General features: G+C 46.1%; 3 protein-coding genes across 6 annotated transcripts; 2 read left to right on the forward strand and 1 right to left on the reverse strand.

Moving 5' to 3' along the window:
* The first annotated feature begins 392 nt into the window (after positions 1–392).
* On the forward strand, positions 393–27,630 carry SOAT1 (sterol O-acyltransferase 1). Its single transcript, XM_063406578.1, has 16 exons — positions 393–512; positions 2,968–3,101; positions 10,426–10,484; positions 14,247–14,395; positions 14,490–14,549; positions 14,853–14,960; positions 16,651–16,933; positions 18,015–18,093; positions 18,736–18,817; positions 19,473–19,518; positions 20,599–20,728; positions 21,141–21,238; positions 21,708–21,806; positions 22,303–22,438; positions 23,205–23,350; positions 24,136–27,630. Exons 2-16 carry the CDS (start codon positions 2,978–2,980, stop codon positions 24,190–24,192), a joined length of 1,656 nt encoding a protein of 551 aa, XP_063262648.1. The 5' UTR covers positions 393–512; positions 2,968–2,977; the 3' UTR covers positions 24,193–27,630.
* A 14,292-nt stretch (positions 27,631–41,922) lies between these two features.
* NPHS2 (NPHS2 stomatin family member, podocin) lies at positions 41,923–47,585 on the reverse strand. The gene is made up of 8 exons (XM_063406583.1): positions 47,309–47,585; positions 45,623–45,726; positions 44,699–44,771; positions 44,315–44,397; positions 43,843–44,046; positions 43,449–43,504; positions 42,589–42,667; positions 41,923–42,201 (listed from the first exon to the last, which is right to left on the reverse strand). Exons 1-8 carry the CDS (start codon positions 47,583–47,585, stop codon positions 41,923–41,925), a joined length of 1,155 nt encoding a protein of 384 aa, XP_063262653.1.
* A 2,584-nt stretch (positions 47,586–50,169) lies between these two features.
* Positions 50,170–64,589, forward strand: TDRD5 (tudor domain containing 5). Of its 4 annotated transcripts, XM_063406582.1 has the most exons (10): positions 50,170–50,203; positions 50,574–50,809; positions 51,752–52,339; positions 53,129–53,259; positions 56,440–56,645; positions 57,331–57,537; positions 58,562–58,628; positions 59,596–59,796; positions 60,637–60,796; positions 63,846–64,589. In XM_063406582.1, exons 1-9 carry the CDS (start codon positions 50,196–50,198, stop codon positions 60,790–60,792), a joined length of 1,800 nt encoding a protein of 599 aa, XP_063262652.1. In that variant the 5' UTR covers positions 50,170–50,195; the 3' UTR covers positions 60,793–60,796; positions 63,846–64,589. The 4 variants fall into 4 exon arrangements, with proteins under 4 accessions (XP_063262652.1, XP_063262651.1, XP_063262650.1 ...); XM_063406581.1 differs by lacking the exon at positions 50,170–50,203 and having other exon boundaries at positions 50,234–50,809; positions 53,132–53,259; XM_063406579.1 differs by lacking the exon at positions 50,170–50,203 and having other exon boundaries at positions 50,236–50,809.
* The last annotated feature ends 4,243 nt before the right edge of the window (positions 64,590–68,832 follow it).

A 68,832-nucleotide genomic window follows, 5' to 3' on the forward strand; every position in this document is an offset into this window, starting at 1 on the left:
AGTGCCTACTACTTTATCCAGAACTCACTGTTCTCACAGTAGGTCAGGGACCAGCATACCAATTTCTCTGTTAAGTGTGCAGCTTACTGATGACACTTTCATTGCTCACGGCCCCTCTGACTTCCGAGCATTTACCAATCTTGCGTGTTTCCTCACCCTTAAAGGAGGGTCACCACATTTTTGGGACCTCTCTTCCCTCACTTGACTTCCCGCCTCAGGAGAGAGAAGGCGGCGATACCTGAGGGGGTGCGGAGGGGGGGACGAAACTGAGGGGAAGCGGGGGGGGGGGCGGGGGGCACGTGAGGCGCACGTGGGGTGCGCCCCACCGCGGCGCGCGCCTCCCGCCCCCGCGGAGCCGCCTCCTCGGCCAATGGGCGGTGCCGCCGCTGGCCCCGCCCCCTGCGCCGTGACGCGAGCGAGCCCCGGGCAGAGGCCGCGGCGGGAGGAGCGGGCGGGAGCCGGGCAGAGCGGAGCGCGGCGGAGGCAGCGGCTGCGGCTCGGCCGCCCCTCAGGTGACGCTCCGCGGGCTGCCGGCCGCCCCGACCGCGGCGCCGGCCACGGGAACGTGTCCGCTCCGGCCCGGCCCGCCGCCGGGGGAAGCGGCTTCCGCAGCAGCTCGGGGCTGGGGCTCGGCGGGGTGTGCGGGGAGGTAGCGGGGTAGGGCTGGCTCGGAGCCTCGGCAGCGCTTTGGGCAGCTCCCAGCGATATCCTCAGGCTTCGGATAAAAAAGCTTTTCCTGCCGAGTGTTGTGCGCCTTGCGGATGAGCTGTGGGATGACCTTAACTTTGGTTTGTGGGGTGACCTTAACTTTGTTTTGGTCCCTGTCTGGTTCGCTCCGCAGGTACCGAGCTCTGCGAGTTGGTGCTGTGCCGGAGGGCCAAGAGTCGAAGGAAAACTTTAGAGAGCTGAAAGTCTTTGGGATAAGGTTGTTGTCTAGTGCAATTAGTATTGGAGGCAGGGGGTTGGAATTAGGTGATCTTTAAGGTCTCTTCCAGCCTAAACCATTCCTTGATTCTTAGCTGCTCCTCAGCGAGCCTTCTGAAATGCAGAGATGAACTTCCTGTAAAATGCTGCTTTTCTCCCAAGGCGTCTGCTAATTAATTACAATTTGTCGAAAGGGAACATGAAGAAGCTCAAAGTCTCTGAGCCCTTAACGAGTACCGTAAATCAGGCACCAATGAAATCAGGGAGTTTCTGCTAGGAAATCTGTTCATGGGTTTGTAGCTCTACAAACTTCATCCGCAGTTGTGGATGTCCTCAGAGAGGGGTGAAAGGAGCGCTGTTTACTAATTGTGAGGAGCGATTTCCTCTTGTGAGGTGGACGGTGAACATCTTGGAGTTATCCTGGCATCGTGTCATGAATGTTTCGGTTCTAGCAGAGATGGGAGGGAAGGGCATCGTGATGCCCTCTTTAGGCTCTGATGTGCTGATAATTGCTTAGGTACTGTAATGCAACGCCTCTGTTCATATGGGAACTAGACTAGGAAAATGTTTGTTTTCACAGATTTCCCCTAGCAGACTTCGTGTTTCGGTGTGGAAAAGGCTGTGCTGGGATAACTTACCTTATCTGAATTATTAACTCTTTAAGTTATTTATTTTAATTTTTGTTTCATGCCACACATGAAGTCACAAAAGTGACTTTTCCTCCCCCCGCCCCAAGGCCTGTTATTTTAACTCCTGTTAACCTTTCAGTAGGATGCTGTAACCACTGTGCACCGGTGAGGAAGAAGTGCCTTCCTGACCTCTCGAAGGAGGTGAAAAGTGTCCTGAGACAAGAACTAAACTTTGGTCCTCTGTTTGAGCTGGAAAACTCACAGTTATTGATTTGTTGTTTGGTGGTGGCTGGTGTTTCTCCCCTGTATGCTGTGCAGCCTGAAAGGGGAATAGGCGACTCTCTGACTAAAGGGACAAGCACAGGAAGCTGAGTTCTGGAAACCTCTGGCCATAGTTTTGTTTCCCTTTTGCAGATGCGCCAGCCTCCTTATTCTGAGGAAATCCATCCTTAATTAGTTTTTTCACCAGTTCCTGAGTTTTCCTGGCCTGTCTGTAACAGCTCATCTGTGCTGGTGCACGTATGCTGTTCACTAGCAGCTAAACACATCTGCTGCAGAGTTCGTGCCAAGATGAAAAAATATATTAAGCTTGAAAATGTGGTTATATACATGCCTGTGAGGTTTTCTGGAAAAAATCTGAAAACTGTTCCTGCTTGTACTTACATCTCCAAGAGATTCTTGAGTTGAGTTTTGTGGAAAGTGCTCTGGGATAGCACTTTGTGATCAATTAGAGTCTCCTTGTCCACTTCTCCTTAGCTGAGAATTTTGTTTTCATCCTGCATGTGGTGCTCCAGGTGCTCCCTGCTGGCAGCTCTGTCCCCAGCAGTGACCTTTGTCATTTGTCAGTTCAAACCTGATTCTCTTCCTGTTTTTCCTTGGTTTGCAACGCAACCATTGTCTGGCCCAGCAGAACACAAGGATCCATTGAGGAAGCTGCTCCTGCAGCAACAGCTGAAAACTTGACAAGGAAGGGGCTTGGCTCAGGTCAAATATTGCTGCTGATTCCACAAAGTAAACCTGCTACATCTCCCGGAAGACAAGTCTTGATGTCCACCTGGCTGTCAGAAAGAATTGCAAGGGCTTTTTGTAACTTTAAAGATTTTGCAAAAGCCTAAGTTAATTTATGTAGTTATAAAGTCTGCAGGGAAAAGAGGGTGTTGTGGGGAGATGTTTTGGTTGCGGTAGGGGAACTTACGTGGTTACCTTGTTCCTGTACTGCTTGTAGTAAGGGAAAGGAAGTGTGATTAACAGTAAATGACTGATTCAAGTGTGTGCTGAATTTCCTCTATCCTTGCTCTGAATTCATAATGAAGGGAAGAAAGACTAACTTCAATATAAAAAGGCTATGTAAATGTGTTATTGAGTAGTAAATGAGATTTTTGTCATTAACTCTTTCTGTCCTTTTCTGATCTAGCTAGGTAACCATGGCAGGTGATGACTGTGTAAGGAAACGCCAGTCTGGCTCCACTGCAGCCTGCAAGACCCCTGAGAATGAAGAAACAGAGAGGAGACCTGAGAGCGAGAGGTCCTTTCAAAACTCAAGCAATGGTGAGACTCAGTGGCTCAGCACTGGTTGCGTCTCTGGCATGTGATCTCCTTTAAGGTGCCCTTTCTACTCGTGGCTCTGCCTCTTTGCTCCTTCATTTCTGTTTGTCCCTGGGAGGGCTGAAGGTGGAGCTCCCTGTGTCCCAGCTGCACCCCTTCAGCAGGTATGGGTTGTTTGGGGTGCTGTTCTGCAGAGCTTTCTCTCAGGAGCTGTGCACTGCAGGGATCTAAAACTGTGATTAATTGTCATGGGAGGAAGAGATTCATTCATGCTGTAAACGGTGCAAATGCCTCCTGGCAACACTTTTGAGTAATCCTGGTAAATGCTTTTTCTGGGCTTTCATCTCGCTTCCTTTACAACCTTAAGTATGTGACTTCTCAAGATGGAAGGAAATGGTCTTAAACACACCAAGCTAAGGTGCTGTGTCCACCTGACAGACAGGTGGAGGTAGGATGCCACAGAGAATGATTCTCTGCTGCTCTGGGTTTCTGTCCACATGCTCCCTTTTATTCAGACTCAATCTTGGCTACCAGAAAACTGAACAATAAACAGCTGTGTCTGTGTTCATTGGTTTTGTGGTCACTTTAAAAGCTAAGAGGCTTCAGGTTGGCTTTGTGGAAGGATCACTGCTGCCATGCCCTGTCCCTTGGGTTGCAGGGGCGGTGGTGTGGCACTCTTAAGTGGTTTTGCCTGTGGACTCCTTGACTCTCTGCAGCTCCTGGTTTATGCTGTACCACACTCCAGCCCTGTGATAAGGCGGTTAGAGATGAAACTGCAGCTTGTTTCCTTTCTCTTTGTGAGACAGATTAAGCAAAAAGCTGAAGTAGTTTATCATAATCTGAGTACAAGATCCAAAACCCTAGTGCCAGTGACTCAAGGAGATAATTCTCACTGATATGCTTCTGGATATCATCACTATTTCAGTGGTACTTCTTCCAACTGAAATGGAAGTTGGAGCAAGTTTAAGTTTAGGACAAGTCAGATTTCTTATCAAAAACAAAATGCAGTGGAGAGAAAGCCATCCCACAAACTGCTTGGAGAACTGAGATTTTAACATGTTGGTGGCACAGTAATTTTAACTGGATCAAATGGGACTGTAGAAAATTGCAGGGAGTTGGTGTCTACTGGAATCCAGTGATGCTGTGCTTGGGAGTAGAGTTCTACCACTTTAACCTTTTCGTGTGTGGAAACTCTTTAACTGTAATTAATGAAGGGTAAGTAATAAATAGAGCAGTGATAATTGGGACTTGATGGGTGGGTGTGTCTGTCTTTACAGGCCGCTCATTTTAACACCTCTGAGATGTGGCAAAACCTCACTGCAGGTGAGATACTGTGAGTGTGCAGCAAACAGCTCGGGGTAGATCTCTTGGAAGTGTCCATGTGCCTGGTGGGTTGGCTTGGAACAGTGTGGTGTGGTTTTAATCCCATACAATCTGCAGTGAAGGACAGCAGGGAGGAACCCTGGTCAGTCAAGACTGGAGTGCATCTTACCTGCCAAGGCTGCTGCCAGCTGAGGAGAGGTGTCACAAAGTGTTGCTTTGCTCAGCTCCGTGTTGGTGACAACAGGAATAACACAGGGAGGTAGGAGGCGTGAATCTAATGCCTTGAGGCATGGGAGAAAGATGCATCCCTCTGGTCAGGAATTGCTCTGTCCAGGGGAGTTACACCAGCAGCTCTGTGACCCAAAGGTTGAAGATTTATGAAGTGTTCATGAGTTGCAGACAGTGGTCTCTGCATGTGGTCCAGGGTGCCTGTGTAACTAGGTAGGACTTTCATGGCTGAGGTGGGAGAGTTTCTCAGATGAAGCAGGCATAGATGGTTTTTCTCTTTCTTTTGTCCTGGCCATTCTCTCCTGAATAGCTGTTTCTAAGGCATTAGTGCTGATGTGCACAAAGGCAGTGTGAGGCTAATGATCTGCTGTCTGGCAACAGCTTTCTTTGTATTGTAACGACTTAATGCTGGGTGTTGCAAAGAATTTTAGACAAAATGCATCTTTGTTGCAGTTGAGGGATTCTAGCCAGGCTAAGATTGTAGGGAAGTAAATATTGTAGCACGTTTGTGGCAGTTATTGCCATAGAAAAACGAAACCATTAAGGTGATTACCCACCCTTGATCCTATCGGATTATAGCAAACACAATCTGCTTTCTACGGTAAGAGTTGAGGGGTTGAGGGCCAACTGACTTGTCTCCAGAAGTGTGTGAACTTTCTACAGAAACTTTTGGGCCCTCAATCCTTTCTTCATTAAAACTCTAATCCATTGGCTGATCTGAAATTGCTCAAAGGAATAATTTTAATACATGTATTGGCTTTAGAGCTACAGTAGGTCTCACTCTTCCATTTGTACAGTTGTGGTTATTTTTTTTCTTGACTCTTCAATGCTTCTGAAGACTGTCTCATGGTTTGTGTTCTAAGATCAAATAGTTTTTACTCAGGTATGCCCCATTTTATAGAAGTGTGGAAATACCCATAACTTGGAGATTGCCAGAAGATTTCTTCTGTGCCTTGATTTGTTTCTGTCTTGTAGTGATTCACCCTGCAATTTCACTTTGACAGAGTAGCTGAACTTCAGTCTTCTATATCATTTCTCTTCCTTGAATTAGCTCTGGTGGTGTAATTAAACAACTAATTTGGTCCTGGCTTAGAGTCAGCAGATGATCTAGGTGGCAATAATCCCCTGTCAAAAGCTAGGCTTCCTTAATAAGATTTGTTTTATATCTTTTCAGCAGGAGATACATAGAGAAATATAAAACTGTTCTGCCTAATGGGATATTGGTATCTGACTGTACCAGTCACCTGGAATGAGCATAACAGAAACTGCATGGACAGATTGCAGAAGGCTAGAGAGGACATGGATCATAAGTGTGCACATGAATGCCTCTAAAATGCTCAGATCATCTGTTCAGAGCAGTAAAATGGTGCGTTTGGAGTCTGTTCTTGTTTGCCCAGAAATCAGGGGAGGACTGGAAGTGTCTGGAGGCTGATCTGGAAACAAGCTGTGTGGTTATATCTGTGTGGTGTGAGTAAGCCTGGTTGTAATGCTGATCTCAGAAAGGGGCTGTTATCTTCCAGTGGAGAGGTTACTATCGATCATCCCTGGCGATGCACAAAAGTTCACGGTGATGCACAAATTGTGTGTGCCTACGGAGAGATGGAGGGGGAGAGAGCTCTCCAACAGGGAGCAATTTGGGAAGATTTAGCCTTTGCTGTATGACTCACAGCAGTGAGTGTTCAGTGCTTCAGCAGGCTTCTTGTGGATTAAGCTGCTTGAATTGAGTATCTGGGATGTGTTTCAGAGAGATCAGAAAGCTGTTTTGTCTAGGTGGATTCTGGTAATTCTAGGGGCTGCCATGTTTTGGAACCTGTGGGTTGGATGGAGGCTCAGCGGTGCCTTGTGAAGGGCCTGTGGACATGGTAGAATGATGTAGAGAATGCTGGTGTTCCTTCCTGCTAGTGAAGAGGCTCTTTGGGTTCCACGTCCCTGCAGAACTGACTTTTTAAGCTAAATACTTGCCCAGCTGCAGTGCAGTGACCTATGGCCTGTGAATTCTTTAAACAGATCAGCTGAGTCTAGTCATAACTCGGCTCTACTTGCTGAGTGGCCAAATAAATTACCATAAATAAGAATAAGGGCTCATTAACATCAAATTATTAATGTGTGTTGTATTGTAACAATGTGGAACTCCTCCCCTCTTTACAGCAGCCCCGTGCTAGATTGATTTTAATATTCCTTTACTTCTGATAATATCTTCAGTGTTTTTGGAGAGGGAGCCTTTAAATCCAGGTGACTGACAGTGATGAAGTCCTTCTGCCTGTGTTGCTTTAACCTCTTGAATGGGAAGTTGTCTTACCAAGAAATAACAAAGCTTGCTTTTTTTGGATCCCAAGCTGCAGCCCCAACATCATATGAGTGATTCTCTGCTCTACCCATTTCAAATGTCACTTATCTGTAACATGTGCAAGAGTGGGTTGAAAAAGGGACAACAAGATCCTTTGGAAGAGGTACGTTGTCAATCTTGTGAAATTTTAGTTGCTCAAGTTCTCAACCATTAAGAAGCTTTCTCAATCTTCAGGTGACTTTTTTTTATTGGCTTGGTTTTCAGAGGGAAACAAAGCTTACAATTAAATTGTTCATTAATTTTTTCTTCTGACTTTTGAACCTGCTTGGAATTCAGTCTGTACAGAGGAATCACATCCTAAAAGGATCAACCCCAAGACCAGTGATCCTCTAAAGATCTTGTTTATGTCCTTGCTGATGGGAAGGGAACCCAGTGCCATGAAATGGAAACTTCTCCCTGAGAAAAAAGCTCCTCCAAAGCAAGCCCTGCTTAAGCCTCCTCTGAAATTGGCCACTATTTCATACTAGTCTTCAAGACAACTTTTTCATGACTTTGAATATATTTTCTGTCTTCTTAAGGCATATCTCAACTTCTTTTAAATGCAAAGGTGTTCCTCCTTGTTTAGTGCAGCCTTGATTCCATTTTTCTATAATGCTGTTGCAATCCCAAAGTGATACAGAGGGGTCCAGGCTTCATTTGGAGGGTCAAAGGAAAGTGAAGATTTGGACTTCTCAGCAGTGCACATTTCCTTCTAGACTCAAAATCATGTGATGAATGTCTTCTCGAGTGACCTGACAGAACATAAGTGGTGTCTTGTGCAAGGGAAGATGAGTGATTAAAGATGATGTGCTTTTTCCTTGCTATCTGCCTTGTGACACAGCTGGGTTTATGAGGTGATGCAATACAGCAGAATGGGTTGGTTTGGGGTGAGTTTTCTTCTGCAGAAGATTTTGTGTTGAGAAAGACAAGCTCACAGGTGAGTTCACTTTGTCATATGAGTTGCTTAGACTGAAGCTATGGAGATCTCGATTTTAAAACCTATTAAAAGATGGTATGTTTCTAATCTTTTCTGTGCCTGCACACTAGTATGAGGGCAACTAAAATGACAGGAGGACACTTTAAATTCCAATTTAGCAATTACAGCATCAGCAGGTTGGAGACTGTTCTCATTTCTTGTACAGTTATTAAAGCTGGACATTTGGTGTACGTAAAGCTATACCCAGTTTTAAGGCCTTGTAGTCTAAAAGAGTGCTTTATTTCCAAAGTGAGCCATGCCTGGGTAGTTTTTAATGTGAGCTTTTAATGACTGAGGCTTCAAAGGCAAGATCTGACAAGAAATATATGGTCAAAGAACTGGTTATTTTATTTTAGCTTATCTTAAAAAGGAGATAATGCAGTTTCTTAATTCCCGTGTGTCCTGTCCTCTTTGGCTGTTGTTGAGTGGCTTCAAACAAACTTGATATCATCTTGAAGACTGGCAGCTGGGTAAGGGACACAAATTCTTAGTTTTAGAGGGAAGGTTAGTTGTTCTTTGGGCTCATCAGCTCTGTTCTGCTTTCTAGCAGGTCAGCACAGGGTGGTTCTTCCCATAGCAGTAATAGAAGGATGGGCCAGGAATGCAATTGTGGAGTGGCACAGTGAGGGAGTAGAGCCACTGAGAACATCTGAAGGGGATACAGTTCTGCTGCTTGTGGAACAACTTAATTTATTTTTTAATGTGTTAGGGGAGACTCTATTTGAGACCAGCAAAGTGCATGAGCTGAGTGGGCTTAGGGGTATCTTACATTCTTCTTAAATTGTTTTCCAAACTGCTGTTGTTCTGCAAATGTAACTACACAATGAGCCTAAATGCTGAGGTGTTTGGATTTTTTTGGGGTTTTTTTGTCTTGGAGGTGAGATGCTTAGCAACCAGGAGTTCTATTTTTGTAAAAATGGATCTTGGATGCAGCTAAAATCAATGGTGTTAAGCAATTTCCTTGCTTGTTGTTACATTAGAAGTCTGCTAAGTAATAGGAAGTTGTTGCTGGTCTGTCCTTAAGTCTATAGCTTGTGTAGAAGATAGAAAAAACCCCAAAATTCCTGCAGAGAGAGAAATCAAAATTCCTGCTTGATCGGTGGGAAGGGGAGTTAATGCTAACAACTGAGCATAGCTGCACTGAAGATAAAGTTTCTTGTGTTGTAATCTTTTCCAGTACTGGAATTGGAGTCACCTCTGAAGCAGGACTACCTAAAACACTTAAAACCAGTTGCTCAAACAGGTTGACTGAGACTCCTGAGCATCACAAAAGCACTTCCTGCTCTGAAAACAAACCTGTATCTTGTGCAGAGGCTGTGCTCATACGAGGAGGCCACGTTGTGCACTGTGATAGTGCTATCATTCTCTTTTCTGCTCACAGCAGCACAGCTTTGGCACCTCTACAGCAAATCTGTTAGCTCGTGCTTCCCTGGAATCTTATTAGGGAATCACTTCAGTACTTTCTTTTTCTAAAAGTGGTAATATTGTCTTAGAAGCCAAACATGCAAGTTGTAATGCTGGCTGTGTGTCAGGGTGTAAGGTGGTGCTGTAGCTACAAGTGCTAAAGGATATGAACAAGGCAAGCTTTGCTGCTGTCTTTTCACTCTGACTGGTGTTTTAGGGGGATGGATGCTGCTGCTTCAATCTTGATTTTCCTTCACGTCCAAGACTCTGTTTTAAGTAGCTTTATCTTCTGTGTTGTTGTTATTGGAGAAAGTGAAACACCAGCTGGTGCTGGTCATAAAACACAGCTAGTCTGAAATGTCTGACCTCTGGGTGTTTGTTCCTCTTGATGTCACAGAGATGACATCTCAAATGTGGTTTTTAATGCACATGAAAGGTGGCATTTGAGGCTTTACCTGTTGGCAATGGCAAAAGTCAAATTATATTGATGGCAAATTGGACCTGACTTGTGACCCATATTAAGGAATACAGTCATACTGATATCTAGCACTTCTCTTGGGGGATAAAAGGAATGGGAATAGCCAGGTTTGAATACAGGATAACTGTCCACCTTGCCATTCAGCCTGTCTTAGAGCTGATAATGGTATTTTACTAATAGCTGTCACTGACTGCCTTGTCTGTTGGCAATGTAGAGGCCTCCAGACAAACTAACTTTGTCTGGTTAAGATAAAACTCTGATAAAAAATCAGCACACTTGGAAATGACCTTCTAAGGGTCGTTCTGATTGCTGCTTCAAGGATGAATATGTTTAGGGACCTTGGAAAGATTTGCAGAGTTGCTGATGAAAAATAAAATCCAGCATGCTCTCAGCTGTTAACTGCCTTACAGTGCTGTGAACCTAAAATATGTGGTCATAGCTAATGAACTTCGTGCAGCTTGGATTTGAGTTTAGTGGGACTATTATAAACCAGAAATGCTATTGAAAAAAATAGCGTCTACTACTGTAGAATGTGCTTTTTGTGTTTTCAGACATGCAGCTAAAAATATTCAATATTTGCTTTCCTTTCCAGGCTGGGTTGATGTCGACCACGTGATAACAAGGAAAATGCAGCTCATAGCAGAAGCTGAGGTAAACACAATAAATGCTTGTGGTGGGGAGCAGCACAATTGACCCTGGAAGTGTTTTGGAGAGTCACTACCCCTGGAGCACAAATAGCCCTGTTCAGTCCTAGCTCGAGTGCAGTGACTCTTCCACAGCCCTCTTTCTCTCCCACTTTGCACAAGAGGAGCAGTGTTACCTAATGAGGTTCTGTCTTTCTTGACCCCAATAGGTTGAAGTCCAAAGATAAGAATGAACTTTAAAACCTGTAAATAAAACAGAAATGGCCTTACCACTAACTTTTGGCAGTGTGATGATTAGCCAGCCTGCTTGCATATTGAACTTTTAAAATGCTCTGTGTCCTGCTCTCCATTGAATAAAGGGCAGCGTGGAGCCTGCATCCCTCAGCTTCTGCTGCCCTGCCTGTAGAGATGACCTTCCTGAGCTTTGGACTCATTCTTTCTGTCAGTGAACAATATCCTCAAAGAAAACAGCACAGGGTGTTTCTGGCACCATCTGCATCTGTGTGGGCTGCCTTTGTCTTAGATTATATTAAGGTGATTTATGCCCAAATTAAATGAAATTGGCTAACGATGAACTGCACCCTCCTTGTTAACCATTGTTTTGTGGCACCTGAGTCCTTCAGGGCAAATTGCCCTGCACTCTTGCATAATTTTATAGCAGAAAATTCCGTAGTAAATTTGAAGTAATCTAATTGTGCCAGCTTGACCTGAATAGTTTGGAGTAGATACTTGGAAGACAGAGAAAAACACCTTACACCTTTGAGATATTTTTCTGTTTCACTATTTTTTTTCTTTTTCTCCCTACTTCTATAGGTGGTGTATAATTTATAATAGATGTAACAAAAGTGTATTTAAATAGTCTTCTGAAAAAGGGTGTGTTGCCTTTTTTTTTTTTTTCCGAAACTCATAAAATTCAGCCCTTTAGAGGGGTAGCCAGCTCAGAATTTTATTTTGGATGTTGTGTTATCCTGTTTGTCCTTGCTGAGAACAGGAGATCAAGCCTGGTAACTTCTCTGCAGACCAAACAGTTGTTAATCCCTGTGTTGGCAGTGGGTGTTAGCAGGAGAGGGCTTTCACTGGAAAGCACAAGTAGCTTTGGAAGGTCCAGAGAGCACAAGCTGGTTGCAAGGGGGCAACTTGACCCTGGATTTCTTTATTCAGGAGTGTCTCTTGTTCCTTATTTTTATTTCTGGTCACCAGCTTTGAGACAGAGTTTGTAGAAAAAGTGATTTCTTACCCACAAAGAGAATCCTAGAAAACCAGTGTTGTTTCAAATTGCTGAAGTTTCTCCTAAAACACAGGAGTTCAGATTCTAAGCCTTGAGTTATGCAGGTTGCAGATTTGTTTCAGGTGCCTCAAGGCTGAAGGGGAAAAAAACCCAACACCCTACTGCAAAATACCTGAGAATTCCTGGAGTTCTGGGCCTTTTTGTTGTGGGAACCACTGAACAGAGGCTTGGATTGCAGTTTACCTTTGCTGTGATAGATATCTAAATTCTAGGCAGATGCTTGATTGGTGAAAAGCTCGGTCAAGGTGTAAATGAGATTTGTAGGAGCTGGGTGTTACTCATGGGCAGGAGGTCTTCAAGCAGCTGCAGTCTAAAAGTCCAGCCCTTGATTTGTTCTAAACAGAGTTGAGAATGGTGTCACTAGATCAGGGCTGGGTGTTGTCACGTGTCAGTGACAAAAGTGACTAAATCTGGTAGGATGAGTAAAGTTCTGGGGAACTGTTGCAACTCTGTAAGTAAGGCTTACTTCCCTCCACTTTCTCTGATTTGTCATCAATTTTTTGTTATTGGTCAGCTTCTGCTTTTGATGGCATAGCCTTCTTTTAAGGGTTTTTGCTTTGTAATTACAACTAGTTACAATTACTGTAGGGTCTGTACTGTGGTTTGTGTTTTTTTTAATTTCTTAAGAACTCATGCCCTGCTCTCCCAATCCAAACATGTGCACGTGTTGGTATCAGCCCTGGAGGGCTGTGTTAGGAGGAGGCAATCTCAGCAGAGTGCCAGCCAAAGGGAAGAGGGACTTCAAGGAAATATCACCTGCTAAACCCTCACTTGAGGAGAAATTAGGCTAAAAAAGGAGAGACACTATTTAAAAAAAAAACCAAAAAACAAAGCATTTTGATGTGAATGAATAGTGCTTTGTTTAGCAAGGAAATTTGAGCACTCCAACAGAAGTAGGAACATCTATTTGACTTTTTCCTAGGGATATGTGCATGTATGCTGTAAAAATAGGCTGTACCAGAGAGCACCCGTGTCTTCTGTTACAGGTTATATTCACAAGTACGCAAAATTTATTGGGTTTTTTTTCTCATGTTTTTAAAGGAACAAGTTCATCTCTTACAGAGACAATCCCCTACCTCCCAGGAAAGCAATATCTAAAAGTAGCCAGATCCTAAGAAACTGGTGAAGCTTATTTAGTCTATTCTGGAAGCTGCCAAATAGGAGAAAAATGTTTTTTAAAGTCAAATATTAATCTGCTCCTTCTCCTACTGCAGCTTTTGTTTCAAGAGATCTCTCTGGATCTGACCACTATAAAATGGGAGGAATGTAGAGTTCTGATCCATTGTGACTTCAGGGTCTTCTGCTTGTTTGTTGTCTCACTTCAGATTGTCTTGTATTTTCTGCCAGAGAGTTAAAATGACTTGGCTGTTGTCACATTAAATAGGACCATTTTGTAAGAATACATCATCTGTTCATGTATTTTATAGGATCATGGAATAGTCTGGGTTGGAAAGGACCTTAAAGATCATCCAGTTTCACCCCTGATATGGGCAGGGACACCTTCCACTATCCCAGGGTGCTCCAAGCCCCATCCAGCCTGGCCTTGGGCACTTCCAGGGATGGGGCAGCCACAGCTTCTCTGGGCACCCTGTGCCAGAGTCTCACCACCCTCACAGGAAGAATTTTCTCCCAACATCTGATTTAAACCTGCCCATCTCCAGTCTGAAGCCACTGCCCCTTGTCCTGTCACTACAGTTCCTCATGGAGAGTCTCTCTGACTTCCCTGTAGGTCCCCTTCAGACCCTGGCAGTGCTGTGAGGTCTCCACACAACCCTCTCTTCTCCAAAGACCTCCTTGAAAACAGTTTTTTTTTTCCTTTTCAACCTTCAAGATGAGAAAGTAGATAGGAGTTGAGAATTCTGATCTGGAAACATATGTGTTTCTTGAGCAGCTGATCAGTAGGAAGAGCAGATGAAATGATGGTATGTAATTATCATGTAGGAAGATTCTCACCTTGAATCTGGAGGCAAGCTGGAAAAATTGCAGGCCAAGGATGGTCAGATAAACATGGCTAGTACACACTTGAATTAAGAAAACAAAACATAATGTGTAATTAGATTTTAAATAATTTCTTGAATCTTGCCTTTTGCATGTGCTGAAGGTGATGGCTGTCTGGCAGAGTGTTCAGGAGCTCAGGGTTTGGCTCTCAGCTGTGCTTCATCACTAGGCTCATCACATTTAGTGTTGGAGGACTAAATGTTAAGGAACTAAATTCTCATAACTCTGCTAAGTCTGCTAAAAGGCCAGGGCAAATCTGTGCTGAATCTGATGGAGAAGATAAATGTTATTCAAAGTTCTCTGGCCTCAGGTGTATGAACAGGCCAGGATAAGCCCTGGTCTTATCCAAGTAGGCACATGGTACAGAAATGTTTTCTTGATGGCTAGCTCTGTCCTGCTCCAGGATAAAAAAGGAATAGAAATATTTTATGATAATGTATCCAGCAAGTTAAACAGTTTACTGCTGTGGTTTTACTCTGTCAGCAACTGAAGCCAGCTTTCATGAAGGAGGTGGACAGTCACTTCACAGAGTTTGTGAACAGTTTGGTGGCAAAATCGGCACTCCTGGATTCCTCATCTCCAGCCTCCCTTTTCCCAGCTTCCTGTGCAGAGAAGGAACTGCACAAAGCCAAGTAAGTCCCTTTTAAGCTGTTGCTATAACAAGGTTATGTTTCCTGGAAGCTTTATTTCCTTTTCTGTCTCAAATGTTCTCTTCCTGGTTTGCAGGAATTCAAGGGCCCCTCCAGAACATGGGAAAATCTTTACTGCCAGGAGGTCCCTCTTGGAGTGAGTAACTTAACTTCATCAAATTCATTGAAAATACCCTTGATAGCAAACTAATGATCCTTTGCTTTGAGGTACTTTCCCTGCCACCTCCCACAGTCTTATGTTCAAATCCATGGGGATTAATCTGTTCAAGCTTCTCTCACTCTAGAATATCTGTACTACATCTTGCAAATACAAACCTTAATTACAGCCCTCTCAGTACCTCTGGGATCATGGCTAATTATCCTTTGTCTGAGGGTAAGCTGAGGAAGTGTCTGTGTCTGTGGCACCCCAGTTGTACCTTAACTCTGGTCTCTCCCTCAGTGAGCTGTTTGAAGTGAGTCACATCAGGACAATCTACCACATGTTCATCGCTCTTCTCATTGTCTTCATCCTCAGTACACTTCTAGTAGACTTCATTGATGAAGGAAGGTAAGAACGCCTTGGAAGGACAGGGATTAGTGCTGGGAATAGCTTTTCCAGAGTGCCAGATGCACATGAAGCTGCAGAATGGTGCAGAAAGAAGGGGGAATCCTTCTTGGGGTGTTGTTGGAAGTTGGGTTTCAACTTGGCATGCTTGGAATACATGGAATTCCTGTTGAGAGCGTATGACCATTTCAAATTGGAAAGCTGGACATTAGGAAAACACTGCTAACTGAAGTGTTCCCTGAGAATTGTGGCCATACAGATCAGCCTAATGTGCTTAGTTCATCACAAGGCTGGCAAAAGGGAATGTGGAATACTTCAGTGGAGTGTCTTTAATGAGACAGCAGTTTTGAGCTGCTTGTGTTGCTTGAAGAAGGACTCTGCTTAGAAAAACTTTAAATGTTTCAGCAGTCCTTCCTCTGTTTAAAAATGACAGTTCTGGAACACTGTACTTGTACTTAAATATAAATAGAACTTTGTTTTTCCTGGGGAAAAATCTCAAGGATGTTGGCAGAGCCTCTGCTAAGATAGTGCCTTGCAGGTAGCCAGTTGTGAACAAGATTGTGAAAGACTGCTTTCCTCACACTTACTTGTTGCTTAAATAGTATTTTGGCAAGCTGTATCTCATGTACACAAGTAGGATTACATGTTTATCTTGCTGATTATCTGTTCTTCAGTGTACAAAACCAGAGCTGTATCTTGATTATAATCGTTGTCCTACAGTATTCTGGGTGTAAGAACAGGCTCATGTGCTATTGAATGTTGATTAGCTGATCCTAACTTACTAGTGTATGAACATTGGGGGACAATGGGTATTTACTTTAAAATCAACTAGGGCTTGATACCCTGATTACTTTTAAAATAATATCTGTGGGTTTAGCTCAATCTGATAATTTGGATCCAGTTTGCAACTGAGTCTCCACCTGAGAAGGAATAACTTTTGCTGGTGTATTCTGTGCTGTCATCTTCTCTGGTCTTAGTTTAGAAGAGCAGCTTATTGTAGGAATAAGCTCTGGTGAGTGTGAGAGGCAGTAAAGTTGATCAGCTTTTTGTTTATGTCCTTATGTTTTAAGCTTGATTAATGGACTAAAGCACCTGGTGCACACCAGTTGGTCATATTTGGACTGACCTTCTAATGACCCTGAGCCTTTTGGGTAACATCTAAACTGAATTTATGTGGAATGGCCACAAAAAAGGATTAAGCTAGGTTCGAATGCTGGATGTTAAAATACCCTGTGCCTATAGAGGCAGAGAAAAAGCCTCTTTAGGCTTAAACCCCTGGGAAGAACGGAGTGTCAGTGCAGTGGTGATGATGTCCTGGGAGTGTTCCCCAAAAGCTCTCACAGACCCTGGTTCAGCAGTGGACTGTTCAGTCACGTGCTTCTTCTCAGGAGGGATGAGCTTGAGCCTACTCTTAAAGCACATGCTGATCCTGGAGATGTGCTTAAGCCCTGTGGGATTTGAAGATAAAGCTGTGCCTGACAGCACTGATGGCATCAGTCTTATTTTACTTGAGGATGGCCACTTGAAGCTGCCACAGACAACCCTGAGCTGAAACTGCCACGGTCACTTCTATTCAGACTGTCAAATAGTTATCATCTGGAAGCTTTGTGTTTTGTGGGCACTTGGTAGTGTAGAAGTATTTCTAATCAAAGAATGGACACTCAAAAATTGTCTCTTTCCTTGTGCCTTCTAGGCTGGTCCTTGGATTTGATCTCCTGGTCTTTGTTTTTGGAAAGTTCCCAGTTGTCTTCTGTACTTGGCTGTGCATGTTCAGTGCCACAGTAGTTGTTCCATACAACCTTTTTGTCTGGTGGGCCCAAGGCTATTCCAGTTCCTCCCATCGTGCAATCCACTCTTTCTTCTACGGGCTGCTGTTCACACTCTTCCAAATAGCTGGGCTGGGGTTTGGACCAACCTATGTTGCTGTAGCCTATGCCCTGCCTCCAGCTTCCCGCTTCATTGTAATACTGGAACAGGTAAGTCCCTACTCTGTATCCTCTCTATGCTAGGATACATTGAATTTTCTTTTCAAAGTGGAAAGGGTCCCTTTTCCTAAAGGAGTCGAATGTGGCTTAATTTAATGAATAAAAGCAAAGGCCGTGGATGCAGTATCTCTGAGACTTGAGGACAGTTACATGCAGCAAATCTAATAAGAGAGAGGGGAGAATAAACTTCATTTTGACTTGGAAACCACTTGTGGGTTTTTACCCAGTATTTAAGGTTTTACTGGGATTCCATTTATTTCTGGTTGTCTTGTGGATGCTAAGTGCTTAAAACCAATTTTAAGAACATGTTGTGCCATAGTGCACAAGGAAGCTGTAACGTTCCTCTTTAAAAAATAAAACCTAAAAAAAACAAGTACATGGTCAAGAAGTGGTTCCTGTTGGCATTTGCTGTTCTCAAGAAGAGTCTTGGCTCTGTAATCAGAACTTGTTTGGAAGTGGGATTTCTTTTGTGGCAGGGAGCAGGGGAAGAGTGCAAGAGTGGAGGTCTGATCAGACCAAGTGAAAATAAGGATGATCAGGGATGAGTTTTAAGAATTAACTTTGGACTGGCCCTACTTTTGGTTTTTCAGTATTAAAACAAAATTAAAAGAAAAACTTGCTCAACCACTGTAGACTATTTGTGTGGGGCACCACCTTATACCCAGGTAGTGATAATTTCTGTACAACACATGTAACTTCAAGGAGTCATGTAGACTTTGAAACATCTTGGCCTGCTGAAATCGAGAGGGGTTTCTCTTCAATTTTAATTCAATGTTGGCTGATTAGTGACTTGCTGGTGTTATTCAGAGTCCTTGTGTGTGTCTGGTCCTGCAAGTGTAGATGAGAGGTTTTGACTCATCTGAGCCATGGTTGCTGCATGTTTCCCCTTGCAGAGTTTGGAATTCATGTCAGTTAAACATTCTTGTGGGCAGAGGCAGCTCTTTCCTTGTAAAAAGGCTAAATGGGAAAGAAATCGAGGTGCTGAACGCGTTGCTGTAAAATGCTTGATCCAGTCTTCCCTGGAAAGCTGTGAAAATGAGAGCACTAAGCTGCTCTTCTCTTGGCCTTACAGGTTCGTCTCGTTATGAAGGCTCATTCCTTCATCCGGGAGAACGTCCCCAGAGTCCTGTCCTCGGTGAAGGACAAGTCTGGTGAGTGGCTTGCCCTGCTTTATTTTACACAGCCAGCTCTAGCCTTCCTTCCATTGCTTTGAGCTGCCCTCATGAAGGGGGAGAGGTGGGATTTGAATAGGTGACTTTGGATGGGCAGGTCGAAGGTTTTGCTTCATAATTTCAGCCTGAACCTTTTCATTTATATTCAGTTGTATTAGACAGCAAGCTAGAGTGTTGTTCAGGTCTAAGTCCTCTCTGGATATCAAGTCTTTGCTCTCCAGGACTCCCTATTTCTGCTTTTAGGAGTAAAAGGTGTCTAGATGTTGCCTGCAGATCTCCAGCTCAGTGCTCTAGTTGCAGTGACAGCAATGATAAAACAAAAGGTCTTGTAAGCAGGGCATGCTAAAGCTGACTGCACTGAACCCACGTGTTGATAGGCAAGGAAATGTGGTACCAAGGTGTTAGCAGATGCTTGGTTACCCTCACTTGTTAACTGTCCTTCATGCACACCATCTGAAAGGTCAAGTCTGTTCTATTCTCTGCAAATCCCATTCCTTTAGTTCCACGCTGAGTTTCTGGGGTGAGAAGGGTTCTGTTTGGTGAAAGGGTACTGGAGAAACTGAACTGTCAGTAAAAAGATTGCAGAGTGTTCTTTTGTTTTTTATTTCCCCCTCTTCCCAGGCACAGTACATATTCCCAGAATTTCTCAGTACCTGTACTTCCTCTTTGCTCCCACCCTCATCTACAGAGACAACTATCCCAGGTAATGTCAGCAACAACAGAACACTAAAGTAGTCTGAAAACTGAAGCCAACCCTAAGTACCCCAGGGTGTGATCAGTTTATGAGTTAGAGCTTTCAGAAAGATGTGGTTAAGCTGCCAAGGGCAGGACTTGCTCATGGAGTTCTGCTTTTATTTCTTTGGGAAACTCACTTGAAGTTGAACTAATTAAGAACTTGCTGCAGATTATGTAGTGATAGCCAGTTCCTGCAATAGTAACCTCTGTGTTTTATGTGGTGCTAATAAGCAGCCCTGTCTCTGAGTTTGAGGCTGAAGCCTTTAAGAGTGGGAACTCCCAAACTCTTCTGTAGATTGCTGGGTTGCGTTTGGGCAGTGTGAAGTCAGCAGTCCTTCACACAGCTGGGGGCAGATCCCCACCTCCTGTGGAGCTCTGCAGTGCTGCCCTCCAGATACCTTTCCATGTATGGAACTGATGGAGTTCTGCTGTAGCTGAAAGTGAGGAACCAGCAATTTGGGCAGACATCCCTTGGACGTCAGGAGATTAGGAACTCTGGAATTCAAATGCCTTTTTTCTCAGAGAATACGTCAGACAAATTTTACAATCCTTCAAGTAATTGAAGGGAGGGTTTTGCTGCTTTGAGGGCTTATTTAGCTATGGTATCTTGTTCTTTTTCCCAGGAATCCCACGATAAGATGGGGCTATGTAGCTACCAAATTTGCACAGGTGAGTGGTGCAGTTTCCTGCAGAATACACTCTTGGAGATCATCTAAGATGTGTTGCTCAACAGCTCTGTTTGGCATTAAGTCACTCTATTTGGTACGGGCCTACCATAAAAATACTTTTTAGTGACTAACAAATAAACTGTGAATTTGCTGCACTAATGGTTGTGCCTTAGAAAGAAAAAAATTAAAATCTTTGCTTAAACAAGCCTCCAGATTAAAAAAAACAACTGTGTGTGTGTAGAGCAACACCCATGCCCTCTTTCTTCACCCTGATTGTAGTGCAGTGGCACAGCTTCCTCTCTGCAGATATTCAGAGCAATTGTGAAATGACAAGACCTGGAGTCCAAATCCTCAGTGCTTATTTGAGTTCAAGGCTGACTGGTTCTTCACATTTGTGGCTGTGAACTTCAGTAGCTTCTTGTGGATGTGTTTCCAAGTAATGGATTTGTGTGACTGAAACCTTTGCTGTCACACAATGCATTTATGGTTTAAAGAGCAAAACAATAATAAAAAAGGCAGCATGAGCAGGCCTTTGGCTGCTTGCTGTTGGACAAAGAGGATGACAGAGCACACACCTGCCTTACATCAGAGTATTTCAACAGTGACTGGCATTTGACCTCAGCATCCACGACATCAGCTCATGAGCCAGAGAAAGCCTGAGGTGCTTTGGCCTGTAAAAGTCTCCTTTGGAATAAAATAAAAATAAGCTTTAATATTGGATTTAACTACAGTAAGTATTGTTCAGTATTTCTGCCCTTATCTTGGGTGTAGATCAAGGGTACTTTCCTTTGGCAGTGGCATGGATTTTCAGTGTCAAAATGTGTGAGTTGATAGGACTGGGAAAAACTGACAGCTGCTGTAGTAGAAAACAGAAGTTGATTTTGCTGCTGGCTGTCAGCATGCTCCAGGGATTGCTGTTCCTTTCTGCCTGGACCCTTGGGGAGGTTCATTGGCAGCAATGTAAAATAAATTATTTTGGCTTGTGCTGGCAGCTGCTGTTCTGTCCTAGAGCTGGCAGGTGGTGATGTGTCAATTGTGCATTCCTGTTACAAAGCCAGGTTTTGGGGTGTTTTTGTTCCAGGTGCTTGGTTCACTTTTCTATGCCTACTACATCTTTGTGAGGCTCTGCATTCCTCAGTTTCGCAACAGTAGCCAGGAAACCTTCAACCTTCGAGGGCTGGTCCTCTGCATCTTCAACTCCATCCTGCCAGGTAAGGCCCAGGCCCATGAGTGACTTTTATCTTTGTGGAAGAGGTGGAAGGGAGAAGTGCTTCATTTGAGATGCCTTCATGACAGGCAGAGATCAACAAAAGAGATCTCATGGGCAGAATGTGGCATTAGGGGATGAAACTTCAAAATCAGCAATATATAGAATAAAAGCTGGGTTTGAATTTGACAGCCTCCAAATCAAGCTGCAGGCTCTGGGGCAGCCTTGCTGTTGCCCTCTGGGGCAAGCAGGGCCTGGTGTGGTGAGAAACTGAAATACTGTTGTGCTACCAGTACAAAACAGTAGAGCTCATTTGTGTCAGTGCCTCTAAGAACAGGTTTTGACTGTGTTAGGTGCTCTTGCCTGTGGCTGAGAGAAAACCCTACAAAAGTGGTGTGGCTGTCCCTTGTTTCCAGGTGTCCTGATTCTCTTCCTGGTGTTCTTTGCCTTCCTTCACTGTTGGCTCAACGCCTTTGCCGAGATGCTGCGCTTTGCAGACAGGATGTTCTACAAGGTGAGAAGCAGGAGCTGTAGCTTACAAAGCTTCTGAAAGTCATTGTCATAATAAAAAAAAAATAAGAGGAATCTGAAGATTGTTTTACCAAACAAACTGGCCATGGGATTTTGCTTGGTTTATGCTGTTAAGGCTTAAGTTTGTTGCTGTGATTTGATTTCTGCTTGGCAGTCTGAGTTTTCTTTGAGGTGAAACATTCTGTGCACAAACAGAAACAGCCACCACACCATACCCAATATCTGTATTAGCCCTCTTTTTGTTCTTTTATCACGTCAGCCACTGCAGTTTGGGATAAAACCAGACCTTGGTACTCCAAGTAGATTGTTGAAACTGTGATGGGAAGCTTGGTCAAATTGTTATGTTAGCTTGGTATTATTTTGCTCAATATTTTCCAATTTGATATCCTAGAAAAGTCCTCTAGAACGTTCTATAGTTAATTAGATTTATAGTCTTTCAATTGTGCTTTCAGGACTGGTGGAATTCCACATCCTATGCAAACTACTACAGAACCTGGAACGTGGTAGTACATGACTGGCTCTACTACTATGCCTACAGGGACTTCCTTTGGGTGAGTAACAAGCAGATAGATTCTTTTGTTAACTAAACATTCGACTACTGGGCAGAACAGTACATTTGTCAAGATGCAGCATCCCTGTCTGTTTAGAAGCACAAAAACTCATGTGAGCTGTTGTGGGGAGCCACTGTGCTTTTAGAGAGAGCCAGTGCTTGTTTCCAAGTGCTCGTGTGTGCAAAACGTGGGGCTGAGATGCAGGAATGCAGGGACTGCCTCAGCAGTCAGAACTCATGTTGCACTGTTCCCATGAGCTGTGGTAGGTGTTTAATGAGTGGGCTTAGCACAAGTGCTAATGCAGGGAACCAGAAATACACCTGAAGAGAAACAACTAAACCCCAAGGTGCTCTGTAAGGCACTTGGCATTTCACATGTGCCTCTTGGCTGGAGGAGAACCTACTTAGCTCAGGGAAGAAAATCCAGTGTGTTGCAACAACCAAACAAAAACCACAGCAGAGTAGCTCCTAATACTTGGCATTCTTGTCTCTCCCAGTTTTTTGGTAAGAAGTTCAGAGCAGCAGCCATGCTGTCTGTGTTCACCGTGTCAGCTGCTGTGCACGAGTATGTCCTCAGCATCTGCTTTGGCTTCTTCTATCCAGTTCTCTTCTGCCTGTTTTCATGTTTTGGAGGTAAGTTCCAAGGCAGAGAGTGTGGGAGTGGCTGTGGGGTTTGTAGCTTTTTTTAGAGAAGCGTGCTTTGTGCTTTTGATAACGATGCCAGCTGTTCCTTCAGCACTAGCACACAGTATTGTTGCCCAAGGGTTGCAATTGTGAGTCCAAGCTTTGTGAATGTTTTTTTTTTCAGTAGATACACACCTATATACACACAGAGGATTTGGAGGCTTGGGGCTTAGATGATCAAGGTCTTGGTGGTGAAGAAGAGAGATCTACATGCTGTTTGTGTGACACTGCACAGAGTTTACCAGCACTGCTTCCTCTTTGCTGCGCTGTAGTTGAATTGCTGTGTGTCAGCAGCTTGTCACTCTGCCTCTATAAAGTCACAGTATAAGGCAACTATTACTTCACTACTGCAGTGAGGAAGAGCCCATTTAGAAGTCCGAGCTCTTGCATTTCTTTTTGTGTTTTGAGTTAGAGAGCTCTAATAAACTCTAGGTCACCCCTGCCATGCCTTGGTGACCAGCGTAGCACAAATAGTGTTGGCCCCCAGCAGCACACAGCCAGGCCAGCTTGTTGGCAAAATTACTGGAAGCAAATGTCAGAATCACTTCAGAATATTTGTTCTATTATTCCAAGCATAATCAGATTTTCATGCAGTAGCCTTGTTGCTCCAGAGATGAAGTGAAAGGAGGGGAAGATCCAGTAACATCAGTTGATCTTTGATTCTTGAATCTTCAGTTTGTTTCTGAAAGATGCTTCTCATTTCTCCCTTTTTCAGTGGTCTTCAACTTCACCCTGAATGACCGTCGGAAAGGGCCCTTCTGGAATGTGATCATGTGGACTTCCCTCTTCCTGGGCCAAGGGGTCATCATCTGCCTCTACAGCCAGGAGTGGTATGCCCGCCAGTACTGCCCCACGGAAAATGTGAGTGCCTGCTCCTTCCTGTGGGGTCACCAGCTGGGGGAGTGGCTGTCCTGCCTTGCTGTGCAGGAAGGGTGGAAGTTCAATGGCACGAGCCTTTCTGCCAGTGTGCTGCATCCATTCCTCAGGAGATATTTAACCTAGAGGCTGCCTGACAGAAGTGCTCTCAGGAGTGCTCCTTCTGTGCTGGTAGCATTTCACTGCTGAGGGTGGTGTTACCCCATTTCTGAGGCTATACTAGACCTCATTTAGGCTGGGCCAGTGGAACTGCAGCACTTGGCCAGTGAACTCAGGAGAAACTTTTGTAGAAGGCCCACAAAAACTGCCCCTGTTGTGCCTCTCCCAGGCTAGAGCTGGGTGGTGGTGAGAAGTGGTTACCTGTAGATTATTTAGGGTTTTGGTGATGTTTTCTCTAACTGATTTTCTTGATACCAGATTCTGTTCTAGATAACACTCCCTGCTGTCCCAGTTGATTTCAGTTTTAACCAAAGGTATCCTTTGGCAGCCTCTATTTTAAGTATGATTCTCCTCAATTAAGAGTTTGCCATCTTAAATTACTTGGCCTTTTACAAGTACAACAGACTACCAGGCACAGTGTTTACCTGATGTAACAGACCTTGTGGCTGTACTTACACTTCCAGGCAGTGCTTAGTGAGGGCAAGAACAGGGTTGTAGGATGCAGAAATGTGGTTTGATCTTCCCTGTTAGAGAAGCTTGACTTCAGCAGCTTGTACCACAGCTGGTGCTGTTGGCCTGTCACTAATTTATTGCCTCTCCATGTTTTGCAGCCCATATTCCTGGACTATTTAAAGCCACGCTCATGGTCCTGTCACACGAAGATGTGAAAATGGGGTGCTCTGGCCATGTCATCACAGAAACACAGAGGTGTCCTCCAAGTATTTGGACCAATGATCTAACTTACTACAGACTTTTTCTAAGGGAAGTTGTGCCTCCTGATTATTGGGGAGAAACTGTAATTTTTTTAAACATTGCTGGAGCAAACCAGTTGACCTGGATTGCAACAGACTTCAAAGGCAGCATCTATTACATGCTGTCCCACTTTGAGCCATTCCCATGCCAGTAAAACACTGAGCTGAAGGTGGAGTCTACTGGAATCCTACTCATCCAGGGGTCCTCCCAAGCTGCTGCTTTTCTGGACAAGAGGCAAGCTAGTCAGATTTGGTAGCTCACTGTTGGTATCCGTCCATCTTTCTCAACCATACCTTTGCAATTTTTTTCTCATTTTTGGTAATGGGATGTCTACAAAACTTCTGTTCTTCATGATCCTGCCTGTCACTGCCACAGACAAGTGGCAGAGCATCAGGGTGTTTGCCCTCTTGCTCTGAAGATGGCCAAAGTTTTCCTGGCTGGCTTCAATCTGCATCCTGTGTATGTTGGTTGCCAACAGATATAAAATGGGCAGAGGAAGTGGGATTGTCACTGTGCTGAGTTAGGTTCAGAAGCAGGGCATGGTGTGTGCAGTCTTTATATGACTTTTTACACCAAAAATTTGTTTTCTCTATATTCATTTAGTTCCCAACTGCCTTACAGCATTTTTGTTCTCTGAAGGCCCTTGTGACTTGAGTAGTACTTTTTCTTCTTGCTCTTCCTTTCTCCTGCTCTAGGTAATCAGTTCTTTTAACATCATTAACTTGTAAAAGAGCTTTTGCTTTCATTTGGAAGGTGCTTTAAGGTATACAGGTTGTTGAGGGTTTCTTTACTAAGAAAAACTTGAAATATTATGACCCAACTGTAAGAAAATGGGATCAACTTTACAGGTACAGAGCATGATCTTATTTGAAATGGCTACGTGCAGTTCAATGTGCCAGCACACCTTGCCCATGTGTATTGGAGAAGTTTCTAGTGTTGCTGGGGAACGAGGATTGGCCCAGAGCTTTGTCACCTGCCTGGGTCTGCCCTGACATCAGAGGGGGCTTCAGGTGGAGATCAGCTTTCCTGGCTCCTGCCCTCTTGGGGAAGAGGTAGGGCATCCTCCCACACACACCAACAAAGGCAGAGCCTTGTGTGAGGTTGGTGTTTCCACAGCAATTAATCAGTCAGAGTTCCTTCAGCTCCCTTGTTCTGTCAGCTGCTGAACAGAACAGGGAACTTCCAGAGTGTCTGGGTACAGATCCCTCCAGTTTTACTGGAACTGTAGCTCCCATTATTGGAGACTGGGTCTCCTGATGGGCAGCTCTTAACTTTGTGAAAAGGGCCACCTGATAGAGATACCAGAACTTTGGTGACAAATATTTTAGAGTTACTCAAATGTTATCAGAAACTGCCAATGGAGAACAGCATTTCCTTATTACCTGCAGCCCTGGGTATTTCATACCAGCAGTATTGGGACCAGTGATGGACTTGTCTCCCAAGCCACCTCAGACTCTCCTTTGGGCTTCTGCTTTCACTAAGCTCAGTCAGAAGTAATTTCATGAAAGCTAGGGAATACTTCAATTCTTCCAATTCTTCAGTGAGAAGGAATCATGCTCTTGAGACATGAAAGGGCACTGTACCAGGTCAAAATTGCCAAATAGTGTTTCTGTGTGAGGTTCTCCTCTGAAAACAACTCCTGCTAAAAATTGTTTGATGAAACCGTTGAAGTAATTTCAGAGGAACTATATGCTCAAATTTGGCAGTATTGGTATATAAAATCCTGAGAATTAAATGGATGACTTTATCATCATTCAGACTGAGTAATCTGAAATCTTTCACCATACCTTTTGTGGGAGGAAAGAACAGAAGTTCTGGAACAACTAAGCTTCCTTATTGAAAAAAACCAGTCAAAAATACAAAAAAAAACACCCTTCAGCCAAACAGCTCTATCACCTCCTTGGTATAGGATGAGATTCAGTCCAATTATTTTATTGTTTGGTGCTTAAAACACTTACAGGGGAACTGCACTCAAAGAGGGTGGAATGGATTAGGGACGTGGTTTGCCACCTTGATACTGGTGGCAGGTCTTGATACAGTTTCAGTGTTTTCAAAAAGAGACCAAAGGATGGCACTTTGTGTCCTGTTGTGGTGTTTCCCTCACACCTGGCACTGGTGTATGCCCAGAAGGAATATCAGCATTTACTGTGTCAGCATCAGCACTGTTTGGAGCCTGAGGGCTTGAGCATCTGGCAAGCACAAGGCAACCAGAAGGGGATGCTCAGCTGTTGGAACTAGTCTTAGTTTTTGACAAGTTGAGGTTTTGAGCCTTGTAGATCAAGGCATCTGGCAACCGTGCTGTCAGGGCAGGGCATAAACAATTTGGATTACTTTCAATTTTGTGGGTTTTTAAAATTGCTTTTGAATGTGGGCTTATTTTCATTTTTCTCAAGAGTGCTGGAGGGGAAATACTAAGTCTTTTGCACGTTGCTTATTTAATTAAAAGTCAATTATACCACGTTTGAGTTTCTTAGCCTGCAAGTGCCAGAGCACTTGACCAGAGCAGTGCAATGTTTTGGTCAGTGGTGAGGATGTGAAGGTTCCCAACCTGCCCATTATGAGCTCTTAATATAATGTAATATAATATGTAGTGTTTTCTGTGGTTCTTTCCAACACAAGAACTGTGCAGCTTGCTTCCATGGTAACTCCCTCACTTGTGAGGTGGGAATCCTCCAGCTTTGGAATGGCAGCCAGTACAGCTGCAGCTCCTTGCTCAAAAACCTCACGAAAATCAGTGTTACTCTGTCAAAATGCATCCTGGTTTTCATGCAGAAAATTATTTCTTCCTGGGAAGACCAAAGCTCTGTGGAGTCCTCATGCCTAGCGTGTCCTTTCTATTGGGGTGTGTGGCTGCCAGCCTGTGACAGCTGTCCGAGCACAGTGTGTGCCGTGATGGGAGCTGGGGGAATTCCTGCTGGATTTGTTCCATATGATTACCATGGATTACACCCAGCCTACCTGCTGAAGGCAAATTGAACTGGTTGAGCTCCCGCTTCCAAATGCAGATGTGCCAGAGGGACGGGCAGATTCCAAGAGTTCATGTGCTCTGCAGCATCAGAATCTTGGAGCCAGCCTCAGCTTGTCCCTTCTCCTGCTGCTCCCAGCTGTGGTGGCCCTTCCCTTGCTGTGGCAGGGGACACCCCGGCCGTGGTGGCCCTTCCCTGGCTGTGGCAGGGGACACCCCAGCCGTGGTGGCCCTGCCCGGGCTGTGGCAGGGGACACCCCAGCACTGGCGCTGGCACCAACCGTTGCACCAGGCAACCTGTACATGTTCTGTCGAGTACAAAAGCTGTTTATAATCTACTGTATTACAGCAGTTAAAATATATTTTGCTATTAGGGGAGGAAAAGAAATTGCCTTGGCCTGTTTTTTCTCTGAGGCTCCTGGTTTTGGGGGGAGTTACAAGAGGGCACAGAGGATGGGATTGGGAGCAGAGTTAAGATAGGTGGGGTTTCTCTCCTGGGAAAGGTGGCTGCTGTGGGGAGATGTTGGGAAGAGCCTTGTGGAGGAAGGGAGGCCTGGAGCTGCCTGTGCTCACAGCTGTGTCCTGGTGGGGCTGGAGACATTCATGCCATAGCAGACCCAGGCTTAGAGGCACCAGGCAAGATCACAGGATGGTAAAGGAGAGATCTTGGCTGGGTGTGTGGGGAGAAAATTTTATACAAGCCCTCCCTGAGGTCCTGGAAACCAGCATGAAATGTCCAAGGTAAAATACTGGGTGAGAAGGGAAGCTGGAGATTTCTAAATTTTGTATCAGCCATTGCATTGCTGAGAGGGGAAAGGACATCCTTGGGGTGCCAGACAGGAGAACAGGGAAGGAGTTGATAGTTCTGGGGACAGACCAGAGTTTCCAACCTCTCCTGAGTAAATACACATCAAATTGGAGCAGCTGCCAAATGTGTATCGTGTGGGTGACTTCTGCCCTTACTTTGGGCCTGAAAAGGGTTTGTGAGCCAAGAAGTTAATGTGATATTTTTCCAGCTGTGTACCACATACTCCACAGTCCTGTCTATGTTCTTAAGCTGTAACAGCTCCAGCACAAAGCCATCAATCCTCCTATTCTTTCTGGTGAGAATATCAAGTACTGCCAAAGAGGCATGAAGAGGAAAACGAAACTTCAGTCAAGATCTTTTTGCGATTCTTTGTTTTTTTTCTTTCCAATAAACCATTTGCACACCAAGACAAGAAACTACCTGTCAGGGTTACTCCTAGATTATACCTACACCCACAAACAGGTATCTGAGGGCAAAGAGATGTAATTAACGTAATTAAAACCCACAGTACAGGGATAGAGCTGATAAGGAGGTCAAAGAGTCTTCATAGCAGAAGCACTTATAAAAACTTAGGCATTTGGCAAGGTTGGTGGGAGAGACAGGCTTCAGAAGAGAACTCATGAGGATTGTGAAATGAACGGAAATATTTGTTTTCCTTAGTAAGGTACACCTCCAAGAAGAAAAAGTGGTAAGATTAATAACTGGTGACAAATACCATTCGATCTATGGCCCAGTCAGATCTATGAAAGAAGCAGTTGTGCTTTAGGCAGTTTGTAGATGGAAACCAAGCAAGTGCCCCTTTTGAGGGTGCAGCAAAGCACTGGGGGCTCCTGAACAGATGCACAGAGTGTCAGGTGTAAGGGAGGTTTCCACAAGAAACAATAGTTAAAAAAAACCCTTAACCCAATAAAGTAAAAATGTGGTTTAATTCTGCTACTAGACCATTCATTACTGCAAATTTTCTTGGCCAAGCATTAAAAAATCCCCACTCATGATACTTACAAGTGGAGTGCCTGTTTCTGGACTGAAAGCCAATGGAAGGAAGCTGAGAGGAGCCATTTGGTGAGGAATCGTCAGGTAGGTCTGGGCTGGAGGCTGCAGGGTTCTACATCTGACACTCCATTCTTCTAGCTTCCCTTTAATAACAGGATCTCTCCCTGCATTACATTTTGCCTCTATTTATGCACTTGCTGGTGTTTTAAGGCCCTCCAACTCTGCAGGAAGCTGACTGCTAGCAGTCCACCAGAAGGAAAATGGCTTTGCAGACACACAGACTGAAGGTGCTTTAGAGCATCCTTTGGTGTCCATGTACCCTGAGCTTTATCTCCTACAGGTAGCAGGTAACTTGTCCTAGGCTTCACCAAAGATCTAAACACAGGATTAGCTGACTGTGATTTAGCTCCTCCTTTGGGATAAGGGAGCAGGAATTTTGCTGCAGATTTTCTCAGCCCTGTATTTTATAATCAGTTTTGCTTTCTCTTTCACCAGCAGAGTAAATGCTGTTGAAGTGGTTCTGATGTGTTATTCTCCAGAGATCCCCGAGGTTAGGGATACCTCCAGAGTGCTTAACCACATCAGGCTTGTTCTTTCTCGCTGGAGAGTAGTTTGGTTCCAGAGGATGTTTCTAAAGAATGGTCAGTGCCAGTGCTTCTCTCCACAGCCCAGGGTACTTAAACCAGTCCCCATAAACCACCAGAGCCCCAGGGGCTTTTGGGCTATTTCCATCTCCTGTCTTCTTCTGTGTACAATAGTCTCTCTAGGGCATGTGTTTGTTCCCTGGGCAAAAAGTTTGCTGACCTCCTAAGATAAATTTATCCTATATTGCATCACTTTGCTGACCACACCATTTAACTCAGATTTCAAGTGCTACCTTCCAGTTCCTGCAAATGTGCTTAGAAAAGCCCTTGCTGATGTCAATCCCTTGCTGAGGCTGTTTTGTCCACACTGGCTTCTTCAGCCTCAAGAAATAACATCACAGAGCTTGTTCAGATGGTCACCCTGACCTCTCCCACTCCCTGACACGTTCCTTGCTCAAAAGTCACAGCCACGTGTGCCTTGTCTGCAGAGCTGCCGGCAAATGCGAGATCAGCTTTGGACTTATCCTAATCGCTGGAGCAAATTCAGGTTCCTGCCAGACCCCCCTGTCAGTTTGATGGGTGCTGGAAGGCAGGCAAAGAAGGGATAAGGAGCCCAGGGCAATGGAAAGATGGAGCTGGGAACACACAGCAAGGTCTCTCCCTTGGTCCCTTCTGGTGGCTGTGCTGCCTGATGTGGCTGGATGAACAGACCAGCTGCCCTGTCAGAGTGCAGGCCAAGAGATCTGAGGGAAAGATGTTTTGGATTAATGAATAAAAGAGTTGTTAAATGAGAGCTTCTTAGAACCATCTTTCCAAAGGATGCCAGGCTGGCAGGGATGCTTGGTGATCCATGATTAAGAAAAGAAGCTCTCCTGGCTTTAATTGACTTAGCAGGGAATAGCTTTGCACTTCTTTGTACATAAGCAACGCTTAACAGTGCTAGGAAGGGAGGAATGTTTTGGTTTGTAGGCAATAGGGCATTGGCAGCAGACTGAAAAATGGTCTTTGGCCAACCACAGGCAATGCAAATTTAATCTGCCTAAAAAACATGATCTCATCCATCTTTCTTGACCCAAGGGAGGGAGCCTTGGCTGTAAGGCTCAGGCTGAGCAGCACAGACTGGTGCGTGGTTGAGGCTGCAGTAAGGGAGTGGTGGGCTGCTGTGGGGTGGGTTGGAGAACAAGATCTTGGCCTCCGTTTCAGGGTCTCTTATCTGTGTGACACTGCAGCTTGTCAAGAATCTAAGGAGGCAATGACTGGCAGAAGTTTTTTTTCTGAGTATCATCAGGACCATGGTAGAGTCACACTTAATCCCATCAGTGCTGTCATTCAGCTGTTTCTCTGGGTGTGTCACTAGCTGGGAGAAGGGACATCCTCATACATGTGTCCCTGTGTTACCCTGATCCTAAAACTCATCAGCTTCCCTGGCACAGTTCAGGGTTGGCTCTCTCCATCTGCTTTCAGATGCAGATTGTTTCTGTCAGGTTCTGAATCATGTAGTGGGAAAAGTAAAAGCAGTGTGGAAAGCCACTAGATGAGCTTCCCTCTCCCAGCTGCCAAACCTGTGTCCTCCTTGGGTGGGAACCAGGAGTATGTGCACACTTTTCATGGTGTTACAAGGGACACAGTGACAGGGCAAGGGGGAATGGCTCCAAACTGAAAGAGAGTAGGTTCAGGTTAGATATTATAGGGAAATTTTTCCCTGTGAGGGTGGTGAGACACTGGCACAGGTTGCCCAGAGAAGCTGTGGCTGCTCCATCCCTGGAAGAGTCCTTGACTACTAACAGAGTTTTTCCTCAGCTCTCATCCCATCTATCCCTCTGCTTTAGCTACTCTCTGATGATGAAAAGGCACTGGATGAAATCCTACAAGACATCAAGGAGTTGATAAATGCAAGATTTTGAGAGTTGAATATACTATCCAGCAGTGTTTGCTCAGCAAACAATCCTGTGTTAGCTGAGCCCCAGTGAGCATCCAAGTCCATCACAAGTGTGAACAAAACCACTTCAGCTCAAACCTTTTGTGCTGAAGCTCATGAGTCTCCACATGAGAAGTTAGGACTGATCAGTGCCACAGTTCAGGCAGTGCATTAAACTCAGTCTCATTTGAGCACTGTCTGATCAACAGCTCTGGTGACTGACAAATTACATTCATCTGTAGAAATGCTCAGAACTGTCACCAGCAGATTTTCAGTTTATTGTGCTACCTACTCACTGTGGCATCTTTATGCTTGTGGATTCCTCATACTGCTCTTACCTCATTTCCACCACCTTTCTGTCACAGCCAAAGGCTGCTCCAGCTTTTGGGGCCATGGCAGGTTTGTGCTCTACTTTCAGCTGCTGAAAGCAGGCCTAGAGCAGTAGGGAGGCATGGTCTCCGTGCCAGCCTGCCCTGGAAGAACTAAACCAAAGGGCCTGTAAACTACTGGGATTCCAGTAGAAGGAAAAGTGGAGGGAGTGGGAAAGAATAACCAATTCTTCAGTTCACTCTGGGGGATGTCAGGAAATAAAGGACTAGCTGACATAATGTGTACTGGCCTTTTCCAAAGCCAAAGTATGACCTCCAGATACATGCTGGGAATCAAGAGCATTCAAGGGATAAACTCCAAGAAACTTGATTTGCAACCACAGGTGAAAAGAATTTCTATAATTCTAAATGTGATGCAATGCAGATATGACACAGGGAAGTCATATGTTCAGTGGGAGAGTGGGTGGTTTGTGCTTATGTAGATGATTTATGGAAAAGAAAATAAAAGGAAAGGATGGATATTTAAAATGTCGAGTAAAACCTCACTTTGAAGATCATTAACCAGACAGCACTCTCTGAGGGTAATACTTTTTTACCTTATCAGTCATGCAAAGTTATCTTCATCTAGATACTGAATTATCCTGATAATAAAGTATGTAAATAAATGTTTTCTTTGCTGATATAAATTTATCATCTCCCGTGTAAGATAACAAACAGTTGTTGAGTAATTTGCAACTAACCTTCTCAACCTTTGCCTCTGCAAGACCTTGACTCGTTCCTGATTTCCAAAGTGTTTCATCTCTGCTGTTTTTTAAATTATCTTATTTCCTTCATTCAGACTAAAACAGAGCTGCACGTGTGTTACTCAGGTTTGCTAAGCTGCTCCTCATATTTCCCTCTTACTCTTTCACTCAGGGTTATCCTGTCCCTTTCCCTGTGCTATCTTTTGCTACGTGACATATTTCAGCCTACAAAAGGAGCTGAAACAGTGAAAGGAATGAAATAAGTAGTTGTCCTAAGAAAGGATGAGCAAGATGAAGGAATGGGGCCAGAATTGGCCAGACACCAGCATGGCAAAAGGCTAGCAGCAGATTGTCATAGTTAGCCATGGTTTGAGCACAGGCACAGCATGATACCTGATCCAAAATTGCTTCAGCCAGTAGAGCCCAGAAAAAGAAATCTTAGCTCATTTTCACAAAGACTTTGGGAACTGGGCCACAGGAAAAGTATTCTCTTGATCCATAGAAGGCAACAAGTTTTGAATGGCTTGGATTTATTTTTATATTGTAATGTAATGAATGGCCTTTCAGCAGAAAACACAAGGTATCCTTTCTCTTTACACTAGCTTTTTGGTAAGAAACAGGGAAAATGAGAGAGATTACAAAGGATAGTTAAGAGACAATACTGAGAACATGGTAATTCCATCCTGTAAGGCTAGGGCACTCAGTTACCCAAAGTATTTCTTCTCTTCTATGATCCTATTACCTGCTCTCAAGCAACATGTGAGAGAAATACAAAAATTTTGATGACAAGGATGAGAGAGGGAGAGAGAATGATGACAGATGAGATTGTTTAGAAAGGACATGTAAGAAAGCACTTACAGGAAATTTATAAGGTTTGGCTTGAGGTCTTAGCTCTTATTCAATCTTCCTTGATCACTTAAAGCCTTCACAGAGAACCTTCAATGTGAGAACAAGGTGTGTTTTTACTCTGAAAATTGCACTTGGAACTAGAGTGACCTCCCCAGTGAGCTTCATTTAGGTGTCTCTTTGCTGGGCTTTAGTTAAGATCAGTGCAATGACATTGGGAATTGCAATGACAGCTAGCCCTCCCAAAGCAAGGTGCTATTTAGTAAGGATAACAAAATACTTGTTAGGGCTAATATGGCCAAACCCCATGGATGTGTTCCCAAGTGACTGTTCTCCCTCATCCCATGCCCTCATGGGATCTACCATTTCTTTCACTTAAGCTGATGCTGCACAGCAGGAAAACTTAAACAATAACAATTCCTACTGCTTCTCTTTGGCCTCCTGATAATTCAAAACTAATGCCTGGCTGTGGAGCTCCCATGGTGCATTCTAAAAAATTCCATCTTGCAGAGGGTAAATGACTCCATTTCTTACCAGTCTGGACATCCCAACTCTGCTTCATTGCACTTCTGCCAAACCAGAGAAGTTAACCAGCCCTACTCCACAGCTGTGCAGTGAGGAAACCAAGCCTTGCATCAAAATCATTGAAATATAAAAGAATTGTCATTGCCACCATGTGCTTAACATGCCAACTTTGCATGTCACAGAGACCAAGACCTCCCCAGGATTTTGACTGAGGTTAAACATTGGCTATCAAGAGCAGGCATTGTTACATCTCAAGCCTATTTCCCAAGAAACAGGGAATATCCATCAGCATGTGCCAGATAAGTGAAAGAACAAGTAATTCACTGTCTTGTCCAGGCATTTTGCACATCTGCATCACCTGCATCTTTGCAGAATGAGATTATAACAGCAAAGCTCTTTTAAAAAGAATTATATTAAGTCTTTATGCAATGAGGGAGCCAAATCTGCCAAGACAAGAAGTCAGGGCTTTACATCAAGCCTATTTTCTTTCAGCTTGCTTTGTATTAAGTGTTTATTAAACAACTTATTCTTAATCCTGAGTGTAGCCAGTTCTCACATAGGCTGTTCATCCCTCTTGGCATCCCTCACAGAATCCAGTTTTATTTTTGTTGGCTGAAGGAATTATAATTAAAGGTTGTGTTTTCTTCCCCTGCAGGCACAGCTAGGTTTTTGACAGCACTGGGGAGAAGTATTCAAGGTGTGAATGTTGAAGTGGGGTCCTGGCATGCACAAAGCCAAGCTCCCAGCATTTTATCACAGATTCCTGCCTGACTGGCCCAGGTGGATGCAGTGAGGAGCTGTACAGGCTCCAGCCCATTGCATGAAGCTGAGAGTGATGATAAACCACACTTCCTCTAAGACAGAGGTGTTAATTGGATCTGGGCTGGCCTTGTACAGAAAACTACACCTGAAAAATGTCCTTTTGTGGGGCCCCTGGTGCAGTGGGATAAACGTGATCAGCTAAAGTGTTAAAATGGTTGGTGACTGCCTTTCATTTGCTTTGGTCTGGCAACACCTGTGGAAACAGTTGGAGATTTCAATATCCTTCCTGGAACACCCCCATCTCCCTCAGAACTGCCACCTGCTTTGGAAATCTAGACATTAAAAAAAAAAAAACAAAAAACCACCAAAATGAGTGATTCATATAGAGTCAGATATGTGGGGGCATATTATTCTCCACAGTGCTCCATTGTCTTTAGTAAATATCATCAGGAAATAATTCATTTGCAGAACACAACCATGATGTGTAATGCCAGGTTTGCCCACAACTAGAGCTTTAACAAAAAAGCCTGTGTCAGGTTTCCAGCATATGATGTACTTCAATATTTTGGAGGTTTTTGAGCTGGGAAGCAAAAGAAATCTTTAAGACAGGAGATCCTTAGGGTCTGATGCTCTAGAGGTCACTTTGCTTCTGGATTCAAGGCTTTTTTTGGTGGTACCTAGGGGTTTTTTTTTCAGATGCAGTGGGTTCCATCCTTGAATTAATGATGTTCTTATTAAAAAAGGAAGCACAAGACTCCAGCTGCTAGGGATAAGAGCATTCTATCTAGTACCCAGTCTTTCCTTTCATCTCCCTCTGGCCAGAGCACAGTTGTGAAGAGCACTTGTTTCTCTTTCGACACTTTCTTTCCTGTTTGAGTTGTGGTTTTTGTCTTCCAGCCAAAGGAGCAGAGGAGAACTCCTCTAAAAATAGCTGCAAGGTCTCCTCTACAGTGCATGAGCACAAATTTATTGTTTCACCCTTAGTAAGCATTTCCTCAGGAATAACACTGATGTTTCCCATTTAGAGAGCAGCTCTGCCTGCTGGCTCTCTGTGGTTTTACTTCCTTCTCCTAGGGCTGCAGATTCCGAGGGAGTCTTTCTCCTAGGGTTGCAGTGTACTGTGTGAGTTTTGGTTTGTTGCTGAATTCTGGACATGAGAATGCACCACATGGCTGATAAGCAGCATATGATCCTAAACAAGAAATGGGAGAAGGATAGATCCATAGCAGGAAAATATGTGTTTGTATGAATATGGAAGAAAAAAAAATGGTAAAAATAAACATTTCTGTCATTAGATCAGTTTGCAAATTGAACAAGGTAGGACATTGACTTATGTGAAATACATCGACTTCAGATTACTTGGCAAGAGCAGCTGTTCATTGGTGGTTTAGGTTTGTTCTGATGCTTTGTGCAGGTGACTGAACTGCACAGAAAGCTGCTCCTGTGGCTGGTGGATCTGCTGTGGTGTGACAGCAGACTCCTTGTCCTGTGGGGGTCTCAGTTTTAACCCCCTGGCAGATCAGTTCCCCACGGTGCAGGATGGCTTTTGCCTCTCCCCCTGAGGTGGACTTTTGCTGCAGTCCTGGTGGTTGCCTTGCCCAGGAGATCAGATCAGTTCCTTATGTGGAAGGATGTTTGAGACTGCCCGTGACAATGAGCTGCATTGTACAGATGGCTGGCCTGGCATTAGTCTGCTCTCATGAGAAAGCAGGTTACATTCAGATGACAAGGAAAGGGATTTAGATTTATTGTCTTGGACAATTTGTTCCGATTGGTTCTGAACTCAATCCCAAGGCACAGTGATGTTCATGACTCCAGGGTACAGCCAGTGCTGCAGCTCTCATGCTACCTCTCTTTTTCTTGCTGCTGTAATGTTAAGTAATTAGCATATTCATTTCTGTTTAGAAATATCTATGCTCAGGACTCCCTAGGTGCCTGGAGTTTAAGTCTAGACAGGTTCAAGAGAAAGTCAGAGACCAGCTGACTTTGCCTGGGTTATTTGGATGGACAAATGGAGCACATTACTAACCTGATCCTAATGGTGCCTTACAGGAATTGCAACTAAAGCTGAAGTTTAGGGACTTTAAGGACTGTAATTTCTTCAACTCAAGAAGAGTTTGAAGGTGAAGATGCCAACACCAATAGGAAATCTGTAATAGAAAAAGAAAGATTAGAAATAAAAGAAGAAGTTGCTATTATGCAGATGACTGTAGTTGCAACCTGCTACTTTCCAACAGGACATTTTTATTATTACTCACAGTGTGTGATGTGACATGTGGCTCTACAACTGCCCTGAATGCCACTAGGCCAGTGGTATCTCCTACTTATTTTCTTCTTTCCTTTTCTCCTATTTCCTTTTCTCTCTCAGCAGCAGGAGAATTATCTGACTGAGGGCAGCAGTTCTGCATGCCAGTGGAAGATGCAGGAGCATTTCTTTACAGACTTTGATTTATTTTACAGAAATAAATCCCTGGAAATCATAATTACCTTCCAAGACTTAAAGCAGGAGCCTCTCAAGTTACTTTTACTGAAAAATCATGGTTGAAAGCTCACTTATGCCTGTTGGACACTGTAAGGAGCTGCTTCCTTCTGTTCTCCAAACATTTTTGTGTGTTTTGGGGTTTCTTTTGCTCCTGGTCAAGCTACAGCCATCTTCAACCTCTGTAACGGAGTGATTGCACCAGCAATCCAAGACTATGAGCCAGTGAGCGTTTCATATCTGCATCAGAAAAGGATTTTAGTCTGTTTTTAACGCCAAGATATGCTCAGTGCCTGAACTGGCCTCTGGTTTTACACATTTTGCTGACACAGAGTTCTTGCCTGGGTTGGGACTGTGAACTGAGACACCAGCATCAAGCCGGGCACACACTGCTGATGAAATGTGGCATTGTTCGCTTTAAAAAAGGCTTTTCCCATTCCAGCCACGGGGAGGTGACTGCCAACAAGTCGTCCACTCCCTTTTCTCAGGAAGCCTGAAGTCCTGGCAGCACTGGAATGTCTGCAAGTGCAGCTGCTGTGAGTACTGGTCCTGTGCTAGAGGCTGAGCAGGGCAGGGTTTCATTTCAGGCAGGTGTTTGTTTTGTGTGAGAGCTTGCATCAGCCAGGGAAACCCCATCTCATTAGCCCTGCTCACAGAACTGACTCTGCTCAGTTTTTATCCTCTCACAGTGAAGTTCAGTATCACACACTCTGCTAGCAAACACTGAATTTTATAATTAATTAAATTTGCAAGGTTTACATAGATGTGCCATAAAATCCTCTGTAGATCTTTAAACAATGCTTTTCTCTGAAACCATAAGCAAGTTTTATAGAGTCAGCCAATCCCACTGGACCCTTCAGCTCTCCAAATCTTTCTCTTGGGTCTCCTGTCAGCAGCTCCTTAGATTTCAGGTTTTTGCATTGACTTTGCTTCTGTGTTTCAAAGAAACAGAGATCCGTGCTCAGAATGCAGAGGAAAGATTTGAAGGTCTTGAAGAGAAGCAGGAAGAAGCTCTGCAGGGATCAAGAGCTGGAGTGTGAGCTGGAGAAAGACAAGGAAGGCATCCAAGAAGCAACAAACAAAGAAAGGCAAAGTCAGGATAATCACTATTCTGAACCTTTCTCCAGATTTGGGAAGTGAAGCAATCTTTGAGGACACCTCACTCATCTGTCTTATGCAGAACCCTCCCCTGCTGGACACATCCTGGGGGTTTGTCTCAATTCTGTCAGTGGCCAGGCAAAGAGGCTTTTGTGATTCTAGATCAGGGCAGAAAAAACTGTTGAACATGGTCTGGTTTTGAGAGAAACTAATTTTGATTTTGATATGTAATATAAGGTCTATATCCAGGAGATCACTGTAACTGGCATCATGTTCCTTGTGAGCAAGTACTCCCTGTGACAGTCAAGATCTGTTTAGGACCACTGATTTTGGATTAGAAAGAAATTATGTTCCAGAGGCCACAGATCTTTTGTGTTTATAGCATGGGACACCCTTGCTTTCTCGAGAAGGTATTTGAACACTGCTTACCTACTGTTCTTGCCCACTTGGTGTGGCAGTGAGTTCCTTAGGTCACGAGCTTATTAGGCATGAAAGCATTTCCTTGTGTCTTTTCTCAACTAGATCCACAGGATGTAAATGTGGAGAAGGAGAAAGAATGGGAATTAAAATTTCTTCCCCTAGTCCTTCAGTGTATCTTGACCCTCTGACTTCAAAATGGGAGGAGGGGCTAACTTTGTTAAAGATATGATACCTTGAGCACATTTTAAGTCTGTGATACTTTTAATGGCTTTGGCTTGCTGATTTTTCTTTCAGAAAAATTTCCAAGAAAATATCTCAGAAGCCATGGCCTACTCAAGTCCCAAAGCTTCTACCTTTAGCAAGCCCAAGGGATGCAGAAAAAGCAAACACTGAAGAACAGCAATGGCTCAGTAGTGTCTTAGTGCCCATTCCCAGTAGCATTTCACCCTGATCTGCAGCTGTTACTCCTTTCCTGCTGCCCTGTGTCTGCCATTTCAGCATTTATGCTGTTCCTCTTCCTGCCTCTGCCACTTCCACACTTGTCTTGCTTGTCCTCTACCTCCTCGCACAGTTTTACATCTTTACAGTTTGTCATCCTTGTAAAACTATTGCTACTTCAATTTTCTACGCAATGCATCTCTCTTGCCTGTGCCCCTCCTGTTTGCATTCATCAACCTCTTCTTGCTGCTTTATTTCCTTCTGCCTCATCCCTGTGGGATCATGCAAGCAACTTGTTTGCACCTCCTCCCTCTCATATCAAGAGGGGTTTTTTTACCTCAGTGGCAGCACAGCCTGGTTATGTGTCTGATAATGGGTACTCTCCTCATCCTCTGAGCTTCAGATGATCCAGCTACCAGCTGGCTGACTGATCAGGAGGAAAATGTGCAAGAATCAGGATGACTCTGCAATTTGACCCATTCTCAGCTTGGAAGAGCTGGCAGGGAAACTGTCAGGAATCACATCAGCTCAGACAACACCTGCCCACCCCCTCAGAGTAAATTCCCTCGGAAACTTCTTCTCTCACTAATCCTTAAGGACATTTTTAAACTATGTTTTCCTTCTGCAAGGCTTTTGAGCACAGTATCTGCTGATGATAAAATGACAAGTTTCTGCTAGCTTTGTATATGAAGAGCAGAGAAGACCCTGCTGGAACAAGGCATGCTTTTTGGAACTGAGGATGCTCTTAGCTATAATTTGTCTTTCTGTAATAAAGTTATGTGTTTGAAAACCCCATACATGGCTTCTGCAGATGCAAGTGCAAACGGGTAATGGGTGTGTCCTGACGTAATGCTGCGTGTCTCCTGACAGTCAGATCCTGGGTCAAGTGTTGTTCCTTTGAGATTTCATCTGTAAAGCTGTTGGTCCTTCGTGTGCCAAGAATCTTGGTGGGGATGGATCAGTTTACACGGAGTTAGAAATGCAGCCAAAGAAGTGTTCAGAGAAAGGATCAGCTGCAGCTCACTCTGTAGTATTATGCCCTTTTGTCCTAATGGCCTTGAGGTTGTGAAAGAAAGGCCTATTCCAGCAGCATGAGAAATAACCAGAACCAGCTTTAAAGGAAGAACTGCACAGCTCATGTTCCCCAGTGGAAGATGACAGAGCTGTTCAACTTCCCAGAGGTAATTTTCCATGAGCAGATCACTCCTGAGATCTATCACAGACACACCAGCAGGAGCCACGGCAATCCTGCTGCCCCCTCCCCTGGGATGGTTACAGTGGCAAATGATGTAAGTGGGAGGTGACACCTGGTGCTTGTGTGGTCACTGACAGGTTCAGAGGTGGATTTTTCCCACTTCCCAGCCACCTGTAAGAGGGCTGGTTTGGCCAGGTGTCCTTGCTGTAAAAATGCTGGCAAATGCTTGTAGACTGAGTATCATGGGAGCAGTTAGAGTTACCAGCTGGCAAAGAGCTGTGAATAAATGCAAATTCAAGAGTGGGCGACTGGCTGGTCACCCAGCCAGACATGTGCCCTGCTAGGCATCATGACCAAAAATGTGGGGACAATTAAAAGAGGGGCAACAAAGTGCCCTCTATCTTGACCTGTGCAGGACACCAGCAGCAGAACAGTGGTGCTGGGAACAGCTGTGCAGGAAGATCTGCTTTGAAGCAAGGGGAGACGCTGTAGGTTAAGTAAAAGGGCAGGAGCAGAGCTGATGTCCACACAAAGGGCACCAGGATCAGAAAATCTGAGTGCAGAGATATTTCCTTGGACAGCGCTCCAGACTTTTGCCAAGGGACAGGGCTGCAATACTGTAGATTCCTGGCCATTTCAAACAGCTGTAGGCAGAAAAGATACATAGGAGTCTGGTGGGTTCTAGGATTTTGGGGAATTCCCTCTAGTCGTTCTCGGTGTGTGAATAATACCGAAGAACTGCAGGCAGGCAAAAGTGTTACCGTCCCCGAGGCTCTCAGCCGGTGGTGCCGGACTCCCCGTGTCAGCCCAGTGGGTGTTGGCTAAATGGGTCACCTTAACTTTTTTCCAGGGCCCGCGAGCTCAGACATTGTCCTGCCTCACCACCCTGTGGAAGAGAGCAGCAGCACAGCCTTTCCTCTGCACAGCAGATGTGCCCGGCAGGGAAGCATCAAGCTTTAAAGGCTGCCCTCTCCTCCTCTTTCTTCTCCTCCTACTTCAGAACTAGGGCTAAATGCCTCGGTTGTGGGGACGTATGTGGGTAGTTACTGAAATCCCTGAAATACAGGACACCACAAGGACACAGCTCTTTCCCTCCCTGCAGGACCACCAGGATGGCAGCACCCAGCACCCTGCGTGCTGTTCCCCCAGGGATTGTGCTCCCACTTCTACCTGCCCGGCTGTTTGGGTTGCAGATGGGAACAGGTAGGGACATAGGGGAGGGTCTGTCCTTCCTTCCAGGGCGATGAGGCAAGATGGATCAGACCCTGGGAGCTGGGCTGTAACATGTCAAGGTGCATCTGGCTCTGTGGAGGGGCAGGGATGACATCCCCCTTTCCTCAACCGCCTGCTCACACACTTGCCAGGCCTCCTCCTTGCACTCCGTATTTTTTCCTTTCCAAAACAACTAGAGGCTTTTTCTGTGTACAATCCACTTTATATTGTAGACTTGGGGTGCTTTCCCTCCTGCCTCCAGGTCAGAATCTGATGTGGGCCAGCCTTCTTGCTCCTTTCTGAGCAGGAGGAATGTGGGAACCATTTCTCTCAGAGCATGGGTGAGTCCTTCTTGTCTTTTGGGTTTTCTGGGAGCTTTGTGGTGCCTGTGAGGAGGCTGCTCACAGCTGGAGGGCTGTGGGTAGCTGGAGAGACCAGGTTCATGGCATCCAGAGGCAAGGGCAAGATGAAAGCAGGAGGTTTCTCCGTGGTAAGGGAGTGCAGTGCATGGAGATAACGGAGCTGAGCAGCAGCTGGAGCACTGGACAGGATCTCAGCCGCCATCCGCAGGGACTCGGAAGCGGCCTTTTCCCCCTCTGCAGCGATCACCTACCAAGCAGGGGAAGAAGGAAGGTTCTGTGAGGCTGGGAGTGAGGGGGCACGGACTGCTTGTTACAGAGGGAGGTTGCCATGGTGAAATTTTCAGGGTCAGTGTGATTATAGCATTCCTGCTCCTTGAAGATCACAGCATGTACTAACCTCTTGACATTGCCAGAAGTCTGGAAGCTCATGTCTGGCGTGTTTTTGCCAAGCCCATCAGACAGCTCACAACAGAGCTCCCCTTGTTAGACTCAGCTTTTGTTCAGGAATTAAAGGAAACATACAAACCCAGAGCTGTGTGCCTCTGTGGCATGTCCCAGGGACCTCAAACCAGAGGTGGGAAAGGGAGGAGGAATGCTTTGGAAGGAGATGAGAAGTGTTCAGGTGTTGGCATACCCGCACTTTGGCCTGTCTCTGGGCCTCCGCTTCCACAGCCAGGGACTGCCGGAGCTCAGCAGGCAGCTGCACGTTGTTGCTGTGGTAGTAAAGACAGCCATTAGCTGGGCTCTTGGCTCTCCTGGCAGCACTGGATGGTCAGTCTGGGGCTTGGGATGGGCTCAGTCGGTCTCTGCAGAGCAGCTCATTCATATTCTTTGCCCCCCGGGTGTCCCTCTTTTGGTGTTTCACTTTAGCCTTCTACCTTTTTTAGTGACCAGGCTTGCATGATCACCAGGCAGCAGGGAGGGAGACCTCTTTGTGTCTCTGAGGCTTATAGTTTAAGCTCACTCTTTGTGAGGCAGCAGAGACTCCACTAGGAGACAGCTCTCAAGACAGGCACAGGAATGTTCTGTTCACAGATTTAGTCATTCACTGCTTGGCTCTCTCTTCCATGTCCCTCTGAGTGATCAGTGAGTCCCACATTTCTGCACAGACTTGAGTGATGAGCCCATCCCTTCCTGTGCTGACACCCCAGGGCCTTTGATCTAGAGTGTGACATTGAGAGCTCAGTGCCTTGCTGTGCCTTTTGGGCTACCAGAATTGGGTGCAAACTCTGCCTGCAGCAGAAGCAAAACAGTGATGAGATCCCAGCTAAGGATCCTGCCCTGACAGTCAGGGCAGGAGAAAGAACAGTCTTACATGTGGAAATTTTACATGAGGCAGAGGCTGAAAAGGGCAGGGAAAATAGGAAGGTGAGTGGTGAGGCTCTACCTTGTGCAGAACACAAAGCAGGAAGAGGTGCAGGTAACAGTGAGCAGCACAGGACAGGTACTTGCAGAGGGAGAGAGAATTCCCTTCTACTGGCATTTCCTACCTACATTTCTATTCTCTCCACTTTGATTCCCCAGCAGCCTGTGACCGCATCCAAAGCCACCTATGAAGACAAACATTTTTAGAGCTTGGGGAGAACCGCAGCCCCAGCCTAGCGCCCTTACAGGGAGCAAGACAGGGCACGGACTTTAACTGCAAGACTGTAAGACAGATTTATCAGGTTCAGTGGGCAAGGCCCCTCAGAAATAAAATGACTGCCCTCACTTCCCATTTGTGTTTACCCCAGGAGTTTAGGGTGATTTAACTAGAGTCCACACTGGTTCCAAGTGTGGAAGCCTTCCTCAAACCAGCGTCTGAGACTCTGAGGGACTGGCCACCTGAGCTTCTTTGTGGGGCCTCAATTCCCCCCTTGCTTTGCTGTCTCCCTCCCCACGGAAGCACCTTTATCTCCTGGCTGATGTTCTTCCTCTCCAGCAGAAGCTCAGAGAAGGCCTGATGTGCCAGGAGGCGCTTTGTGGTGGTCTGCACCAGCAGCTGGATGGCACTGGAGATGCTGGTCAGGGTGGTGAGGAGAAGAGAGGCATTTTCCAACCGGTAGTAGCAGACAGCATCTATCTCCAGAGTTACCATGTCTTTGGTCACCACCTAAGTAGAAGACATTAGGGGAGGTGGAGCTGGTTCTGGTAACTCGAAGGTTAGAACAGAAAAGCACACAACTGAGAGAATGATAAAGACTGGCTGAATGGCTAAGTCTTTGTAGCTTCCACCTCTGCTACTGACTCATCTTGGGCAAACTAGAGGTTACTTTGAGATGGTTTTTCAAACTTTTCTTTGCAAGGATGAAGGATGGAAGCATAAGATTTTACATTAAAAAGATCCCAAAATTAATATAGAGAGGGGGTGTCAGCCATACCTGATGGAAGGGGATCTCTAGGGTTTTGAGGCGGAGGTCTATCTTGTGATAGGTGTCCAAACAGGGAAGGAAAAAGAAAAGGCCTGTGGGAGGAAGAGAAAGTAGGTAGTAATCAGAAATACAGAAATTGCTTCTTCTGTTTTGGAGAACAGGGGAGGGTTTAGCATGCAGAACTACAAAAGAACACCAGTACATAGGCTCAGACTCTCTGGCTGCTTCTGTGATGGAAAAGCCATCAGAAACTACTGACCTTTAAAAGGAAGGGAACAAAAACCATCCCATCTGCTGTCTGGCCATGTCTGCTTGGAGGGCACCAGCATGTGAGCTTTGGTAAGGCATGCAGAAGAGGAGCAGCGTGGCTGGGGGGAGCTCAGTAAACCTTACCGGGTCCTTTGGCTCTGCCAGGAAGGAGATGCCCGAGTCGGAAAACAATGGCTCTCTCATACTCCCGCACTACCTGCAGAGGGAACAAAACCTAGGCTGGAGAGGAAGAAGCAGGACTGGGAAAAGCAGCCTCACTGGCATGGAAGGAAATTTATTCTGGGAAAGACCTGCAAAGGGAGGATTTCAGCAGGTTGTGGCATCACCTGTCAATGAGTCACTTTACCTTTACCCAGAACTGCTGGCCAGTCTCGTATATGAGGACCTCTGTGACAGACAGAGATTTGGTTAGAACAGCTTCCCAAGATCACCCAGAATTTTGCTTCCTTACAGCCTGGCCAACTTAAATAACCCGAGTTAAGATATTCCGTGTTGCTTGTTTCCCTCCAAGGCAAACGTGCTCATCCTAAGAGCTGAGCTGTAATACTGACATCCTTGTTGATAACAAGATTAATGTGAAATTTCCTGAGAAGTGGGAATCCAAATGCCTGCATTTGTAGCCATGCTATAAATCTGAATAAAAATGAGAGGAAGAGGGAAAATCTGCTATGAACTAAGAGATCAATCTCTCTTAAAATTTTGAATTTAATGCCTACTCACCCTGCTGCTGTAATGCAGCCATGTCTGGGCTAGGTAGGCTGAGGGACTTGTCTGAAAGTGAACAGACTTGCAGTTTGTTTCAAAAAAGAGAAACCTTCGTTCCTTCCTGCTGATATTTCAGCAGGAGTATTTAGTAGGCAATGGTTGGACGCCTGTGCTCTAGCAACACGCAATAAAGGACAAATCAAAATTAATGGTGAGTTGAAGAGGTATAAATAGGGGCCTTATACCAATAAAACCTTTATGCTCATGTCCAACACATGCTGAGTGAATGTGTGACATCCAGATCAGACACCATATCCTGAGAGGCCCCATGGCTATTCTCACCTTCATGCAGAACCAGACAGAAATGGGGAAGGTCACAATGATGAACAGGAAAGACAAGATGGTCAAAAGCCACTCACAGACACCCAGACCAGGAGACTTCACACCTAGGGAGAAACCCAACAGGACTGTGTTAGAAGAGGACTGCTCCCAAAATACTGATAGCCCGACAAGTGCCTGCACATATCAGCTTCACTGTTGTCCTTTGCCTGGACTCATTGTAAGTGAACCACTTGGCTCTCTCTGGAGCTGAATTAAGGAACACTCCCTGCTCCAGATTGCCAGGAGCTGCAAGGATGGATGGATAGATTTTTGTCTCTGCTTTCCTGACAAACTTGAGCCATGCTTCTCCATGGTTGCTTGACTAGAGAGCAGACTTGATCTTGAAGAATTTGGGCTACCAAGTAGGGTTGACAGGCTTGGAGCGGGCAGATTTCCTGAGCTGGGTCCCTGAAGTTTATCTGGAAAGATAAGCTAAAAACAAAGAGAGATTTATAAGAGATATAAGAGAGTTTTAAGCATGCACAGCCTGAAGTGCCCCTCTCTATCAGAGTATTTCAGGTTGTTTTAGGATAGGATTTTAGTTGCATCCCAGCTCCCTAATGCAGTGGGATGAAGCCTCTGGTGCCAGTAAAATCTTCCTGTGTTCTAAGAAATCACCTCAAGGTGCTGGAGGCTGACTGGGGTGGTCAGCCCAGATAATTATTACTTTCTACATCTCCCCAAAGTGAGTGCAGGTCATCTTGCTCTGGATTCCTTTTGTTATGCTCCTGTCTGAGGGAAAAATCAACACGTATGGCATGAAAACACATGAAGCCAGAGATGGATCAGGATTTCCAACTGTGAAGTTAGCATCCATCCCACTTTTAATACCTTCCAACCCTTCCATCCCTACCCCTCTGCCTTTGAAGTACTTTGCAAAACCAACAGGTTCTGAGGAGCTTCTGGTCCCAAGAACCTATGGTTCTAAAGCTCCTAAGCACGGCCCAATAGCTGTAATTCCTGTAATGGAGGCAGAAAGATGAAGCTGTGAAAATCTAGTTCCCAGGGAGTCAGGAGCAAGTCTGAACATTTGTGTCACTCTAGGGCAGTAGAGGCACTAGCATGGAAGGGCACAAGTGGTGCTGGCTTTTGTAATGCACATCTGCCATGCCTGTGGTGATGCTGGGTTCCAACAGGCCCAGTCGTATTGCCAGAAGGATCACAATGCTCCCTTCTGTTGTAGCAGGCTGGGAATGTGCCTAACAAACACGTGGGAAGGAGCTGCTCTAAAAGATTATCCAGCAGGTGAGGAGGAGCAAGGCTGCACCTCAAGGACAGTTCTTCCCTGCAGCAAGATCCTTTGGGCTATGAACTGGCAGTAAGGAAAATGCCATTCACTTAAAGGAGGCCAAGCAAGAAAAGGAAGAGACCAGAGCATGAACAGAACTGGGGAGTAGCAAGCTGAAGCATGAGGAATGCTGGGAATGTAATTGCTTGTATCCAGATACACTGCTTTGCTGGGTGATGCTAATAAGCCTGCAGAAGCTGGCTGGGAGGCTGGCTGGAGTCTCCCATATCCTATCCTAAGGATAACCACACCTGTGCAAGGTGGGTGTGATAACACCATGCAGAGAGCAGTCACACTGTGACCCACACACCATCAAAGAGCCCACAGTTTTCCAACCCCTTCCCTTCTTTAGGCCATACCTTCCTCTTGCTGCTCACTATCCAGCAATGCCATTGCCTCCATTTCTTCATCAGACACCACATCATCCACATCCACCACTGTGGAGGTGTGCACCCTGCCATCACTCCCCGCAGTGCTCTTGGTCTCTTTGGCTTTCTCCTGCTTTACATCTCCCTTTCCTTTGCCAGCTTCTCTGCTGCTCTCTCTCTTCTCTCGTTTGCTCTGCGCAGCCGGGGACTCTCTGCGTCTTCTGTGAGACTCCCTGGAAGAGCTCCGAGACCTCTTCTCCATCCTCATCTGTGCTGAGGAACACGCAGCTGCCTGGGGAGCAGAATGAGTACGTGCTCAAATTTATTGCTGCAGGCAGGAAAAGCAGGCAGGGGAGGAGAGAAGGGGAGGTGTCACATCAAGAGGCTCATTTCAAGTTCATCACAGGCTTGTCAGGCATAATGGACAGTGAAGTGAGCAAGCTGTTTCCAGCTGCTCTGCTCTCATCACACACTGTTGTGGAGATGGGAAGGAAAGTTAGACATCTGGACAGAGTGGACCCCAGGAGGACACGCTATTTGCATCTTGTTGCTTTTGGAAATAAAATACAATCAGAAGCATTCCGGTGATTTTTAGTAGATAGTTCCTGCAAAGCTGCTGGAAAGCAACCTAAAAGTAACTGTCAGGCATGTAGCCCCAAAGATATCAAAAGGCCCAGAATAGACACCAGGGTGAAAAACCTTTGCTGGTGAGACCAGTGTCTTACTCGGGAGTGGCTGGAGGGGTGTTGTGGTGAATGTCTGGCTGAGTACCACCTCACACTGCTCTGCTCTCCAGAAGCCCTTTGGCTGGCACTGTGAAGGGACATTGGCAGCAATCCCCCATTCTCTAGGGTCACATTTTAGCAAGGAGGGAAAGGAACTGGTCCCAGCTTTCCTGAATGGGTGTTAGTAGGAGAGCCATCACAGAGTTAGAGCTGCTGAATCTGAATTGCCAGAAGAGTTTGTGCCTGAATGCCTCCCTAGTTTAGCACAGCAGGAGCATGGCAGAGCAAACTTAGGAGCTTTCTCTTTTCATGCTGCTCAGCCTGTGTTGACATCTGCAGAAACCTCTGGAAGAAACACTTTTAAAGTCACCAACTGTATTAAAGAAATAAGCACATGGCTAGAAATTACACTACAGAAGGACACACCTGGGACATAGGGCAGGGCTGAGCTCACAGGTATTCTAGTCCCTGGTGTGGAGGAGTGGCTGGAACAAGCTGGGAAGACAGCTGGGGAAGTGCTGATCTCGTTTTTTCACACATTCCTGTTTTATTGGAGACTTGTGCTCCATCTGGAGTCAGGATATTGCAGGCAGGGAGGGAGCAGCTGCCTGCTTTCTCTGCTGTGCTGGGTGCTGTGTCAGCAGGTCATCAGGGAAGTGATGGATGGAAAGGGCTAAAGGCAGAGAAAAGTTGGGTGTAAATGGGGTGTAATTAATAAATTTATACAGTGTGTATTCTTTGGAAGTGCTCCAGAAACCTTTTCTACTTTGTGTTTATCGCTTGGCCAACATGGGAATGGTGGAGATGGTCTCCAGCTGCTGAAAAGGCAGGTGGTGTTTCAAGCAGCAACAGCAAAAGGCAGCTCAGGTCTGGTTTTGGATTCCAGTTGGTGTCTTGTCAAAAGCACCCTGGCATGTTGAACACCTCCAAACCTGCAACATGCTGGTTTTGACTCATATTTTATTCAACTAGTGTGTGCTGACTCCACCATGCCTGGGAGATATGTTTGGTAGCTAACTTTTGAAATGAGGAGATTTTTTTTGAGAGCACATGATGATGAATGTCCTAGAATTCACAGGTTCAGCTCCTGTTTTTGTCTGAAAAGTACTCCTGTGTGGAAATCAGCTGTGCAGTAGAGGGGGTTTTCAGATATCTGTGAGCCCTTAAAAAACAGCCATTGCACCCCCCTTTAACTACACTCTGTGAACTCTGGAAAGTCAATGACTCCTCTGTGGATTTTCCTCTCAGGCTGAAAAAAAATACAAGACTCCTCTTAATAACCACATCTGGTTTTAAATATTGTTATGCTGAAGGAACTGGTCATGTTCTGTGTTAGGCTGCTTCCTAATGTGCTTATTGTGTCTCCACTGTGGATTTTCCTCTTGGATGGGACAAAAAAAATAATGACTCTTTACAATACAAGACTCCTTTTACAAAATACTAGATTCCTTTTAATGACATTAGCACATGGAGGTTCTGGAGCAAGCCCATAGAGAAGGGCAATGGAGTTGGGAAGGGTGTGGAGCACAAGTCTGATGAGGAGTAGCGGAGGGAGATGTGGGGAGCTCAGCCTGCAGAAAAGGAGGCTCAGGGGAGATATTATCACTCCCAAAGCCACGGGAAGGTGTAGCCAGGTGGGGATCAGGATTTTCACCCAGGCAACCAGAGAGAGGACAAGGGAACATCGTCTACACCAGGAGAGGTTTGAGTTGAACTAGGGAGAAACTTCTTCACGGTAAGGAGTGGTTAGACATTGGAACAGGCTGCCCAGGCAGGTAGGGACATCACGATCCCTGAAGGTGTTTAAGGAAAGTCTGCACATAGCGCTCAGTGCTCTGCTCTAGCTGACATCGTGGTGTTGGGTCACGGCTTGGACTCGATCATCTCACAGAGCTTCTCCAATCGTTTTTGGTTGGGGTTTTGGTTGTTTTTCGGTTATTTCTTACGAAGGCATGGGAAGCATCTCCCCGCCGGTCCTCCCCATCCCCGAGGCAGCAGCAAGCGCACCCCGCCTCAGCGCTGAGGGCGGCGGCGGCCACTCCCCCTCAGGGGCGCAGCAATGGCGGCCCCGGCTGGCGGGGGCTGCCCCGCCCCGCCCTCGCGCCCGGAAAGGCGGGAAGCGCGCGGCGCAGGCGCGCGGGGAGGCCGCAGCGATGGCGCCGTGCGTGTGGGAACGTGGGGAGGTCCCGGCGTGGGGCTGAGGGCAGCGGGGGTGTCGGGGGGACAGGGACCCGGCTGAGGGGCGAAACCCCGCGGCGGGGGTCACAGGGGTTTCCGCGAGGAGCGCGGACACCGGCGGTGGGTGGGGTGTCCTCGGGCAGTTTGGACGCGCAGGGTGTCTGGACTGGCAGAGGTTTAGGGGTGCGCTGAGCTCCAGGGGTGCTGGCAGGTGAAGACAGGATGTGTTGCTGAACCTGCTGCCCACTCCCCCTGCCGGCTTTCAGCTGCTAAGTGGGAAAAAGTTAAAATTCGACGTGATTTTGAGGAGCTGTGGTACGAGTCGTCATGTGCTCGCTGGTGTTCCCCTTTAGTACAGAGGTGTCCAAGCAGGCGCAGCTGATGGAGCTGCTGAAGAAGGAGGTGAGGGCGATGCTGATAGCTGCCAAAGCGGGCTTGACACCAGAGCAGCTGGAGGAGCAGTACATGGCCATGGTCTGCAAACCCCTTCCTCTGCAGGACCTGGGCTTCCAGTCCACCTTGGAGCTGGTGACACAAATGCCTGAAGTTGTCCGAATCTGTTCTAAGAATGGCACTATAATCCTAAAAGGTGAGGTTTCGTTTCCAAATGGGTAGAGGAGTTGTTTGGAACGTCACACTGGAGTGAAGGATGTTCAGATGTGCAGAACTGTATGTCACCTATCTCTTAATCTGTTTCTCATATGACTCTGGTTTATTTTTTGTCTTTGATATTTCTTCTTGTATTTTGATCTGCCTTTTAACACTTTTTTGCTCTTCCCTCCTGAAAAAGTCACCCATGTTTCCTTTATTTTTGTACACTTTTTCACTCTGCACTTGGTTTAAAAAGTAATGTAACGTTTCCTTATTGGGTACTTTAGAACTGGTAAGCATCACTTTTCCTGGAAATGGAGACTATAGCAGGAGCCAAAACCAGGGATGAGGCCTCTTGAGAGAAGCTGTGAGGGTTTCCATACCTGACCCCATAGGAAGCTTAGCCTCTATCAAAGAACCTTTTTTCTTTATCTTTGGGGAAGAGTTTTGACAACAAATGGCAGTTGCAAAAAATTGATTGGGAAGGGTGAAATGTCATGGGGCTTTTGAGTGCTACAGTAAGATAAGAAAAAGTTGTTTAGAAGCTTGGAAAAGACCTGGGCTGTTTTGCACAGAGACCTTTCCTGGGCTGGGGTGCTCTGTAGTGAGGGTTTATTGTAATTCTGCTTTCCCAGCAAAACTCTCAGGAGCTTGGTTTTTGTTTGTGATCCTGCATCCAAGAATTTGACCTGCCTTCCTGCCTGGTCTGAATTTCTGGGGATGAGGGTGCAAACTGGTTGCTGGCTTTTAAAAATAGTTCGGTCCAGTTTGCAAAGGGCAGGGTTGCTGGGAATCAACCATGGGTTGGTGTGATTGCTTTTGAAGGAGACAGCTGCTTCTGGAAGGGGTATGGAGAAGAGGAAAGAAAGGAACAAAGAGGAGCTTTGCCAGTGTGGAGCTTTTAATCATTCATTCATTCGTTCATTTATTTCTGTTGCAGCCATTGCAGATGACTCCACCAAAGGGATTGCCAAGCTGGTTGCCAACCAGAAAGTAAAACCACGTAAGGCATCAAAGAAAACTGCTACAAAGGCAAATGCTGTTTTTCCCAGTAAGAACTCGAGGAATCCACAGAGTTTCCAAACTCTGAGTGCCAGGACTCCTGTCCTGCCAGCATCGGTGAAGGTTGAGCTGCAGGACCTGCTGAGCTCCTCCCCACTTCTGCTCACAGACTTGGACAAGGCCTTCCTCAGACGCTTTGGCCGGGCACTCCAGTACAGGCAGTATGGATTTTTGTCCATGTTTGAAGTCCTCAGGAGCATGTCTGACTCCATTGTGGTTGAGCAGACAAAGGCAGGTTCCTTGCTGGTCCTGAGGAAGTACTTGACAAGCACAATAGAACGTGAAGAGGAGGAGGAAGAGGAGCCTCAAGGGGAGGCTGAGGAGGAAGAAGAGCCTCAAGGTGAGGCTGAGGAGGAAGAGGAGGCTGAGGAAGAAGAGGAGCCTCAAGGTGAGGCTGAGGAGGAAGAGCAGGCTCAGGAAGAAGAGTTGCCTCAAGGTGAGGCTCAGGAAGAAGAGATGCTGCAAGGTGAGGTGGTGTATTTAACTGAAAGCGCATAGTAGCTCTTACAAGCTCTGTGGCCAAGCAAGTGCCTTTCAAGTGTCTGTAGCTGCATTTCCACTTGCTGTAGAAGTCCTGATTCCCTGGGGCTTAGCACAGAAGGGCTGTTGGGCTCTGCAGAAGGAGCTGTCACAAGGCAGTTGTCTTGGTAGCAGAGAATTTAAGGGGAAGGTTTTGACACATTGCCACTGTTTTGTGGTGTGAGGTGAAAGAAGGGCTGATCATGGACTTGCTGAATGTGTGTGTTGGACTGGAATTTCTCATCACTCCAGGGAATAGGTGGAAAAACTAGAAGGATCTTCTAAATGTCTGCTCTGCAGGCTGGTAAAGCCTTTGCCATACACTTTTTGAGATTGAGGATTTAACACTGGCCTGAAAGGCTTGGCTGCAGTGGTCCACGAAAGAATCAGGACTGCAGATGCCCTCATCATTCCCATAAAACCTTTGGGAGAGGGTGGATAATCACATGCAGTTCCTGCCAAATTCACAGCTTTTCCAGGGAAAATTCATGTTAACATTATTCTAGCAATGGGTTTTAACCCTTAGCTTGCTTACAAGAGCAAGTGATTCTTGTTTTGTGTTAACTTACTGGCACAGTGAATCCTCACGAGTGTGGTGGCTGTGAATGCTACAAGTATTGAGGAAAGCAACACCAGTGCTTTCAGACTTCCCTTTTTTAATGTTTTCCATTTCTGCTTAATATGCAACACTGTAGCAGTCCAACAAAGAATAACAGCCAAATTACTGCCTTTGCAGCAGCATCTGCAGCTGAGACACCTCCTCTGGAACCCCTCTGTGAGACAGAGAGCTTCTACCAGGCAGCACACCTGATGGATTCAGAGCCAGCACAAGCACAAGCAGTAGATACAGGTGATCACCTTAAACAAGTAAGTGGCTGGACAAATGATCTGTAGGTTTTTTTCATGTTGATTTCAAGGGGTGATATGCTTTTTACTGCCTTTGTTTCTGATGAGTTTGAATTGTCGAGGCACCGCTGCTTCCAAACATTTTTGTGCCTGTTTTAGATGTCTCTGGAGGCGACCAGACTCATAGTAGCCTGGTGGATAGCTTTATGTGGCATCCAAAGTCAGTCTTTCTCTGGTCTCCTTCTGGTCTTGAGGTCTATCACATCATCCAAGGCCAGTTAAGTGTTACCTTGCTTGCTTACAAGAGTGGTGATACCTTTTGGCATAGTTACTTTTAACTGGACTTTAATAACTATGTTGTGAGACAGGTGTTTAGCCTGGAGAAAAGGAGACTCAGGGGTGACCTTATCACTCTCCACAACTCCCTGAAAGGTGGCTGTAGTGAATTGGGGGTTGGTCTCTTTCTCCAGGCAGCAGCTGACAGAACAAGAGGACACAGTCTCAAGCTGCACCAAAGGAAATACAGGTTGGATATTAGGAAGAAGTTTTTCACAGAGAGAGTAATAAAGTAATAAGAATGGTCTGCCTAGGGAGGTGGTGGAGTCACCATCCCTGGATATGTTTAACAAAAGGCTGGATGTGGCACTGGTGCCATGGTTTAGTTGAGGTTAGGGCTGGGTTGGACTCGATGATCTTGAAGGTCTCTTCCAGCCTGGTGATTCTGTGAAATTTCCCCTGCTGCTGTTGACAGGGCTTCGGTGTCAAACAGTTTGACAGAGCTGAGGAATGTTCCTCAGTGACCTTGATTCCTGCAGTCTCAAGTCTGCTATTTGGTAGGAAATTATCATTATTTTGTTTTATTTCGCAGTGTGTTTTTAGAAAGGGATGGAGAACAGCAGTGCACAGGCTCTGAACTGCCAAATCTTCTTGGCAGAATTTGTTTGTCCCTCCTTTATGTTTTTTACTTTTGAGTATCTTTAGGCCTTCTTTTTTCAGGAAAATCCTCCTGCTTAGAGTTGTTTCCTCTGCCAAGCTTGTTCTGTACAATTGGAGCTTAGAGGAAGGGAAAGAATCCCAAGGGTTCTTCCTGACTTTGGTGTTTTGTGTACTAATGAGCTTGGAGGCCTGGAACTATGGCTGGACTTTGTGTAGCACTTGATAAAACATACCCTTGAGAGATTTTTGGCAGCCTGTTCTGATCCTTTAAAGAAATGTTAGTTTGGTGTGATGAGGTCCACAGGGAATTGCCCTGGGTCAGATCACAAGTCTGATTGTGTGAAGGCTCTGAAAGGGGAGATACGGTCTAGGTAGCCCCAGATTTTTGTTCCTCAGTATTGCAGAAGGAACCCATTTAAAGATCCTGGCAAGACAAGACTTGGAAGATGTTTGTACAACTCCTGTTTGCCATGAAACACCAAGATTGCTGTTTTGTTTTAAAAAAACTCCGAAGAGGAGGAAAGCAGTTTAGAATGTGTTTGTCTGGGTGTGCAATGGACATTTGTTCATCAGGATGCTGCAAGGTAGAGGGGAAAGATGCAACCTGATCCCTGCCTTGCTGGTATCCTGGAGGTGTTTTCAGGGTCAGGTGGGGCACTAGGGCTGAGTCCATCTGCTCAGTTCCAAGAAGGATAAAGACAACAGAGCTGCTGCTCTCAGGAGCTTTTTCTTGCTGCTGTGACAGAAGGAAAAGTGTCACCCCTGCTCTTGGCACCTGCCAGTGCAGCTTGGGGCAAGGATTCAGCCACTCTTGCAAGCCGTACCTCTTATAAAGCCTGGTTTTACACTGTGTACTCTTGCTTTGTCTTTTTATAACTTTGTTGCATCTTGTGAGCTTCTCTTCAAGTGTACTGAGTCTTTCAAAGAAATGTCTGTTGTCACTAACAGTATGTGAGCTAGCATGTAAAGCTCACATGTGCCCTTAAAGGTCTGATCTGAAGACCTTTCTCAGAGCAAAATTGTCCCTTAGAAATGCCACCATTCACAGGGACTACATAGAGGAAATTTGTGAAATTGTAAGGGTTTTTTAGAGGTGATACTTCTGCTCAGGCCAGAATTCCCTCAGTTGCTTCTAGACTCAAAAATGCCAACTCACTGTTTGACTCAAATGCTTTAGTCAAAATTTCTAGCTCCAAAAAACTGAAGGAGTCAGTTTTTACTCAGTCTGGAGAAAGAGAGACCAGGGAAGTGGTCACAGCACCAAGCCTGCCAGAATTCAAGAAACATTTGGACAGTGTTCTCAGGCATATGATGGGGTTCTTTGGGATTCCTTTGCAGGTCTGGACTTTAAAGATCCTTGTAAGTGCATTCTAACTCAGAATATTCTATGATTCTGCACCTTTATAAAGTGATTAAGGGAGCCACTTCTGCAAAACCTTGTTGTTTGCAGTTGAATTTAGGTAGAAGCAACAGGGATTGTGCTGGAATATGAATCGCCCACACCTTGCCTGGTGCAGTGATAATTTGTACTGTGTTCACAATGAGGAAAATTGAAGTATTTTTGACTTCTAATCATTGGTGAAGTGCTGTCTGCTGGCACAAAAGAAAGCTCTTGAGGCCGTGAAAGTAGCTGATGTCTGAGTAAGGCTCCCATCCGTACTACTTCATGTGAAATAATGTTTTCAGCAGTTAGAATAATGAAAAATCTCACTTGTACAAATTTGTCTAAAGTGAGAAAATAACAGAATTTGTAGATTTTGACTGGTTTTTGTCTTGGGAAGTAGCTCTAGTGTGAAAGTGGGATGCATTCATGTCTTCTGTCACATTGGAATCATTTTCAGATAGTTTTGCTGGTTCAATCATGTACTTTTTCATGGTCATGGAACATAGAAATGTATCTTTTCAGTAAAATCCAGCAAAGAGGTGGATTGGCTTTGGGGTTTGATTTTGTTTTGCTTTTTTGGCAATAGTCATTCACTACTTTTGTCTAAATATGTGACCTGACTTCAATTCCTCTCCTTTATTCCTTACAGGAATATGAACAAGGTATTTTTGTTGCACCCCTCTTAACACTGGAGGGAAGAAAGAAGGAGAGTGTGAAAATGATTGTTTCTATCACAGGGAAAGTTTTCATCCAATTTTGTCCAGTAATTCAGAAGTCCCCAGGAAAGCAGAACTATTTTTTAAATTAGTGGCAAGGCCAATTATGTGTGTTCAGTGCATGATGAGACATCTGAGTGCCACCTCCCTCTTATCCCCTTGCAGTGTCCAGGTTTTGAGCAGTTTCCATCGACTCCAGAAATCCCTCCAGATGCTGTTCAGGACAGAAAGCTTTGCAGTTTGCCCCCTCTGAAGAGAAGGTGCTTGGTGGGAGTCAATGTGGAATTCGTCACCTCTCCTAGCCAGTTCTACATCCACATCTGCAGCACGGAAGCCTCCTATAAACTGCAGGATCTGATGTTTGAGATGAGGTGGGAGCATGCTGTGGCAGTGCAGGGGGCGTTTGTGCTGAGGGAACCGGGCACCCAGCTCCTGGTGATGGTCACTGCAGGCTTCATCACTCGGTGCAGGGATGCTGGTGCTGCCCTCAAACACTACTCATAATGTTTATCCATTCCTTTTAACTCACGTGCACTAAGTGTGGTCACCAGCAGCTCCTGTGGTTTGGCTGTGTGCTAGCAGTTCTGAACTTTGTAAGCCTGGAAGGATTATGGGAAGGAGCTTGAGGGGTTGCTTTGCCTTGTCTGTGCAGCTGTTGCTCATGTGCTCAGTTAAGGCTTTTACTCCCACCTCCAACACTGCACCTGGGCCAGTACTCCAGAACCTGGGTCATGAGGAATGCTGATACATGAAGGTAATGGTAAAAAAGTAATGATTAGGATGACTGTGTTTAGCCTCTGATTAATCCCCATTAATTAACTTTTTTTGGACCCCAAGAGTATCATTCAGATGTTAAAAGCTTGGGGTTGCAATTTGATTCCCGTTCCAGTTCGAAGTGTGGCAGAACAGAGATATAAAGGGTCTATTAAAACAACTCCTGAAAATTCATATCACGGGGACTTTACAAAGTCAGGATTCTTTCGATGCCCCATATATTCCTTCTTGTTCATCTCCTGCATCCTGCTAAGCCTGGTTTCTCACTGTGACCTCTTACAGACACGTTTACTCACATAAAGTTGCGTCTGATAAATACATCATGCCCGAGTCTGCGGTGCGGCCTGGGCAGCTCTGCTGTGTGATGGTCTCCAAGTGGTGGTACCGTGTGATCATCCACCGTGTGGTCAATGACCGCGAGGTGGAGGTCTTCTACGCAGACTATGGACACCTCCAGATCGTCCAGAAGTCCTCGCTGAGGTTCCTCAAGTAAGTGAATTACACATGGGTGGCAGAATTGCAGAGCAGCTGAAGCTGGGTAAGGCTTCTGGAGGTCGTCCTGGCCAAGCTCCCTGCTGAAGTGGGGCTGTCTAGAACAGGGTGCCTAGGGCCATGCTGAGATGGTGTTTGAATGTTTCCAAAGATGAAGATTCCATGACCTCTCTGGGCAAACCATTCAGTGCTTGGTCACTCTCCTTGTAAAACTAACACTTCCCAGCTGGTGCACACTGTGCTGATGCATGGTGTTCTTCTTCCCCAAGTGCAGGGCTTTGTTGAACTTCATGAGGTTCCTGTCTGCCCTATTTCTCTATCCTGTCAAGATCTGTCTGGATGGCAACCTGACCCTGTGGGCATCAGCCACTCCTGCCAGTTTTGTCATCAGCAGGCTGAGGGTAGACTCTCCCCCCTCACCCAGGCTGATAATGAAGGCATTGAGCAGTACTGGACTGAGCACTGGCCCCTGGGGCACACTGCTAAATCCCTTCCTGTGTCTGCCTTCACTCTTCAGTCTGTCCTCTTGCTGCTGTCTGTCACCTCGAGGCAAGCTGCCTAATGCTCCTTCCTGAGTTGCATGAATGGGTGTACACATTCCCCTGAAGGCACATCCCCCAAGTGGGACTTGTTTGCAACGTCAGAGGTTCTTTTTCTCTGCAATACAGCACGTTTTCCATATTTGTGTCTTCCCCCTCGTTTGCCTCTCCTTGTGCCTGATTGTTGCATTCTTTGGTTCAAAAGTCATGGTTCTCTGTCTGTAACTTTGTCTCCACGAGGGGTTTTGATGGGAAGGTACTTGGGCCAGGGAATGCATAAGGGACCAGTTGTTACTGCTGGTTTTGCTGTGCCCATTCTCTGGATATGGAGTGTTTTCTGAAGCTGCTGTTGGGTTTTAGCCATGAGTGCACAATCCAGTTTATGCTCCTGCATTGCTAAACTGGTAGTAAAACCCAGAAGAGGAGGAAGTTCTGCTGATTTATCCCTGCTTTTGCTGTAATGGTTTTGCTTTGTGTTTTAGGTGGCACTACTTGAAGCTCCCTGCTCAGGCCATCCCGTGTTCCTTGGCGTGGGTAAAACCCGTGGAGGTGCGTGCCCACACACAGCTTTGTTTATTGACATATGTCGAGGAGTTATCAAGTAGAGCTTGTCTTTTTCTCCTGCCAAGGGCAAACATTTGGATGAAGTCAGGTCCTGTTGATATTTACAGCAGAATTAGTGCTGTTATGTTCAGTAGAGTGTGCTAGGTGAGTATCTGCTCTACAAGCAGTCGCCTTCCACTGCGTTCCTTGCCACCAGAGCATTATTGCTTATATTCTTGAAGAAACAGATGGCTACTGTTAAGTAACACAGCAAACTTGTTCCTGTCCCTGCCAGTAGTTCCCCAAAGTCCTTCTGAAGCCTTGGTAGCTCCAACCCTCTGTTTTAAAAACTTATTCTGCAACAGAGCAAGTTAAGTGAGTTGGTTTGATGCAGTTAGCATCGCCAGAGTTACAGAGGTCATAAGAAAGTTTCTCTGTCATGAGAAACCTCTTGGTCAAAGCCTGAGAAGTACAGTCTCTGAAGGAAGGCATGTGAGTAGAGTCGCTGGCTGTGCGCTTTTAAAGATATCGCTTTTAAAAAAATTATTTCCCCTGGGTTTCGAGGGTTAATCAAGGTTTTCCTTGTGGTGAGGCTTAGCAGCATCTTAATAACTTTTGATACTTTTAAAGTTTGTAAACTCTTGTGATTCCAGGAATTAAAAAAGACAACCCAACAAACAAAACCAGCAAACTGTATTTTAGACATTTGGGATAAAATCACTGGTGAATGCAAGGAACTACGTTTGGAAGTAGGTATTTAGGATGAAAGGGCATTCCCAGTGTAATGAGAATTGCAGGCTTTGGGGTAGTTTGGTTTATTTTCATGCTGGGAAGCTTGTCTGCCTGACTTTCCTGTATTTGTCACTAGCCTGGCCTAGCTCAGTTGACTTTTGACAAGTGCCCACCACAAGGAAAAGTCTCAGGTGGTGGACATTGGTCTGTTCATGGTAACTTTACGTTGTTTCCTCTTCAGGGTACATGGTCCAATGCAGCAATTCTCCTGTTCAAGCATCTCTGTCGCTTCAAGGAGCTCGTGGGCATCGTGGATGAATATGTGGATGGTGTTCTGTACCTCTTCCTGTGTGACACATCCACCAAGGAGGATGTCTACTTCCACTCTGTCTTGAGGGATATGGGATATGCTGATGTCTGTGGAGAGAACATTCCTTCCCAGGTCAGGAGAGAGGCTGAAGAGTGCTGCTGAAAGGAGGAATCCCTGTTTGGGTGCCTGTAATGGGAAGATTCTTAGATGAAGCAAGTGGTTTTGTGAAGAGCAAAACTGGTATTCCCTGCTTTCCTGTAGCTTTTTGTTTTGTGACTGCATCCCAGAGTGTCTAACTCTGGGGAGAACTTGTTTTTTGGTTAAGGTGGAATCTGATGGTACAGCAGAGGTATTCTGTTTAGTGGAACAAACTTTCCAGCCTGTCTTCCAGCAATGGATTAAAAGGTGATACGGAAATGGTTTTGGTTTACAAACTGCCATACTTTGCCAGTGAAATGTACAGCGCTGGATGGCATAACCATGGTGATTGCCTATTGCCACACCACTTGTAAGCCAGATCATTTGTGCTTTAGACTTACCTGTGGCATTGTTTGCATGTCTCAGCTCAGTTCCAGTAAGAACTGTGTGGATTATGCAAACCCTGGAAAAGATACTGCCACCATTTGATATTCCAGCAGAAAGCTGAGTTTTACAGCCTGGAGTGCTTCTATCTGTTGTTTCATTCAGCATATGCAGAATGCATGTTCTGGCAAGATCAGATTGTGTGATGGTATTTTTGCATGTGTAGGCCCAATTCTGGGGGAGAGGGGCATTGCTGAGAAATTTTGCTGCTGGCAAAAGAGGAGTTGATTTTCTTGCTAAGGCCATTTCTGCAAGAATTTGGAGCTAACTCTTGGTTGTGCACCTTCATCCATTTGCTGACCTGTTTGAGATTTGCTGAATCCTTTTTATTCTTTGGTAGTTCCATGTGGAGTTTTTTTACTATTCTGGCGTGTGTTTTGTTTGTTCTAGGAATTTGAGGAACTGAATCCTTCAGCCTTGTATGTTCAGCCCAGTGGGAAGGATGGGAATGCTGAAGTGGTGGAGCCAGACCTTCGCTTGCAGCAGGGATCTCAAGATGCAGACAGTGAAACAGCACCCTTGAAGGTGGATGGGGCTGAGCTGTGACCAGGTGAGAGTTTGGCACTGCTGTCATTCCATGAAATCTGCTCCAGGGCTCAGCAGATGCGTCTTGTTTTAGTCTCATGGAAGTTTTCTGTGGAGTTGGTTTTCTGCTTTTATAAAAAGCAAGCAGAAACATAATATGAAAACTGTTATTTACGTGGATCATAAATACCTTTCTTGCTGTCTGTCCTCTGATCCCTTTGCAGACTTCAGGGACTCTGTGTGCTCTCTCTAACCTCCCGTATGTGCACCATAATTTTTCAGTTTGAGAGTGGACTCTGAGAACTCAGAGCAGTGCAGATTCTTGTGATCAGTTTGACTTGGCACTTCTGTGGTTTTGCACCCCTGGGAGCCAGGAAGTGTGTGTTCTCCTCTCAGATCTCTGGGGTTTGGCAAAGGATGTGTAATAATTCAGGGTAGTAGCTTTTAAATGCAGGAAAAGGCCACCACAAATGCTAGTGGTGAATATTTGCAGTAAAGGGTCTTGCTCATCCTAAACTGACCTGAAAGGAAGTGATTGCAGTCCTGGTTGTTGCTGGAGAGATAAGGTTCTGTGCAACTACAGGTTCGTTAAAAAAATAACTCTGAGGGTGAAGGTAAAACATATGTGTATGCTTTACCCCTTGGGTTTCAGAGCATGTTCAAAGAGAAGCCCTTGGCTATTCAAGTTTGATTAACTGCTGAACAGAGAGGTTACCACGGAGTAAACCCCAGGTCCTGAGTGCAGTCTAGGCTATGAGAAACCATTAGAAACACCAGGAGCACTTGTCTACAGGTGATTCTCTCCCCTTTTCTGTGTTATTTAAATTGCAGTGTTGACATGAGACATTTTACTACAGGGTCCAAAACACCTTTCAAGGCAATGTCAGCTGTTGAAGTGTTCAGCAGTGGGCCTGCTCTGGGGCTGTTTCTGACACTGCTCTGAAAGAACAGTAAAAACAAGTGTTAATGCTAGTAACTTGAAAAGTAGTAATTTTCTCTAGTTTTTTTCCTAGCCAACTTAGGTTTCTGTGCTAGAGAAACTCTGTCTGAGCTGTGTGTCTTGGATATTAATGTCCTTGCTCTGTCAGTTTATCAAATGGACAGAAAGACACGAACCATCATCTTATTGTATGTATTTGGAAGAAGCTAATGTGGAGAAGACTGCAAATCTGAGTTAGTGTTTCAAATCAGGAACCTGGAAGGTTCTTACATAGCTAACTAAAGCAAGATTCATAAATGTCAGACATAGGTGGTGATTTGAAGACTGGGGCAATGTAAATGCATCCTGTCCCTCTGTAAGAGTGGCATGGGCAGCAAGAGAGATAAAAATTATCTTGTAACCTTGTCCTAACACTCGTATTTTTTCCTGCATGTTAAGCAGAGGTTTTTGGTGAGCTGCTGGTATCCAGCTGAGTAATTGGCTAATTGGGCTCTAGTGATGCCTGTCTTGGCATCCTGTGAGCACTGAATTCCTGCTGCCCAGCCATCCTTGCTGCTGCAGGAATGCCTCACAGTCCCCTCGTGCCCTGACAACAGAAGCAGCCTAGAGAGCAAGTGCCCAGTTTTTGAACAGCTGTGGTTGAATTGCTGCTTGTCTGTCATTTCACTAGTTTTCTCCTCCATACTGAGTTAAAAAAATACAAACATCAGCTGTCCTCTGTGGCTGAGACATGAGTGAACCTCCCTGAAATGTAAATTTAATTTGAATTCTTAAGCAAAAATGCAGAGGGGCTTCCTCTGACTCAGCTCCTGCCTCCTTGCAGAAACTCCCTCTGTCATTGCTGTCCCTGGTTCTGTGTGGGGTTGCTGAGAGATGAGACAGCTGTTAATTCTTTGCTAAGAGAGGGTGCCTTGTGTGCCATGTGCCATGGCTCTTCCCAGCTTGCTGTGGAGGAAAAGCTGCCCTTTGGCCGGGGGGACTGGGGGATAATTGTTGTGTAGTCTTGTTCTGTTTTTTTAATTATCCATTTGCTGACCTTCCACTTCTTTGTAAATTTTGAGAGGTAATTAAGATCAGCTAATGAGCTGAGTGTGCACTAATTGCACCCTCTCGATTTTTTTGCATACATTTGCAGACACCTCATTCTCTTGGAGAGTCCTCAATGCCTGCTGTCTTAGTCAAGTCAGTGGAAGACCTTTACACCTCCTTTATTTACTGCAGGCAAGCAGCAGAAATGAGGCAAGATGACTCAGATCAGATGGAGAGTTTTTCCAGCAGGGCCCAGCTTAGGAAGCTGTACATCCCAGTGTGGGACTCATGGCAGCACTATTCATGCTGGGCCCCCTTGGCAGTATGAACAGATCCCTCAGTCAAAACTGACTGGCAGAAAGTTGAGCAGCCTGTTACTGTGCTGTGAGTTTTACAGCCCCTCTTGGGTATCCTAAGGCTGGTGCTGCTGGAGCTGATGGAAATGTTTGTGTTCCTGTGGGCTGGAGATGCCACCATAATAAAGAGTTGGATGCAATGTATTGGGTTGACCTTTTTGCAGCAAAATGGATTTCTAATTGTTTAATGGGAACAGATGAATTGAGGGTTAGTTGGGTTTTGTTCTCTTTTCTGTTCTCATTATTTGGTTTTGTTCTCTTTTCTGGACTTTCTGCTGCTTGTGTGCAGAAGCATTTGTTTCTCCACTCCAGTGTTCATTTCCTACTGAATCTCCCAGTCTCAACCATAAGGAACTAAAGCCTTTTGTAAACCCTGTGAGTTCACTCTGTGTGTGTTTATCTTCCATCTTCCAAATTATGGAAGAATTTACAACACCCATACAAGAGTTGCTCAGTTTACAAGGTGGATTAAGTAACTTGCCAAAGACAATGGCTATTTATGCCTTGGAACTTTCTCTCTGGAGTTCTTCAGACAAAAACTACTGAATTCACATCTGATTTCCCACCTCTGGAGAAAGTGGAGGTGGAGCAGCAAGAGAAGAGGGAGAGAGGGATCCTTGCATTATACCCTGTCAGACTCATCAAAGTCTTCTTTCCATGACCTGGTGAGGTGCAGGCAAAAGGGATTTTGATCTAAACTGGAGCCTGTGCAGATCTGACCTTTCTTTTCTGTGTTCCTCTTCATGCAGATGAAGAAAACATGAAGACCAAGACTTTCCTGGGAGTCTCATGGTTGGCCTCTGCAGTGCTCTGGGCTCTGTGACCAAGGGTCACCTCAGGAACTGTGTGTCCCTCCTGCCCTGCTCTCTGCAGTGTTGGCAGCTGCATGATTGGCCACTTCCCATGCCTGCTTCCAGTGGCTGCCCAGCCTGACAAGGAGGGTGTGATAAGAGGGGAGAAGCTGCAGCTGCTGCCAAGGAAGCAGCACAGGCTCTCTGTATGACCGTGCTGCAGTTTTTTTGGGGTTTTTTTTGGTTTTTTGGTTTTTTTTTTTTTGTTCAGAAACATTCAATCCGTTGAAAAAACCTGGAGTGTAATGTCTCAGGTGTGCCCAGCATGTGTGATAAATGTTAGTTTTACTTACAGGAAAATAGTTTGGTTTTGTTGTACTGAGTTACTGCTCTTTAATATAATGGTTCAGGAGAACATCCAAGTGTCACATTGTGTTATGTGTCCTTTAAGTTTAGGAGAGGGAAACTGGCTGCCCATCCCTCCCTCCTTCAGTGCATGAGCTGTTTTGACATTGTGTGGAGATGTGGTTTTGGTTTTTAGCACAGTGCCTGCTCTAAACACTCCTTGCTGTGAGGGCAGCTGAAGAAATCTCCTTCCCCAAAAAGATTATGCTGTGATTTGTTGCATGTTGTATGTACAAAGTGTCAGGAATCTCATCTTAAAGATATGGAATAAAATCTCTAAGGAATCCAGTGAGAGAGAGCCTGAAGCTTGACCGTGTTTGTGTAGCTCCTTGCCTGTGGCACGTGATCCTAATGGGTGTTAATGCAGAGAAAGGCTGTGAAAACAGAAGAGCCCTGGTTAGGAATGCTGGCATCCAACTGCTTTTCTGGAACCTGGAGTGTTCCTCACATCTTCAGGGGCTTCAAGGGCCATTCTGTGCCCTCTGGCAGAGGCCAGAGGTATCTTCCTCTGCAAACCACCAAGAAAAGCTGAATTATACTAGCAGGAATACTGGAATGGGTAAAAGCCCAGCATAAGACGTTTGTGGATTGGACTAGTTGATCTTAAATGCTCTCTTCCAACCCAAACCACTGTATTATTATTTCACCTTTGTTTTTTTAACACTGCACATTTTTGTCATCCATCGCTGTAACAGAGCTGAGCTTGCTCAGAGCTCACCCTCTGCTGCAGAACCTCCTTTTGGTTTCAGGGACGTGACCCTGGGGCTGGGGTGGGGTGTCCTGAAAACACCCCAGATCCTCTTTGACAGCTCCCTGGGCTGCAGCAGGGCCCTGAACTCGGGAGAGCTGTCAGCGTGTCCCTGCTGCTGCTGGGTCACTGCTAGGTGGCAGCCGAGGCCAGTGTTCAGCAGCTCAGCTCCCTGCAGCCTCCAGCTCCTCTGGGGGCCTGGGAGGGCGAGCGAGGTGAGGGGCTGAAGAACAACATCCTGCTTAGTGGGCAGGTCCCCGTGCCCAGCAGGAGCTGCCTCTGTCCCGCTCCCTGCCTGGGCATGGAACTGGGAGCTTTGGGAATGGGTCCCACTGCTGTTCCAGGACATTGGGAATGGGGAGATGCCCTGGGGTCTGGAAGGTGCTGTGTGGACACTGGGAGCTTACACGTGTGCAGAAAGGTAGCAACAGATCTGTGGGAGGGAGCCAGCAAGTGTTAAACAGTATCCCTGTGATTTGAGAATTCTAAACCTGCCAGTTTGGGTATGGAGGGAGCATATTCCAGGCACATCACTCTTTTTGCACCCTGGGTGCCTGCTGAAGGGGGGTTTCAGGGCCTTGCTGCTATTCCATGTACCTTTCCTCATGCTGAACTGATCAGAATTTCTTTTTTCCTTGCGGTTTTGCCACTCACATGTTGTCTGCAAGGGCTTGGTTAGTTTTCCACGCACTTTTAATCAAGATAAAAGGTGAAGCACTGAACCTTAACCCTGAGCCTGGAAGCCCTCAGCACCTGAGGGACAGAAAACCCACCTGGAGCTATTCCCCTGCTCCAAGGTGATCTGAGCTGCTCTTCCCAGCATCTCCCTTCCCGGAGCAGTCAAGCTCACATTCCTCATGCCCAGCAGGTCCCTGTTTGTACATTTATTGCCTAAGGCAGTAGAAAAAAGAGAAAGGTGCCTCAGGGACTGGAAAGTGATGCTCTGTTCAGGTCCTTGCTCTTGGGCATTGCTGTGTGCCAGTGCCAGGTGGTGGGGAAGGAGTGGTGGTTGTGCCAGGCACTGGGATAAACCTTGTCAATTTGGGGGGAACCCAGACCCACAGAGGTGTCTGATGGAAGGAGGAGGGTGCTCTGCTCTACAACAGCCCTGTCCCTGCAGGTGTCATGTCCTTCCTGGAGGGATCTGGAGTCATCCCCCCTCCTCCTCCTTGTGGAGATCTCCATGGGGCACTGGGGAGCCCGGTGTGGATGCCCCTCATCCCAGGGTGTGCATGTTAAGGGGACCCACTCTTCCAAAGGAGCTTGGGGTGGAGCTGCTGTCCCCTCCCTTGGCCCTGGTTTCCCCCTTCCCCACAGCTGTGGGGCAGCAGTGCTGCCAGCAGAGGTGATCAACTCGGAGTCCCTGGGGAGAGGACCAAAGTGTTTAGGAGAAATTAAAAATTGAAAGGGAGTGTAGCTCTGCAGCTCTCTCTAAAAGCCAGGGTTAAGCAAAACACCAGCAAGGTGCGTGCTCCAGGGACTGGCTAATGGACTCGGGGACGGGAGGGGTCTGGGGCCAGCCCTGGCAGGTGGATGGAGCTGGGGTGGGTGGCTCTCCTCCTGCGGGGCTCTGGGAAGCAGGGGCTGGAAACGTGGTGTCCCTGTGGCTGGGGCCATGCCCGTGAGAGCAGAGCCACACCCGGACCACCTCTGAAGGACTCAGGAGCCCCTGGCATGGGGGCGGGTCTGGGAAGGGTGTGGAGCGGCGCTCCGGGCGGGGATTTTGTTTTGGAAGGTGTGTTTATGGAAGAGCTTCTCCTGGCTGCGGCGATAATCGGGTACTTTGAGTTCTAAACGGGATGTCAGGAAGGATTTGGCTGGCGAGGAGGATGGGAAGTGACAGCTCACTTTGGGTGAGCAGTGCTGCTGAGGTGACCCAACACCTCCCTCCCTCCCTGCCTCCCTCCCGGCTCTGCGGCCAGGCGGGAGCAGAGCTCGGGGTTCCCAGGCTGCGCTCCGGGGACACGGGTGGTCCTGGGCTGGCCCTGCCGTGGTCGCTGTGGCTCTGCCGTCTCATTTTCCAGATCAGTACCTCAGCCCATCCCTCCCCACCCCTCTGCACTTTTGAGTCAAGCCATGCTTTGCAGCGTGGGGTTCAGCAGAGAAAATCATTTGGGCTTGAAAACCAAAATTGAGTGCTTCTGACCCTAAAAACGTTTGTGTTTTTATTTTTAGATGGGTTGTTTTTTGAGATGGAAATTGAATCTTTTCCTTGTTTGGAGAGGATAAAAGGGTATTCAACCCTGCATCAGATTGTTTCACTTGACCCACGAGTAAATGCTTTTCTTTCCTCTGACCTGGAAGGCTTTCTTTTTCTTTCCATTTGGCAAGAAAAAGGGAAAAGCCAAATCTTGGTACAGGTCACTGCAAAATAAGGTCTGGAGCTGGAGCTTTTCAGCCTGAGCACTGTGCCAAGACCCATCAGCTCTTCCTACCTGTCCCAGGAGTGGCTCCCTTTTTCTTGCAGTAAAAAGTCCTAGTTTTGCCTTGCATTTTGCTGGGAGAAAATGACTGCCAGGCAGGAGAGCAGCCTCTGGCTGCTGGGTTTCAGATGAGCAGAGATGGGGACAGTGCTTGTGCCTTGCTGGCCTTTTGGAGGACATCCCTGGGATGGCTCATGCAAGCTGGCCACCACTGCATCTCTGCAAAGGCTTTTTGGGTGGCTTCGGGGGAAATGCCAAGATGTTCCTGCTGGCAGGAAGGAATGTGTGGGGCAGCAGTTCTGCTGGAGCATCCCTCGGGTGGGAAATGGTGCCTCTTGGTTGAACCAGGGCTGTGCTCTGGGGTTTGGTGCTGGCTGCAAGGAGCTGTGCACACCCTATCTTACAGAAACAGAGCTGTGGGTGTCCTCCTGAGCACCCCTTGCATCCAGGTGAGTCCTGCCATCTTCTCTCCATTTTGCTCCTAGCTGCTCAGGTGTTGTTTCCAGTGTGAGTGGCACCACTCCAAGCACAGCATTCAAAGGAGAGGGAGAAAGGAGGGAGCTCCCTGTGGATGCTGTAGAATGCCTTGACCTCGCAGGCAGCAAGGAGAAGAGGGGCAGATGGCGTGGGCTGCTCTGCATGCAAAGTTTAGGACCAGTTGGAACTGGGACTGCTGCTGGTGAAACCTTTTCCTGGTGCTGCTGCAGGAGAGGAAGACTGGCTCTTTCCTACTGACAGTGAGTTGGCAGGGCAAGTGAGGAGGGCTTGGGATGGACGAGGCTCCCCCTGGCCCCTGCTGCCCTTGCCCTTCGTGAGTGGGCTCCTCATCCCCTCCCTGCTGCTGGGAGGTTTCTTTTCTGATTCAGCTCTTCCAGGGCAGAAGCTGATTGCAGAGGGGTTGCGATCTCACTTGTGCTTTTAATCCCACTGCTGTCAAGCTCCATTAGGAGGTTTGGCATCATCTCCCTACCTCTGGGGCCGGGCTGCTGTTTGGCCAGCCTGAAATGAGGACAAATCTGGGCTACGCTGGAGCGAGCAGGGGCCGGGGAGGCAGGGATGCTTTTGGGGCCGTGGCTGCCCCCACTGCTCTCCCCAGCACTTCCAGACACTGGGAGGGGGCTGCGAGGAGTGTGAGACCAGCTCGTTTTGGTGGCCTGGCCACTTTTGGCTCGGGATGGGGAGGAGCTGGGGTGGCGGTGAGAGCCTCTCCCCGGGCTCTGGGGGTGCTCGGAAGCCTTCCTGCGCTGCAGCCTCAGCCCAGCCCTGCTCCAGGCGCATTCGGTGACCGGGGCCGAGCTCCCCCGCCCCTGCCGCACACGTGTGGCCGTGGCCGGGCTGCGTGCGGGGCCGGGCATCCCTCCCCTGCTGC

The sequence above is a fragment of the Prinia subflava genome, chromosome 10, assembly GCF_021018805.1.
Source record: "Prinia subflava isolate CZ2003 ecotype Zambia chromosome 10, Cam_Psub_1.2, whole genome shotgun sequence".
NCBI lineage: Eukaryota > Metazoa > Chordata > Aves > Passeriformes > Cisticolidae > Prinia > Prinia subflava.

Excerpts from the sequence above, each read along its gene's own strand:
- SOAT1 (XM_063406578.1), top strand. The coding sequence starts at position 2,978 with ATGGCAGGTGATGACTGTGTAAGGAAACGCCAGTCTGGCTCCACTGCA. Across the intron at positions 19,519-20,598 it reads TAGCTACCAAATTTGCACAG|GTGCTTGGTTCACTTTTCTA; the intron begins GTGAGTGGTGCA and ends TTTTTGTTCCAG. Across the intron at positions 22,439-23,204 it reads CCTGTTTTCATGTTTTGGAG|TGGTCTTCAACTTCACCCTG; the intron begins GTAAGTTCCAAG and ends TCCCTTTTTCAG.
- NPHS2 (XM_063406583.1), bottom strand. The coding sequence starts at position 47,585 with ATGAGGATGGAGAAGAGGTCTCGGAGCTCTTCCAGGGAGTCTCACAGA. Across the intron at positions 45,727-47,308 it reads TAGTGAGCAGCAAGAGGAAG|GTGTGAAGTCTCCTGGTCTG; the intron begins GTATGGCCTAAA and ends GTTTCTCCCTAG. Across the intron at positions 42,202-42,588 it reads AGAGACAGGCCAAAGTGCGG|GTGATCGCTGCAGAGGGGGA; the intron begins GTATGCCAACAC and ends CCTGCTTGGTAG.
- TDRD5 (XM_063406580.1), top strand. The coding sequence starts at position 50,548 with ATGTGCTCGCTGGTGTTCCCCTTTAGTACAGAGGTGTCCAAGCAGGCG. Across the intron at positions 50,810-51,751 it reads TGGCACTATAATCCTAAAAG|CCATTGCAGATGACTCCACC; the intron begins GTGAGGTTTCGT and ends TTTCTGTTGCAG. Across the intron at positions 58,629-59,595 it reads CGTGGGTAAAACCCGTGGAG|GGTACATGGTCCAATGCAGC; the intron begins GTGCGTGCCCAC and ends TTTCCTCTTCAG.